This window comes from Mauremys mutica, chromosome 1 (assembly GCF_020497125.1).
Source record: "Mauremys mutica isolate MM-2020 ecotype Southern chromosome 1, ASM2049712v1, whole genome shotgun sequence".
NCBI classification, from domain to species: Eukaryota; Metazoa; Chordata; order Testudines; family Geoemydidae; genus Mauremys; species Mauremys mutica.
In genome coordinates, this window is record NC_059072.1 from 129,409,594 (window position 1) to 129,465,118 (window position 55,525).

Genomic DNA, 55,525 nt, shown 5'->3' on the forward strand with positions numbered 1-55,525 from the left:
TGTAGGATCTGCTGCTGCAGGGGCTGTGGGTTAGGAGTGTTCCTCTTGGGGAGGCAGAGGCAGAGCAGAGAATGAGCCTGGCTTGAGTCAAGTTCTTCTTGTCCTGGTTAAGTGGCGACTCTCGCTTTTAAGGGGACCATGCTCCAGGTTCATGCCTTCCTGTCATCCTGGAGCAGCTGGGGAAGCAAATCCTCATGGAGGGCCCTGCTCGCATCCCTGTGCTCCCTTGCTGGCAGAGTTAATTATGGATCTAGCTCTAGCTCCCTTCCTCTAGCATCTCCGGTAGAGGGGCTGAGGGGAAGGAGAGTCCTGGCCCAGGCGGGGACTGGGAGCTGACAGGAAAATGCTGATGGAGTCCCCTCTCCCTCTCCCTCTCCTGTTCATTAGAACTCAGTCGAATTCCCCAGGATGGGTCACCATGTGGCACAGCTGGCTCTGTTTGTCGGTTACCCAGACAAGGACGTCAGCTGGCAGGCCAGGGCGGGGGTTTACTGGCTCTACCAGCTGCTGCTGCACCAGAGGGGTAAGGAACCCAGCTGGGAAATGGCGCCCGATAGACGAGTGAGACTGGGACCCCAGCCAATTTCTCTCAGCTGGAGGATGAGTCTCTCTCTATCTCTTTCTGTGTTCTACATCACCCCCGCAATTCTGTTGGGCCAGGCACACAGCGAGGACTCTGTCCACTGTGCAGCCACCAATGGGATTGGAAGGACACAAGCCCTGCAACCAGAATGACATACGTGTGTGCGTCTCTCTCTTTCCCAGACCTGACCATCCATGAGGCCAAAGACCTTTGGTGCTGGGACTGGCAGCAGGACAGCAGGCTTCTGGGGTACAAGAACACAGCCAGGGTGGGGGAGGTAAGGACACTCTGCCAGGGCATGGCACAGCTCTGGCAGTGCGAGCGGCTGCCTCCTGGAGCCACTAGACAGAGTTGCTGTTCTAGTTCAGGATTTGGGGCCTGGTTCTGGACAATCTGGTGAAGCCTCACACCCGGTTGGTTTCAGGTCTTGGGAAAGTTCTTCTCATCGGGGCAGAGAAGATTCTTCCTGTGGACAGCAGTGCTGGCCATCCACAACCCCCTGGTGCATGTCAGCCAGGCTAGGCTGCTCCTCACTTACTCCCTCCTGGGGGAAGCCCAGCAGGTGGTGGGGAACAAGGTGAGCAGCTGCATTAGACTCAGGAGATTGGGGTAGGGCCCAGGCCTCATTCCCATCCTATGGCCATTCGCCGGCCTGGCAGCAAGGTGACTGGTGGGGAATGAGAGTGAGAGCAGGTGCTACTGGGAAGGGAGATGAATTCACCTCCACGAGCAGGAGGGAGCCAGCTTGTCCCCGGAGCAGCTCCAGCCCAGCTCATTAGCAAGGCTAATTAATGACAAGCATTGCCTCATCACTGACTTCTGTTCTTGGGAAGGGCAGCAGAGTCCTCTAAGTGCCCTCTGCGAGCTTCTCCTGTCACCCGAGCCACCACCCAGAGTTGTTCCCATCACTGGCAGCCTGGGAGGCCAAGGACTGACGGGTGATGGCGACTGACCGGACAGTTCTGAGGCACATGGGTGGGGGAAGCTTGTCCTGCTGCTGGCAGGGCTGGACCCGCTCTAGAGAGAACAGGAGGATTCAGTCAGCAGGGGCTGCTGATCTGCCCCATTCACCAGGGCTGACATCCTGCGGCTTCAGCATTAGTGGCTGGGATGACTTGGGGAAAGGTCTCAAGCTCCCCACATCCCACTTCACTGCTGCCAGAATCTCTCCTGCCCCCTCACCCCACTAGAACCCCCTCCCTGCCCAACCTGGGTGGGGGTGGAGGAGAGGGGTCTGAGAACTTGAGCTGTGGATTGGAGGGGCACTGGGTGGGAGGTGGCAGAAGCTCACCCTACAAGGAGGGGGGTTGGCACTGGAGGTCACTAGAAAGGAGAACAAGACTCCATTCTGGAGGTCAGGAGGGGGACTCTATCCCTGAGAGGTGGGCGGGTGCTGGGTGGAAATGCTGCTGGTCCCAGGTGCCCTTAATTCCCCCTGATTCTGTGGGGGCGTCTGAGTTTCTGACAGGTCCTCATTCCCTTGCAGCAAAGGACGTGACGGCCAACGTGATGCAACAACTTCACATCATCCGGCACTTGCGCCAAGTGCCTGAAGCGCTGCAGGAGCCCTGCCTCTGAGGCCACCAGCAACTCCCACTCCCTGTAAACAGGGAGTGTAGTGAGGCTGAGTGGCCTCCCTCTGAGCAGGAGAGCGAGGGCCCCCCTACACGCCCCTTGGAGGGCAGAGCCTATATCGTCCCGCCCCCCTCGCCTGTAGGACTGTTTGTTGGCTGGCCACCGGGGCCTTTGGTAGACTGTGTTGAGACTAAGTGGCCTCCCTCCAATCGGGAGAGTGAGGACCCCCTACACGCCCCTTGGATGGCGGAGCCTATATCGCCCCGCCCCCCTCACTGGAAGTATAAAAGGCTGGCCCTGCAGCACAGTTGGGGGAGAGCCTGCAATAGAGGAGGACGCTCGGCCTGTTCTCCAGAGGCCTTGAGAGGAACCCACGCCTGGCTGTTCCCGATCCCCAGGCATGGATGAGGACTGGCCCGGAGTACCTGCTGCGGTTTACCCCGAGGAGTCGGAAGAGGCCTGGAGGCTGCAGGTACCAAACCCTGGGGAGGCAGGAAGTAACCCGGGGCAGTCCTGGAGCGGCTGGCTGCAGAGTGGCTCAGTTGGCGTGTTGCAGCCGGATCCCCACCAACGCAGGGGCAGCCAATCCTGCCCCTGCCAGGACCCTGGGCTGGGACGTGGTGGAATAGGATGGGCCCATGTCCCCCTGCCACCCCACCCTGGGTGGCTGACCCCCTACGTTGTGCAAGGAGGCTCTAGCCCAGGGCAGGAGCTCCCTTATCACTCACCTGGAGGGCTGTTCGTTGGCTGGCCACCGGGGCCCCGCCCAGGCTAGAGCCAGCCCTGGCAAGACTGTTTGCTCGCTGGCTGCCAGGGTTCCACCCAGGCCAGGGCCCGCCCTTGAAGACTGGTTGTTTGTGGGCTGCTTGGGCCCCGCCCAGGCTGGAGCCACCCCGATAGACTGTGTTGAGGGGCTGACCACTTGAGCGACCTCAGCCCATCAGGGCCGGCTCTACCATTTTTACCGCCCGAACTGCCGAAGCAGGGGGAGGAAAAAAAAAAAGAAGCTGCCTGGACTCTGCTGCCCCATGAATGGCTCCCCAGGAACGTGCTTGCTCTGCTGGTGCCGGCCCTGAGCCCAATAACCACAGCAGGATCTGGCCCCACAGAACCACTGCTACAAGTAGGGGCAGGATGTGGGAGCCCTGTGCCTCCATGAAGCTCCACTCCATATGGTCTCCTAATGCATGCAGTGGTAGAGGAGATTATTGGGGTTTTGAGCCAATGAATCAGGTGACAGTCTTCTATAGAGTGGCACTAGCCACATGGTGTGCTCCACTCCTGGAATTGTAATAGAGGCCTGGGGGAAGGTAGGAGAACACTTCTACATCACTCATACACAGTGATTTCCCACACACACACTGTCTAGTATGCAGCCCAGATCCTTGGGCTTGCCTCCTGGCTCTAGGTTCCTCAAAGGTATAATTTTGAATTGTTGGCTATTCAAGATCATCCTTTATGACTTTATTTTGCAAGTCAACAACTCCAGAGTTTAGTGTGAACTTTTTACTGATTGAATTTAAGATCTTCATTATACAATAATAATAACAATGAGATTTTTATCCTAAATGCTTACCTTGTTTATATGTAATGTGATTTATATATAATTAATACTATCTATGGTCCTTTGTTCAATTCAGTGATATGATATTTTTTTTTCTGAACTCAGGCATTAGCAAGGAAGTGACTAATTACATGTATGAAACTGCAGTTTATGAATAATTTACATATTCAATCTGGATCTCTTTTCAGCAGAATTCTGGGATGAGTCAAGCTATTCTATGCACCAAACATGTGTGAGAGAAAACCACAGTGTTTGAATTTAAAATTTATGGTATCAAGTTCAGCAACAATATTCATATTCACCCACCCATCCAAAAAAAAAATCCCACAAAAAACAAAATCCCATTTTGGGATCTGATTTTCAGAGGTGGAATTGGCACCAAAAACTTCCATTACACTAGTGTTAGGCATATGTGTGGCCAGACTGCAAAAGATTGTCATTTACACTTATCTTTCTCTACCCGCCCACCCAATCCTTTATTCCTTGAATGAGTCTTCACTGATTTTTCTTGTATTAAAAATGTTCTGGATTCATGGTGTCTTTCCTCAGATCTGTTTCGTTGGAATGAACTGTAACCACAGTAAAATGTAAGATATTTTTTATGCTGAAGAATCCCAAAGTGCTGTGCGAACTGTCTGCATACAACACCGATGAAATAAAGCCATAGCTGAGGTAGGGAGAACACAAGCACACTAAACAGGAGGGGGCAGGAGGGTGTTATATTTACTAGCACAATACAGATAAGTGAAAACAATGCATGCAAAATCTCATTAATTTTATGAAGTTTAAATACCAAACACATTCACACACATTTAACAGTCTTTTGATCTGCTACTACACAAGTGAATTGACTTGACTTCCAACTGTGAGTTTGTCAGTTTTCAGTTGAGCCTACGGTTTTGATCAGAGCTGGCATCAGCATCATAGAGGGAACTTGTCCAAGGACATAAGGCCAAACTGTACCCCCTTTTATAAAAAGTGTCAACTCTAATATCTGTGCAGCGTAGACAGTGATGTGATCATTTTCTGACTGTTACCAAGGTTATATACACAGACAGGGCTGGCTCCAGACACCAGCTAAAGAAGCAGGTGCTTGGGGCGGCCAATACCAAGAGGCAGCATTCCAGCCACTACTGGGGCGGCATGTCTGGGTCTTCGGTGGCAATTCAGTGGCAGGTCCCTCAGTCCCTCTTGGAGCGAAGGACCCACTGCTAAATTGTCTCCAAAGAGTGGAGTGGCACGATCACGCTGCTGCGGCTTTTTTTCCACTCCCGCTTGGGGCAGCAGAAAACCTGGAGCCGGCCCTGTACATAGTGCAAACTGCATGATTCTACCTTTATCTGTCACAAAAGAATAAAGAATTAAGGACTAGATGCAAAAGGGAGATTTAGATGTCGCAACACTTAGGTGCTGCTGTCCAAATGAATTCATAGCCCCAAGTTAGGCACCCAGATTCCCCATCCAGGGTGCCTCAAAAGAGGGATTCACAGAAACTAGCATGCTGAGCAGCATGGACTAAACCGTGCCCCACAAAAGGGATTAGTCTCAGTCAGAGGGAGGCAGCTTGCTCATCTTGGTATTCACAGCTGTGAACCCCTTCATGGCAGTAAGTACCAAAGCCAGGTCAGTTCTTCTTGCAAAATAAATAAATAACAAAGAGGAGGCAGCAGTTCCCTTAAGCATTTGTACAGGCCACGGGTGACCCAGGTTCTAATCCCCATTCTGCCTGATTTAGAGCAGGGACTTGAACCCAGGATTCCCAGCTTTGTGGAAAAGGCCCTAAGTGTTGGGTTACTGGATATTCTATTTAAAGTGTGTCTCAGTCGCTCCTTCTCAATCTGTGTGTATCTGGTTTCTGCCTCAATCAGTGGTTTGGATGGATATGCCACTGGTTGCCAACAATCCTCATGCTTCTGTTAAATCACTGCATCTAATCCAGACTGTGAAGTATCTGTTGAAAATTTAATAGGCCTTCCTGGTGCATAGAACTTCAACACTGGTTCTTGTATCGGTTGTTTTAAGTCTTCTCATGATTCCTCCTGTTCGGCACCCCAATACCATTCATTTTTATTCTCTAGGAGTTTTCTCAAAGCTGCTGCTCTGGTTGCATCCACACCATTAATACGGTGCTGAAGCTATGCTGAAGGGTAAGCATAAAAATCAGTATCTTCCAAATGGGTATTAAATTTGCATAGTTTGAGCTGTCTTCAGTTAATTTTAGTTGCCAAAACCCTGAGGATGCATCAAATTTATAGAAACATTGAACATTTGCAAATTGAGCCATAATCTCTTGTCTGCTTGGTAGTTTGAAATGTTCTCTTTTTATAGCCTTGTTGAGATCTCTGGGATCTAAGCATATCTGTAGCTGGCCATTACTTTTCTTCATGATGACTAGGGAGCTCACTCGTTCTGTTGGCCCCTCAATTTTTGTATTACTTGCATTGTTTCCATCCTAGCAAGCTCAGCCTTGAGTTTATCATGGTGCAAATGGCACCTTTTTACATGGATGAATAACTGGAGGGACCTGCTTGTTTAGCCAGATTGTATGTTCACCCTGCAAGCAACCCAACCCTTGAAACTGGTCATGATATTCCCAAAAGAGTGCCTCCTAGCCAGGTTCAATATGGTCTTCTTGTGAGAGCACCCATGTTACCAGATTGAGTTTTTCACATGAAGCCAGGCCTAAATTGGTGTCATCTCCACTGACCATACAATGAAAGGAAGCCTAAACATGGTATTTTTCTGGTTGATGCTAGCAGTGCATCTCCCCTTCATTGGTATATTTATTCCACAATAACCAGTTACTTTTTTTTTTTGTTGGTCCCAGTGTTGGTCTTATTTTTAGTGTCTCATAATCTTGTTCAGACAGAATATTAACCTGAGCTTCTGTGTTCAGTTTCAGTGGAATAATTGTTCCATTCAGTGTCATAGGCAGTATCCAGTCCCTCTCATCGGGCTTGGTGGATCCCAGTACACTATGAAAAACTCCTCAAGCAGATTGTCCTTAACTGAATGTACTTGACTTGTCTGCATTTGGGATCTGCAGCATTTTGCCAAATGATTATTTCCTCCACATTTATGACAGAGTTTCCCATAGGCAACACAGTTCAGGGCGATGTTGTGATCCACACCTTCCACATGGCCATCTGTACCCAGTTTTCCCCTTAGCAGTGGTTTTCACAGAGAGTGGTTCCATTCTTTGATTTGACCTATTCTGGCTATATTCTTTTGTACTTAGTACATGAATAACCCCTTCTAGTGAATTCAGCTCTTTGGCTTGTGCTTTCAGTTTCTTCTGCCCTGCATATTTGGAGAGCTTTTTCTAACGTTAAGTACCCTTCACAGAGCAGTCTCTCTCTTAACACATTGTCTTTAATGCCACAAATGATTCTATCTCTGACCAGAGATTCTGTCAGCTCACCAAAATCACAGATTTTACTGAGTTTTCTTAATTCTGTGATGTATTGCTCTATGGTGTTATCAGTTTTTTGCATGCATGTAAAAAAATTCTCTCTCTCAAAGGTTTCCTTCCTTTTTGGCATGCAATGTTCCTCAAATTTAGTCAGTATTTTACTTCATGCTTTCACCTTCAAACTTAAAAATTGTTATAAATATCCAATGCTTCCTCCTTAACAACATGCAAAAAGATTGATTTTACTATATCATTTTTCTTCTCTGCCCCTATGGCTACTAAATACAATTCAAATCTCTGAATTTTTTCCAGTTCTCTGCAACATTGCCTGACAATTGCTGACTGGATGGAGGTTGCAACCAGTGTTCCCTTTATTTTTCACATCTATGTGAGGAATGAATTTTGTTATGTACACCAATATGGAGGTGATGTGTGGTGGGGGTGGGGCCAAGGAGTTTGGAGTGTGGGAGGGGGCTCAGGGCTGGGGCAGAGGATTCAGGTGCAGGGGGGTGCAGGCTCTGGGATGAGGGGCTTGGGGTGCAGGCTGCCCCAGGGCTGCAAAGGGGAGAGAGGACTCCCCCCAGCCCTCTCTCACCGGAGCAGCTCAGGGCCAGGTGAGAGGCACCTCACCCAGGCTGTGGCAGCTCCGGCATGGCTGGGGCAGATGCACCTCTCCCAGGCTGCGGCATTTCCGGCAGGGCTGGGCTGGAGGAGGGGCTCCTCTCCCCAGCAGCTCCGGCTTGGCTGGCAGAGGAGCTCCTCTCCCTGCCTGCACAGACCTTGATAGCCTGTTGTGCAGCCGTGCAGCTTACAGGGAACTTAGGTTGCAACATATCAATTTTTGGCTTTTTTCCCCTCTTAAACTAATCAAGTTACTATTGTGCTTAACACATATATGCAAAAGCCTCTGTGCCTGATGCTCTGAGTGTTTCTGTGGTGCCTTGCTTTGTCTTTGCTTTCAGTTGCAAACACAGGTGTTAACTTCAAAATGACACTTGTTTCCTTCTCATTCAGCACTTCTAACACCGTGCAATGATCTTTAAGTTCATTAAATAACAAACCAGTAAATGAGAAAGGAATAAAACTTTACTAAAACAAACTGAGGAGCGTCTCTGGTGCAATGCTGCACACAACCACGTGGTGTTCTCAACTCCTGCCTCCAAATTTGTATACTCACAACACGGTCCATGAGGAAGCTTCTCCAAATTACAATCGTTCATAAACATATCTCTACACTAGTGCTGCCTCTGAGCAGGGCCGGCTCCAGGCACCAGCATCCCAAGCTGGTGCTTGGGGAGGCAATCTGCAAGGGGCGGCAGTCCCTGTTGTTTTGCCCCCAAGCAGCGCTGAATTGCCACGGAGGGTGGGGGCAGTCCGTGTGCCCTTAGGGGGGCAGGCGCGTTTCCGCGGCAGCGGCAATTCCGCGGCAGCTTCTATGTTTAGCTGTCTGGGGCGGCTTCAGCTAAACATAGAAGCTGCCATTGAATTCCCGCCGCTGTGGAAACGCACCTGCCGCCCTAAGGGCACACGGACTGCCCCGGCCACCCGCGGTGGCAATTCGGCGCGCTGCTTGGGGCGGCGAAAACTGTAGAGCCGGCCCTGCCTCTGAGCATGCCTACAGGAAGCAGGGAATGGAAGTGGGAATGAGGATATGTGCAGAGCCACTGCCATGTGGGGACTGAAGTGTGGCGGGGGGGGGGGGGGGCTTGGGTTTGAGGGAGCTGCAGAGAGCTCCTCAAATAGAGGGTAATGGGAGGGGGCACCGGGGAGCTTCTGTGATGAAAAGTAGGCATGCAGAGCCCCTCTAATTAGTGGTATAAAGTCAGTTTGCAGAAGCTACAAAATGTTTGACTCCCGCCCCCCCCATAGGCGGCAGGTTATATATGTTTGCGGTGCTCAAGCATCAGGAATATTCAGGGCTGGGAGCCCTGCTCCAGCAATATTTGAACCTGGGTCTCTCCCCCGGCCCTGTCTGGATTGGGCCCCAGCCGCCGTGGTCTCCCCCGCCATCCCTGCCTGACAGAAAGCAGCGCCTCTCCCCTGCCTGCTGCCCCAGGGTCCTAGTGCCTGCCATTTCCTACCGGCAGGGCAGGCTGCCCTTACCCTGCCCTTCGGCCCTGAGCCTCTCCAACACCCCAAACCCCTCATCCCCCCACACCCTAATCCTCTGCCTCAGCCCTGAGCCCCCCCCCCACATCCTCAGCCCCACAGCCCTCACCCCAACCCTCTGCCCTAGCCCTGAGCCCCATCCTGCATCATGAACCCCTCATCCTCAGCCCCACAGCCCTCACCCCTGCACTCCCTCCCACCCCCAAACTCCCTCCCAGAGCCTGCACCCCTTACCACACCCCCACCCCCAGCCCAGAGCCTGCACCCAAACTCCGTCCCAAAGCCTGCACCCTCACCCCCTCCTGCACACCCACCCCCTGCTCCAGCCTGGAGCCTGCACCCAGCACCCAAACTCCATCCCAAAGCCTGCACCCTGCACCCCTCCTGCACCCCAATCCCCAGCCCAGGACCTGGACCCCAGACCTCACCCCCCAACTCCTCCCAGAGTCTTAGGCAGGTGGGGGCGGAGTTTGGGGGGCGGGTTCTGGGCACCACCAAAATTTCTACATACTTGCTACCCATGCCCCCATCAGTTCAAATTGCAGTCAATCTCTACTCCAGTAGCCAACATAAAACTCCTGTCATTGGCGCACTTGAGCTACTGGTTACAGCAAACGCAGGCCATTAAGGTGCTCGTCTACTCTGAGCTGGCAGCTGGCCCCGCGCTGTTGCGTGCAAAGTTACAGGGGGAAACATCCCCAAAGGTGTATCAAGCTGTGAGCACAGCTTGTCACAGAGCACTGCCGCGCTGGCAGCCAGCAGCGAGAGCCCGCACCCAGACTCAGCCGGGGCCTCCCAATTACTACAGCCAAGGAGCCCAGAAACACCCCGCCTCCCCCCCCGGGGGCAGGCCTCCCCCCACTGCATCCCCCCACCAGAACCTGCATCCCCCCCTCCCCGCGCGCATTTTACGTGGCGCCCCAATTCCTCCCTTCCCTGCTCTGGGGCCAGGGGCCGGTGTGATTACACCGGGGCCGGGGCGCCTGGCTGCTGCCGGGGTCTCCGCCTTGGCCCGGCTGGCGGGGCTCATCCCATCGGGCTCCCGCAGGCGCTGAGCGGGCAGCAGGGGCAGGCGCAGGGATCGTGGCTGGGCCAGGCCCTGCCTCCCCGAGTGGGGTGCGGGGCACCCGGGGGCCGCCCCCAGCCACCCCGCCCGGGCTCTCCCGCAGCCGGCCGGGGGCGCGGCGCTCCAGCCCCCAGGGGCGCTGCCAGCTCAGCGGAGCCGCTCGTGCCCGGCCCCGTCCGGGGAGGCGTCTCCCTGCTGGGGGCGGGCCTGACCCCGAGGGCAGAGAAGGGGCCGGGAACATGGTGCCGCTGAGAGACTGCAAGGTGAGGGGGGAGCGCTGCGATGGGCTGGGGGCTCTGCGGGGTGCGGGTATGTGGCGGCGGCGGCGGGGTCTCTTTTTTGGAGGTGCAATTGGCGGGCGGGGCATCGCTCAGCCCGGCTCCCTGCAGAGCTTCGCCCTCCGGTGCTGGTGTGACAGCCCCCCGCCCAATTCACACAGACTGTCACCCCAGGCCCCCATCTGCCTCCGCGCCCATGTTTGCCTTGTGCAAAAGGGGTGTGGTGCGGTGGTGACTCGGGGCTAAGGGTCACGACTCCTTGGTCCCTTCCCCAGCTCTGTGTCCTGCAAGCGCTTCCAGGTGCGTCAACCTCCCCGTCTGAAAGTGAGGTCTGTCTCGCAGGGAGGCTGTAATTCTGACTTGTGCGGGTGAATGAAATGTTTTAAGATCTTGGGTGGGAAATGTGTGGAGCTGAACTTTTGGGGAAGAAATGTTGGTCATCGGGCACCACCTCGGGGGTTGGAGAGGAGAGTTCAACATGCAGCATACAGTGCAAAACAATTACTCTGATGTGATCTCAGAAAACATTGTTGGCTGAAACTGCACTGCTCAGGGTTAACAAAGGCGTCCCTTGGCGCTGTTAGGCAAAGTGAACAGGTTAGGGCACTCTTCCACATAAAGGAAAAGAAACTCCCCTTATTTCTCTCCTATGTTTCTATAAACACTTAATTGCACATGTCACATTCCTTCAGTACTAATCAGTCTCAGTTTCTTAAAAGCCAGTGGACATTTATTTAATTTTTAACCAGCTCTGATTCTGAAGGTTCAAATGGCTAGATGCAAGTGCTAATTACCAATAGTATTCACATGTTTGTTTATTTTGCTGTTCTTTCTTTGCATTTCTCAGATTTCACATTATTCTTCCAAATGCAAGTTTCACAAAGTTGTAGTTTGTTCAAGCAAGTATTTAACATTTATGAAAAGTAGCCAGTTGTTTCATTTAGAATCTGAGTGTCTGGCCTCTAGATAAAGCTGCCGCTTGTGTAATTCAAAGTAAGCGGTAATCCTATAATCAGTTAAGATAGGGCAAATTGAACCTTTTTGACATTTGAAAAAAATTCCGTTAGGGAGACCCCTTTCAGGAAATACTAAGGGGATCAGAAGCCTCCAGCATGATTCCCGCTGTCTCCACTACAGGCACAGCCTCATCAAGTTTTTCTCTATTATATTTGCTACCCTTGAATTGGGGCCTTGCTGAGTTTCTTTCGCATGTCTTGTCTCCCCAAATTCGTTACTTTCTGAGATGCTTGGTTGTGGTTTAGGGTCCAATATCTTTATGCTGCTTTTAGGGCCCTGCAACCTTTATGCTGACTCTGGCTTAAAGTATTGCTATATCCTCAATCATGGCTTTGTTTAAAAAAAGTGAGCTTCAGAGTTAGTTATAGTCCCAAGTGGGCTAATATAAAGGGGAAGGGAAGAAAAAGATGCAGTGCTGCTGCTGTCATGTATTAATGAACCCTGGGAACCCTGGAGGCAGGGGCTTCTCTGTCATTTTGGAGGCCTTTTGAAGCACGTAGGAAAGGGAGAGAAAGCAGAGGATTCATCTGCCCAGACCCTGCCCTCACACCTCTCCCCCACCTTTTCACTCCAGCTCCCAACAAAGTTTGTGGCTAGCAACACTTGGTACCAGCTTCTCCCCATAGGTACTATCTAAACTAGCCTGCTCTCTGGAAAGCAGGGGCGGCTCCAGGACCCAGCATGCCAAGCGCGTGCTTGAGGCGGCATGCTGCGGGGGGTGCTCTGCCGGTTGCCGGGAGGGCGGCAGGCAGGCAGCCTTCGGCGGTGTGCCTGCGGGAGGTCCACTGGAGCCGCGGGACCGGCGACCGGCAGAGCGCCCCCCGCGGCATGCCGCCGTGCTTGGAGCGGCGAAATGTCTAGAGCTGCCCCTGCTGGAAAGTGTCCTGTCATTGCTAACACTGATGCAGCTCTCCCAGTGTTAGCAATGTTGGGAACACTTGGGCAGAAAGACGCTACGTAACACTCAGTGGTTATAATGCTTGCTGCTGGGGGCACCTTTTCTACACTAGCGTTCTCATGCTTGCTACCGCTAATGGAGGCATATTCGCATTAGCAACAGTGGAATATTTTTCGGAAATGAAGCTCGTGGAGGGAAAGCCTTAGGGCTTGTCTATGTGAACCTTGATTTTTGTGACACGCTGGGGTGTCAGTCTACTCTACCTGTGGTGTACTGTGTCCGTCACTGATGCACAATGCCATTTCCTCGGTGTGCTTTGATCTGCTCCCCTTTCAAAGTGGGGTCAGTGTCTGTATGTATACTAAAATATACAGCTTAATCGCTTTCCCACTCCTTTTTGCCATAGATATAATACAAACACTAAACAAAAGATATACATTTACATTCCAATATAGCTTTTTAGACTTGTAGTTTGAACACTCAAGTACTTAAACCACTTGCATGTGATCCTTTAATCCAGTCACGATGAGAAAATCTTGAGAATGCTAATAAAAATAGATGTTACTGCTACTTGCTTCAGATTTTCACCATTGAGTTTCACAGTTGAAATCAGAAAATAGTTTAAACTGTAAAATGAAACTAGACAAACAATTGCAAAATATGGTTCATTCACAGGCAAATGGATTAGATGGCTCCAGGTCTTTCCATCTGTATTTTTTATAAATTCTATGTCATGGAAGAAAAATTGGTTTTGGCTACAGTCATTTGTATAGCTCTTTAAGTTTGCCTAGCATTATACAGTGGATAAAATGTGTAAGACATGAATCTTTGCCCTGAGGAGCTTACAGTTTTAAAGGCATTCGTGAGATCATTCTAGAAACAGAGAGTGGGAAGTGGTCAATGTATATAGATTACATACAAAAAACGAAATTAGATGTTTAGGTTGCAAAATCAATCATTTGGCATATTTAAGGTTTCCTATGCAACCTCAATTCTGCTCCCTTGCACATGCATCCTGTGGAAAAGAAATAGTATGTGATGAAAGTATGCATATGAACAAGGAAGCAGAATTAAGGTTGCGTGGGTAATCTGATGGCAGATGAGGGATTTTTGGAATGATCATTGGATTTCTCATCTGATTATTGGGATTCTTTTAGGAATATTCTTAAGGACGGTCAGGAAGCAGTTTGCACAGCCAAATACACCAAACGTCAGTTATCACGATGAGATGTTTACCATGCAGTTTATATAATGAGGCTGTTACATAATCTGTTTGCAAAACTGTGCACTGCCTAATTCTTTCATTGTTGTGTGTTGTATTTTCACCTTATCAAATGTCCCTACAAGCACCTATAAATTAATCCTTAGGTCAAATTCTCTGCTGGTGTAACTCAGTTGATATCAGTGGACTTAAACTAGCAAATAATTTGGCCCCAGGTGTCATTGGGATTGTTGATTTCGACAAGTAGCAAAGCAAGAATTTTATTTTACCACATGTCCATTTTGAAAGGGGTATATCTGAAGTGATGGGACTAGCATACTACTGAGGTTTATAGAGAGAATGGTACTAAAATTAAAAGAACTATAGCATATCTGGGTCCTTGGCAGATACATAGTATTATGCAATTTCCCTTGTCTTTTTTCTACCACTACCATTCCGTCCTCTCTATCCCCATTAAGAGGATTCCTCAAACATAATTTTAGTAGAATAAAAGACTTACATGTGTCTCAAAATTTCCTGTTAATTTTTTAGGTAGATGAAACACTTGCCAGAAATCTACTCTTCTGGTTCTTAGAGCTCAGCTAACATGACATCTGGAAAATCAGTGTGTTCAGTAAACAGTCTCGCTTTCTGTTTTTTACATAGGCCTGGCAGGATGCTGGACTTGTCCTATCCACCACTAATAATGAGGCCTGCAAAATGTTTGATGCCACGCTCACTCAGGTATGAACTGATTTTTTGGGGGGCCCCCAATTGGCCAGGACCCTTCAGCATGGGCCCCATCGGCCCAGTGGCTAATTCGCCACTGGGTATGGCCGGGTTTTGATAAAATGTGATTTGAAGGGACTTTTAAGTATAAAAATAGTGTTTGTTGAAGCTAATTTTTAAATTGCTTATCCTCTTTATGAATCTAGAGGAGAATCTGGTTAAAAAATATCCTATTTTAAAGAAATAGATTCCCTTGTGTATTACTGATGACATCTTAGGCCCTGTCTACCCTACAAACTTTGGTCGATGCAAGTTATGTTGCCAGAAAGCCACCACAGTTAGCGTATTGCTCATGTGCATGCATATTTGGATACCTGCATTGGTATTGCGCATACTCACCTTGTATCGATGCACAGTGTGGTATGGGATCCCAATGTGCAACCAGCTACTGTCTAGCGCACTGTCTTTTGGGAAATTTTCGCAATTCATGGTGAGGTAGAAACAAGTCATGCAGGGGTGACTGGGAACAAGGGGTCAATTTTCCATCATGCAAATTTCTCCATCCCATAATGCTATCCATAGCCCATCATTTTCCCGCCATTTTTTAAATCTCAGAAACCCATGTAGCACTTTTTGGTATCTGCTGTCTCCGACAGAAGCATGGAGACCCACAGAGCTCTGCACTATTGTTATGAGCACTGCAACCACAGGACAAACAATCCTCCAGTATTTGCAGAGCTGCAGGAAGAACCGTAACAGGAAGGGGTATGACAGTTTCTTTGAGGACAGACTGCTGAGATATATAGTGAAAAACAATTCAAGGTTGTTGGTGGCATTCATGGAGCATCTACCGATGATATAGTGCCACTTCGGGACCTAAGAAATGAGCACTGACTGGTGGGATCACATCTTAATGCAGGTTTGGGATGACGAATAGTGGCTGCAGAACTTTTGGATGTAAAAGGCCTCATCCCTGCATTTGTGTGCTGAGTTTGCCCCAGCCCTCCGGTGCAGGGTCACCAGAGTGAGAACTGTGCTGACAGTGGAGCAGGAAGTGCACTGTAGAAGCTTTCCATGCTGGATTGCTACCGGTCAGTGGGCAAAATCCACAGTGGGTGCTGTTGTCAGACAAGTGTGCAGGGCCATTAATCGTCTCCTGTTACTCAGGACTGTGACTCTTGTCGATGTGCAGGACATAGTTGATGGATTTGCAGTAGTGGGGTTCCTGAACTGTGCCGGGGCGATAGCACGCACATCCCTGTTTTGGCACCAACCCACCTTGTCACAGACTACATCAATAGAAAGGGCTACTTTTCTATGGTTGTGCAAGTGATGGATCACTGGGGATGCTTTGCTGAGATCAATGTGGGCTGGTCCGGGAAGGTATGTGATGCTGGTGTCTTTAAGAACATAGGACTGTTTACAAAGGCGCAAGCAGGGGACTTTCTTTCCCGACCGGTGTATTATGGTTGGCAATGTTGAAATGCCAGTAGTGATTTTGAGGGACCCAGCCCTAATCTTTGCTCCCCTGGCTCATGAATCCACTCTCTCAACCCCTCGACAGCACCAAGGAAAGATTCAACTACCGGTTCAGCAGGTTCAGAATGACAGTTGAAGATGCTTTGGGTAGATATAAGGGACAATGGTGGGGTTATTCAGAAGATTAGATTTAAGTGAGAAAAATATCCCAAAGATTATAGCTGCCTATTGTGGCTGCATAATATGTGCGAGGCAAAGGGGGAAATGTTGCAGCCAGGGTGGAGGTGTAGTGGCTGTCTGCTGGTTTGAACAGCCAGAAACAAGGGCCATTAGAACAGCTCAGTTCAGAGCTATGCAGCTGAGGAAGGCCTTGAAAGAGCTCTTTAATGGTCAACCACAGTAATATGGTGTGGTGGACAGTGCTTTACCTGGCCCTGAAGTTTTGGGAGGCTGTTGGGGACTGTGTAGTGCTTGGTGTACATTTCTGCATATCACAACTGCCTTTTAATGCACCTGTGAATTATGCAGTGCTTGCTGTAAATTTATAATTATTTACATTGTGTTTTTTACTGATCCTGTGAGTTCTGTGGGTTCTATACAATTATAAGTAGTGAGTGCTCTGAGTAGTGCTAGGCATTCTGCAGTATATGTTCTGAAATAATAAAGATGAATTTATTCCAAAAACCAGAAATGTATTGCATACCAAAACAGTGAAAAATAATGTGCAATTAAAAAACAAATATAATACAAGCTTCTAAAATAAATTAATGGAACAGAACTTTAAAACTAGAAAGGTAGAAAACATTCCTGTCCATTTCAGTCCTTTTCGGCTACACCCCTCTTCCCCCCCCCCACCCATTGCTAACCCTACATAGGAATGAAAAGCAAATAGCGATACAAACAGAAGTAGAGGTGGAACCTCTTCTCATACAAGTAAAACAGTGAAAAGTTGATATCTGTGTCCTGCTAACTGGGGTTGGGCCTGGTGCTATCTTCACATTTTAACATGTAAGGAAAAATGCATGCACACACTTACTTGAGTTCTTATCCATGCTCAGCTGGTAGGACTGGCTTGACTATGGTGTCAAGTATCAGAGGGGTAACCGTGTTAGTCTGGATCTGTAAAAAGCAACGAAGAGTTCTGTGGCACCTTATAGACTAACAGAAGAATTGGAGCATAAGCTTTCGTGGGTGAATTTCGTGCATCTGACGAAGTGGGTATTCACCCACGAAAGCTTATGCTTCAATACTTCATAGAATCATAGAATCTCAGGGTTGGAAGGGACCTCAGGAGGTATCTAGTCCAACCCCCTGCTCAAAGCAGGATCAATTCCCAACTAAATCATCCCAGCCAGGGCTTTGTCAAGCCTGACCTTAAAAGCCTCTAAGGAAGGAGATTCCACCACCTCCCTAGGTAACCCATTCCAGTTCTTCACCACCCTACTAGTGAAAAAGTTTTTCCTAATGTCCAACCTAAACTTCCCCCTCTGAAACTTGAGACCATTACTCCTTGTTCTGTCATCTTCTACTACTGAGAACAGTCTAGATCCATCCTCTTTGGAACCCCCTTTCAGGTAGTTGAAAGCAGCTATCAAATCCCCCCTCATTCTTCTCTTCTGCAGACTAAACAATCCCAGTTCCCTCAGCCTCTCCTCATAAGTCATGTGCTCCAGCCCCCTAATCATTTTTGTTGCCCTCCGCTGGACTCTCTCCAATTTATCCACATCCTTCTTGTAGTGTGGGGCCCAAAACTGGACACAGGACTCCAAATGAGGCCTCACCAGTGCTGAGTAGAGGGGAATGATCACATCCCTCGATCTGCTGGAAATGCCCCTACTTATACAACCCAAAATGCCATTAGCCTTCTTGGCAACAGGGGCACACTGTTGACTCATATTCAGCTTTTCATCCACCGTAACCCCTAGGTCCTTTTCTGCAGAACTGCTGCCCAGCCATTCGGTCCCTAGTCTGTAGCAGTGCATGGGATTCTTCCGTCCTAAGTGCAGGACTCTGCACTTGTCCTTGTTGAACCGCATCATATTTCTTTTGGCCCAATCCTCTAATTTGTCTAGGTCCCTCTGTATCCTATCCCTACCCTCCAGCGTATCAACCACTCCTCCCAGTTTAGTGTCATCTGCAAACTTGCTAAGGGTGCAGTCCACACCATCCTCCAGATTGTTAATGAAGATATTGAATAAAACCGGCCCCAGCACCGACCCTTGGAGCACTCCACTTGATACCGGCTGCCAACTAGACATGGAACCATTGATCACTACCCGTTGAGCCTGACCATCTAGCCAGTTTTCTATCCACCTTACCGTCCATTCATCCAGCCCATACTTCTTTAACTTGCTGGCAAGAATACTGTGGGAGACTGTATCAAAAGCTTTGCTAAAGTCCAGAAATAGCACATCCACTGCTTTCCCCTCATCCACAGAGCCGGTTATCTCATCATAGAAGGCAATTAGGTTAGTCAGGCATGACTTGCCCTTGGTGAATCCATGCTGACTGTTCCTGATCACTTTCCCCTCCTTTAAGTGGTTCAGGATTGATTCCTTGAGGACCTGTTCCATGATTTTTCCAGGGACTGAGGTGAGACTGACTGGCCTGTAGTTCCCTGGATCTTCCTTCTTCCCTTTTTTAAAGATGGGCACTACATTAGCTTTTTTCCACTCGTCCGGGACCTCCACCGATCGCCATGATTTTTCAAAGATAGTGGCCAATGGCTCTGCAATCTCATCAGCCAACTCCTTTAGCACCGTCGGATGCAGCGCATCCGGCCCCATGGACTTGTGCTCGTCCATCTTTCCTAAATAGTCCCGAACTACTTCTTTCTCCACAGAGAGCTGGTCACCTCCTCCCCATACCGTGCTGCAGAGTGCAGCTGTCTGGGAGCTGACCTTGTCTGTGAAGACAGAGGCAAAAAAAGCATTTAGTACACTAGCTTTCTCCACATCCTCTGTCACTAGGTTCCCTCCCTCATTCAGTAAGAGGCCCACACTTTCCTTGACTTTCTTCCTGTTGCTAACATACCTGAAGAAACCCTTCTTGTTACTCCTAACATCTCCGGCTAGCTGCAACTCCAAGTGTGATTTGGCCTTCCTAACTAACTTCTGTTAGTCTATAAGGTGCCACAGGACTCTTTGTCGCTCTTGACTATGGTGGAGTCTCAAAAAGATCCTAGCTCTTGGGATAATTGGACCCCCTAGTCTTCCTCCCCCTCCTTGCTGTTCATGGCAAAGGTCTGTGTCTCAGGCTCCTCAGAAGTATCCACGGTGGTCTACTGGGTGCTGGTGGGGTGGCCACCAAGTATGGCATGCAGCTCATTGAAAAAGTGCAAAGTCTGTGGCTCAGCCCCAGATAGAATGTTGGCCTCCTTGGTCTTGTCATATACCTGCCACAGTTCCTTCACTTTCACACAGCAGTGCTGCTCATCCTTGTCATACCTCTTCACTTTCCTCCCCTGTGCAATCTCTTCATAGATGTCCATGTTTCTACAATAGATCCATAGTTGTGCCTGCACAGCCTGCTCTTCCCTCACACCCAAGAGATCCAACACATCCTCCCTACTCAAGGCAGTAGCACATCTAGCGCGTGGTGCTAGCATGGTCATTTGGGCAATTGCATGCAACAAGGGAGATATGCTAGATGTACTCACCAGCTGGGTAATCAGGAAAAGGCATTTCAGGAATACGTGGAGGTTTTAAAGGGGAAGTGGGTGGCTTCCAGTCTCTGTGACTCCTGATCAGTGGTGTTCACAATTGTGACCAGAGCTGTCATTGTTGGACATTATGGGACAGCTGCTGAGGACTGTTAAGGTTGATGTAAGTCACACAGTGTCCACATTTGCACTGCATCAGCCTCAGTAGGTTGATTACGGCAAAATACTGTTCAGGAGGTGGTGTCACTGTGCTGCTGTAACGGGGATAAGCACCCTGCTTATGTTGGCTGGAGACAAATTTGAGTCTCGACACATGCACGAATAGGTCAACACAACCTAACTTTGTACTGTACACCAGGCCAGAGATGATTACTTCTGAAAAAATTTAAAGTCTCACTTTTTACCCTTGATCTTGTTTACTTTTGAATTTCACTCAGCTGGGACCATGGGGGGGGGGCGGGGATTTCATTTGGTTTCTAGTCAGTTTCACACTCTATTTTACAGTATACTACATGGACCAATGATAAGAGTCTAGGGGGCATTGAAGGATCTCTCTCCAAGTTACATGCAGCAGATCCAACTTTTAGTAAGTATAACTTTTTAATTGCTGGCTATGCAGTACAGTAGTTGTATATGGTTAACTTATTTCTTACACACAACTGAAGGGCTGGGTTAGTATAGCATTGATTGTTTTCATTTAGGACTCTTTTTAGACAGCCATTTTCCTTCCCCTGTGTATGATCATTTTTAAAAAGCAAATATGAGAAATAGTAAATAGGTTGGAAAAATTGATATTCTATGAGCTAAGAAATGTCAGAACTAAAAAGAAAAATTCCTAGCTGTCCCAGTAACTTGATGGTACATGTTGAAATGAAGGAGAATTTGGTATTAGAGCTCAGCCTTATTGTGGAAAGTATATGGTTAGGCCTTTAAAGGGACTGTAGGAGACAAACCTTGCTATGCACGCTTCTCCTTCTGGCATATCAGCATGATATGATTAATGAAAGGAAGTTTCCACTTGCCAGGGAAAAAGCATATGGAGAGGAAAGTGGTGAGTCTCAAATTGAAGGCATTGATGTAGGGAGATCTTCTGATGCTAAGTATCTTCTGATGCTGAACATGAGGGTTGAGACTTGCAGGCATTTATTTTATTTTAGCTAATTAAACAGAATAAATTCAGTATTACAGTACACTTCATTTAAAGCTATCGTTGTTTATTTTACACCTTCCTTCACTGTATCAAGATGTTTTTGGCATCTTTTACATATACAAAACAAACATGGCTTCACTGTTGGGCAGTGTGTGTGAACATTACATCTGCGCAGAAATAACAAGGCAGGGAATGTACCAGAGGTAGAGTGCCTGCCAGTTGCAAAATAGCAACTTTAATTCTGCAGGTGTTTGCCTTTTCCAAATTTTAAAGATTGTCCCCAGAAAGGAATGCTGGGGGTGGGAAAATTCCTGTATCGAGACAGCCCTAGCCCCTGTGGAGAGGTAGTGGGGACTATGCAGCCCCAAAGGAATGTGCTTCTCTGTGGGTGTGTCTACGCTGTAGTGGGGAGCGTGCTTCCCAGTTTGAGCGGACAGGCATGTACTAGCTCTGCTCAACTTACTATGCTAAAAATAGCGGTGTAGCTGGGGGTAGCACGAGTGGCGGCTCAGGCTCGCTGCCCAGGTATGTACCCACAGGTTTGTACTCACAGGTGGGTTTGTATTCAGATGGCTAGCTCGAGCCGCCACATGTGCTACCCCCAGCTACACTGCTATTCTGCTATTCTGAGGGCACTAGCTCAAGCAGAACTAGTGCGTGTCTATTTACCTGAGCTGGGAAGCAATCTTCCAGCTGCAATGTAAGTGCACTATGTGTGTTATACATCACAGCCAATGAAAGTAGCTTTATGCTCCACAAGCCCTGAGCCACCTTATGCCCATCTTCTTGCTCCACCTCTCTTAATCCTTTTGCACATCTGCTTTTCCTCTTTTCATTGTAAAGTAACTCTTAGAAGTGCCTTGCACTTAGGTAGGGTGTTCTCTACCCCTGCTTTTCTGGTGTCGGGCAGACTGTTAATTCTCCTCTGTTGTTGCCTCTGGCCTGTCCTAAAATAGTTTCTGTGATCTTTATTCCATCCTGTTGTACATGGGTCATTATAGAGTACAGTGAGAAATTAGGATCACAAGCTCTGCTTAAGGAGGGGACAGCTGCAGCTTTGGTTAACTGCTCCTAATAACAAGATGGTTGTTTGGTGGGGTTCAGAGATGTTAAAGAAGAATTTGAAAGTAAAAGATTTGCTAAAAAGGAAAATTCTAGATTCCTGCTAGTAACTTAGACCTGGTCTTATGCTAGGAAATTAGATCAGTATAACTACATCACCCAGGGGTGTGAAAAATCCACACTGCCAACAACACAGTTAAATCTACCTAACCCTCGGTGTAGACGGCTCTAGGTTGACGGGAGAATTCTCCCACCAACCTAGCTACCGCCTCTTGCGGAGGTGGATTACCTATGCTGATGGGAAAACCCCTCCCATCGCCATAGGTAGCGTCTTCATTGAAGTGCTACAAGCCCTTAATGTATGGTTGTTCCTTAGCTGCCTGGGCTTACTGTGGGATCCTAATCAGTCTCTAGCACTACTGCCATCTACTACCTGTGGCTCTCATTTAAACTTATCTCAATAGTTTAGCCTAGACCTTCTGCACCTGCTAAATTACCTATCATGTCTAAATTTTTCCATGCTGCTTTCTTCAGCAATGGGACACGTGATTGCTAATGGCTTAGTTCTGATTGGCACTGGGAGTTCAGTGAGGTTAGACAAAGAGCTGGACGGTGCAATGAAAAAGATGGTGGCACTCTCAGAATCGCAGCCCCTGACTGAGCGGGAGAAGCTACATGTGTCTGCACTAGACATGTTTGCCAGTGGGTAAGTGGTTGGTTTTTAGGGGAGGGCTGGAGAGGGTTTGGTTTTATCATTCAGACTATGTACAGCATGGTTGCATGTTGCCCTTTCTGTTCACATTTTTACTGTTACGTTGGCATCTTTCATTCCACTTGATTGATTCAATGCTTACTCTAGAATGGAAAGCAGTGCCACTCAGTAGTACAGCTGGCAAGAGATATTGACTCCTTTTATCTTGGAGAGTCACCATAGGTTACTGTCACAGTGACACAGAGAAACTGGTTCTTAAGTTTAGCTCTCCCAAACTGTATGCATCTAATTAGCCAACAATACTATAATGAAAAATATTTCTATCATGCCAGTATATTACATGTAATTAGTTTAAAGTCTTCTGTATTTTAAAACCTACCAATAATTCCACTATTGGAATAACGATTTAAAACTAAAACCACTCAAGAGGCTAAATCTTCGGCCATTCTAAACGCTGAGCCTAACTTCCCACAGACTTGGACTGTAGAAGCAAAAATACAAGCAGTCTTGTCTTATTATTCCATCTATAGACTCTGCTTTCTCTAAAAAGGTGAGATGACATACAAGGTGTTGGAAGCCCTCCATGAAAATGAGGACTTTAGGAAATTCAATGTTTATAGGAATATATTGAGCTTGCGTATTCTCTAGACAATATCAAACACTATTAACTTTTGTTATTTGTTTATTATCCGCATGGGAGATATTAGCAGTAAAAGGATTTGATAACAAAGGTAAGAAATGAGATCACTAAAGCTCTGACCCATGGTGTTTGGTCTGCATGGCTGGATCCCAATACCCGTGTGGAGCCACATTGACTTTAGTGAGGCTCTCTGCAGAGGTAATGGTCTTCCCACATGGATCAACATGCAGGATCAGGGCCTCAAAGGAATCCCCTCCCCTCCCCCCATTGCAGTGCATTACTAGTAACAAACAAAGAATACCATATACAGGTTGTCTAGAAAGTGTTCAACTGTCTTCATGGTGCAATCATGCATACTAAGAATTCAGAAGTACTCTTGCAAGCTAGGGATTTGTCAGTAGATTTCCCACTTGCCACAGTAGTATAAATTTGGAAATAATATTAGATTCAGGCAGTTTGGTCATGCTGGCCCTGTCAATGATTAATATGTGTTTTTTTTCTCTCTAGGCGTCTTCCTAAAGCATGTGACATATGGGATAAGATTCTGCAGGACCATCCAACTGACATGTTAGCTCTAAAATTTGCCCATGACACTTATTTTTATCTGGGATATCAAACACAGATGCGAGACTCTGTTGCCCGTGTATATCCTCACTGGACACCTAATATTCCACTTAGTAGGTATGCAAGAGTTGATCTTCAGATGATGTCTGTGGATCTCTACTTCTGGTGTGCATGTGCTTTGTATGCATAAATTCAGATGTCTCTGGTCAGCAGTGTCTGTGGGGGCAGCACACAAACCCTGATCGTTCCTGTAATCTCTATCTGAGGACAGATAAGGGAGTTCTAAATAACCAACCTGGCTTTAAAAATATGCACGTAAGAATTAACATCTCTTCTTGCTTTCCTACTGACCCACTGTTCAGTTGTTTTTAACTGAGCTGTTTCTTTGAATTTCCTCCATGTTTTTCCACTCATAGGATGTGCCAGCCAGTACAGCCTAGATGGTGAAACCTTCTCATAGCATTTCCAGGTGGAACCACTCATGTGCCCTTCCTCTCCCTCCCCTCAGTGTTCCAGAACATTCTGAGAGTGAGGATATAAAAGGATGCATGGTGCTTTGTGCTGCCTCAGTTCCTTCCAACTGTAGCAACAGAAGGACATGAACCTCTTCAGATTCCTTGTATCCACAGCTCGCTAACTAGTTCCCTAGCTTAGTTTAGTTCCTGTTTTTTAGGGAGTTAGTCTTAGATTAAGTAAATTAGGGTAAATTTATAAGTTTTCTGTAAATTGTTAGTGTAATCCTAGATATGTCTTTGGTGCCATCTACTAGTTCTATAGCAGGTCAGAAGCTAAAGAGGCTTCCATTGACTTCATTGGGGTCAGGTAAATTGCAGGACTTCAGAAGAGGGAAGCAGAGCTGAGGGGGAAATGCAGCCCTGGGATACAGTTGTAATTGTTATCCAATAGCAAATCAATAGTACTCTATATCTTACAAAGGTCTGTGTGATTTTGCAGTTGGCACAACACATGAATACATGTCTTCTCAGTGTTTGCTGGGAAAGAGAAAGTTGGTCATTTCCTGCATATGCTAATTTTTGTAGGGGAAAACAATTCGTTTCTGTGCTCTTTTTCCTTCTTCCACTATTTGGTATTACTACTAACAGTGTAAGTGTTATTTTGTATTAAATTATTTTAATGTGTTTTGCAATATTAGCTTCATCTGCTTACTGCTAAATGGGTTTTTCTTGTTGTTTAGCTATGTGAAAGGCATTTTCTCTTTTGGACTGATGGAAACTAACCTTTTTGATCATGCTGAAAAGCTCGCCAGTGAGGTAAGTTGGACATCATTGGTACTAAAAGGTTTTAAATTATTAATCTTATTTAGTGTGCAAATATTTGTTTGAGAGAGATGGTTTATGACCATTTAAAATTAACTAAACAAAAGTAAGCAACTGTACTGAAATTCATAACTATTCTTTTGCTACATCCTCATAATAATGACTTTGCCATTATAGGTGTTACCTTTTAAGATCTCAGAAAAGGAGATTTCTCCTTTTTCTTCAGTTTTTGCTGGCTTTTTAAATTCAAGATTGGTGGGGGAGGGGAAGAATGAGAGTGGAGATCAGAAAGAATCGTGCTACGCAAGCTGGAGAGAATAAAATGGAAACTTGTCATTGAGAAATGCAGCATATATGAGACCTGTGTCCACTTGCCATCAAATCTTGGTGAAGGTCACAGAATATCAGCAGTACAGTAGGTTAACCTGATGAGCAACTTGTATAATGCCTTGGTAAATTGGGTATACCTCATTCATGCTTTATAAAGATGATCTCATTATTTGCAGTGGGAATGAAAAGCTGGCAACATATCGATATGACAAAGGACCCCTGTAATTTGAGAAACCTATGTAAAGTATAGCACAAATAGAATCAGTTGACACCTTGGTGTATTTTCAAAGGTTCCTTTTTTTGCCAAACTGCATTTACACGTCAGATTACTGAAAGTAATAACAAAAAATTAAATCTTTTATTTTATATTAAATTGTCAGCAATTGAAATTGGGAAAAAATTCTACAGATGAGTGGGAATTGTTGGAATGGTAAAGATACATGTATCTGATATTCAGAACCTAGCGAAGCCTTTGTTCTTGTTATAGGAAAAGTGGTTAACTACAAGGCATTGTATTATTATTTTCTTATAAAGCAAGTGATCAGCTCATATGCTCCCTATATGGACGGTGTGGGGATAGCTTTGTGCTGGCCACGTGACTCTTCTGAGGCTGAAGTGTAAGGAGAGTTTGTAGAATGAAATGTAATTTGATGGTCTTGATTAAGGCCTTCATTCTCTAAAACTACTTTGTATCTCTTAATCATTGTTAGGCAGATGCCAACAAGTGAACTCCAGTAAACACAATTTTTCTCATTTCTGATGAAACCAGTCTCACAGGATATGATTGAAGTTATTAGCAAAGATATACTTAATACCTACCGTACCTGAGAAAATAGTCTTCAATTTCTGTACTAGTGACAGTATGTGTACAGCTATTTGTAATCTACCCAGTACGCATCATGGTGTTTTCTCTTTTGCCACCATCAGGCTTTAGCTATAAACCAATCAGATGCATGGTCTGTCCATACCATAGCACACATAAATGAAATGAAAGCAGACCTGAAGAATGGGTTGACATTTATGAAGCAAACTGAAAACAACTGGAAGGTAAATTTCCTTAACAGTTCCTCTGAAATTGCTGGCTGTGGGGTTTTCCCCCTCCCACTAAATACTAGTGATTCCTCTTTACGTGCTTTTCATCAGATCTAGTATAAAATGCACAGGAATGCTTTCACAAAGAAGCGCAATCTGCTGCTTCAGTGTGGAACCTTTTTTTGTGGCACTTGGGAAACGGGCAGAAAATGCAACCACAGTTCCATGCTTCAAAAATTCACTCTGGGTATTAATCATGAAAAAATTAGCCTCAGCACTTATGGCTGGGATTGGTAATGCATAATTAAAAAAAAATTAGCTACCCCTCCTCTCTCAATATTTCTATTTTCTTGGCCCGGATAAAGACACTTAAAGGAAATAGATGAAATCCTGGCCTCATTGAAGTCAATACAAGTTTTGCCATAGACATTTGTGGAAGTCAAGATTTCCAGTACTCCTAAGAGAATGGAAAATTATTTACCTGTAATTCTACTTCCATGACGGCACCATTCATAGAGGATTCTCACTCCTGATTTAGCCCTAACAGAAAACCCGGAGTAAGAATCCTATGTAAGATGTTGCCAGAAAACAAAAACTGAGAACTGCTTTTTCATTTTAAAGACTTGATGCAGAATGCTAAGATTTCTAACTCAGCCATTCAGAATTTGTCCTGAGATGAAACGTGGCAGACAAGGGGCCAAATTCTCCTCTTTCACACCAGTGTAAATCTGAGAGTTTGTCTGCATGGAGATCTCAGAAAAATTAATCTGCATTAACTAAAGGTGTGAATTTAAAATGGATTAGTTAAACTGCATTAAATCCCTGTATGGACATTCTCAAAGTGGTCTTAATTTGGTTCAATTTAATTCACTTTTGAAGAGAATTAAGATAAACTGAATTTCTTTTGCCATTGACTTCAGTGGGGTCAGCATTTCTGAAGGGAATAGTGCTTTATGGCTGGGGGTTGGGGAGGGGAGAGATGAAAACTGTTGGAAAAGGGGCAGAGTGGTCACTGATCCATCCCCTGGGAATGCAGGGTTTGAAAAGGGGCAGCACGGTGCCTCAATCCTTTCCTTTTACACAGACCAAGGCTGAAGCAGGACCCACCCTCCCTCCCTTTTAGGTGAAAAATACCAGGTTTGGTCAGTGCCTGCTGTGGGCATTACGCTAACTGCCCCATTTTTAGAGGGGCTGGGAAGGAATTTTTCCCTTACCACCATATTGGCTTGGGTGCAGTTGGGGTTTTTTTTCACCTTCCCTGCAGTGGGTTCAGGAAGGGCTCTGTTCATGCATGGCATGACAGGCAGTAGGCCATATGTCGCAACTCATGTCCAGTGCAGGTACTCCATAGGGAAGGTATACAGTGACCAGATAAATGGCTTGGAAAGGGACGTAAAAAGAGGTGTTCAGTAAAGAAATGAACAAGGGGCTGTTGGGGACTCCTATGATTGGTACGGCAGGGAACCAACCCCCCATTCTTATAGCCCACCTTAACCCCCCTTTGAGGGGGTGGGGGTGGATGGTAAGGTCCCGTCAATGGATTTATTGGAGGGACCGGGAAGGGAAAAAGAGGGGAAGCTGGTGGAAGCCCCCCTACCCCACCCCGGGTATGGTAAAGTCCCAGCAATGGATTTGCTGGAGGGACCTGGATGGAAAAAGAGAGGGAGCTGGTAAAAGCCCCTTGGGTAATTATGGGATAAACATGGGGTTACCTGCACTGTACACTGTTATCTTCCGGGTTGTCCCAGACAGCTACTAATAAAGTTGTGGCCTGATTAAACCCATGTCGAATGTCTCCTGTTCTTCTTTTGGCATAGCCAGACAATATACATGTGCATATAATGCTTTTATCTGCTGTGGCTATAGGCCCTATGTTCTGATATGCAGGCAACAAAGTGAAATTTATAAGCTTTCTACTAAGCCTAAGATCAGCACTTTAAGAGTAAATTGGGGGACTTGGCAAAACTACTTCATGAAAAAGATAATGAATGTAGTATGACTCGCAGGGGGAGACAATTGTAGCAAGATTGTAAAATACCTCCAAAGATGCCTGTGTTTGCTTCTGAAGAGGGGTGGATGTTAAAAGATTGACTGCAAAAGAAAGAAAAATGGTGCCTTGTACCTTTTGCTATTATTTGTATCTTATAGAGTATTCATCTGGCACAGGTCTAGTCCAGTGCCCCTTTTGGACACTCAACAGATGGCTGTGCGAGAGGTCCAGACAGTGAATTCCCTCTCTTTGTTTAGCTTCCCTGGTCTCAGTAGGCTGCAGCAGTGTTTCCCCTCTTTGGACACATTTCCTGAGCACCAACTCTCAGTCTGTTACCTCTTTGTGGAAATGAAGTCCCAGAGGCCACTTGACTTATGCCCCCAAGACTACCACTGACCTCCAGAGTACCCCCCTAGCTTACACCTTTTCCCAGAACTCCTTCCAAAAGTGGGAACCTTCAGGTTTACCTCTTCAAGGGGCTATGTGGTAGGTGTAATCGCTTAACACACAAACAGACAGACACTTTGCATACTGTCCCTCCAAGCAGTAGAAAGTTCTACTATACACAAGGAGCAGATTTGTATAAAAACAGTCTAAAATGTTTTTGGTTTTTTTGATGTTAGAAGTATTAGGAATATCACAATTGGAACTATAAACAGAAATCTTTCTGAGTGCTCATTCAAAGTTCAGGGATGTCATTTTAGAAAGAGCTTTTTAAATTCCCCCTTGCAGAACGACTTTAACAGAACAACAACAAAAAACACCCAAACAAACAAGAACACCCTAAAAAGGTAACAATAGACAATTTGAAGAACATTTTCAGAAGCACCTAAGTGACTTAGGGGCCTAAGTGCTTGTTCACTTTTGGAAATAGGACTTAGGTGCCTACATCACTTAGGTGCTTTTGAAAATTTACCTTCTATCCTCCCCAGCAAGAGAGGTGTAGATCTTGCATGGACTTTCTTGCTGGTTAGTTTTATTTTGACAAATACATTCAGGAGCTGCTTTGCTCTGTATTTTATTGTTTTATTCTCTTCACCCAAACTGATCCACTAATGAAATTCCTTCCTCTGAATTAGAGCAGCCCACAGGACTGCACTGCCTTGGGCAATTACGGTTTAATTTTGTATGACACTCATAATTGGCAGCACTAAGCAGCTGTGTTTTATTCATGGTGGGGGACCCAATAATCTTACCTGCATGACATTTGAGACAGATTATTGTATAGGCCGAGTTTGGTAATGTCATTTTTATGTCAGATGCGTAACCACCTGACTCAGTAGTCCTTTTGCAGCTTAATATTAAACAAGTGATGATAAACTACTGGCTTATGTAAAGATCATAAAATGTTGACATACTGAGAACGCTTGTGCTTCTCAGAGGTTCATATTGCACTGGTCACCACTTAAATGAGCACATTGTCCTTCTTGTGATAAGATAAAGGTAATCATTGGAGATATACCAATCTCCTAGAACTGGAAGGGACCTCAAAAGGTCTTTGAGTCCAGCCCCCTGCCTTCACTAGCAGGACCAATTTTTGCCCCAGATCCCTAAGTGGCCTCCTCAAGGATTGAACTCACAACCCTGGGTTTAGCAGGCCAATGCTAACCCCTCCACTATGCAGGAATAGAGGGGTTTAGAGTCTTTGTGATTTTTGTGCTCATTTGAGTTGTCACAAATGTATTGTTGATGCAGATTCTTGGCTGTTACACTGGTGGAAGCCTGCTGTTTCCAATGGGTTTGTGCCAGTGTGATGGAGAGGAGTATTTGACCTTATGCTGTCAGCTTGTGGCTAGACAGAAAGGTGTGAAGTTAGTCCTGTCAGTTTGGAGGTTTTCCAATAAAGGTGTTGCAGAATGAGGTAGAGTCTGAAAAGTGGCTCTGTAGAACTTGAATTGTGGGGTTCCATATTTGTGTCTCTCTACCCACAAGGAGCAAGTGTATTGAATAAGAGGGTTCCATAGTTAGCTTTCAGAGTGGAACAACCATGTATGCTCCTTGGTTCCAATATCCACTGATCTATTATGCCCTCCGATTTATTGCAGAAGAAGAGTGCCATATAAAATCAGCTGGAATATGAGTTTATATTGGAAGTAAAATATTTTATCTCTTTTCTCAGGACTGTGACATGCTTGCTTGCCATAATTACTGGCACTGGGCTTTGTATTTCATTGAAAAGGTAGGAGCACACTTCTACATCTGTATGCTATATGCTCCAGGTGGATGAATATTCTCATTAGCAGGCAGTCCTGACCAAAAGGGTATGGACTGCTTTCTTCCCTTCTTAATATTTGGATGTATTTATGAATATACTGCAGTATAATTTGTGGTGTTTGGTGCTTTACTAAAGTGTTTTCAAAAGTGATATTTAGAAGGAAAAAATCTAAAATAATCTGTATGGGAATGTAGAGAAATTACTGAGATGCGACAATTAAATATTACATTAAAAGCAAATTCACTCATTTTGTAATAGAAAGATGAACCCAGTTCTGTAGTCTTTGCATATACAAAATTTCCATTGAATTCAATACAGATTTTGCCAGCAAAAAGAACGTAAGGGGCTGGAGTTTGCAAAAATTACCTGAGACTGACCAATAGGGACATTACGTTAAAGAATCAGAGATTTTATGTTGTTAAATTCTCCCTATTAAAAGTATTTCAGATCTATTGAAACCCTTTACAATCATATTTCTATCAAGTGTATTGGGTTGCAATACGTACTATGTTTTTATGCAGGATGATTTGGGGAGCTCTTTTTTCAGATACCGAGATTAGATATGCTCCTATTGACATTTATTGATGGGATCACTGATATTCTTATAAAAATCTGTTATTATTGAACTCTACCACTCACTTATGGACACTGTATCCTAAAGGTCATCACACAATCCTCCTTTGCTTTTACAGGGTGATTATGAAGCGGCTTTGACAATTTATGACAATCATGTGAGTATAAATCAATTTTGTTTTAATGAAAAGATGTTCCAATGAGAGGGGATGCACCTGCCTCATTCTTCATATGACACAAAATATATAAAGGTGTGATACCATTTTCTGGTTTTATTTTTAAGTGTTTAATTGGCATTTTAGAGCAATTATTCAACTCAACTGGGAAAATTACATGTGAGTTATGCAGGTCATCCTAAACCAGTGTAAAAAAAACCCCTTTATATCACACCATCGTATTTATATTTCGTTCAGACCACATTTTAGAAACTACTAATTTTTTTAGTGTTTTCCAATTATTTTTATTGGTACTACTTTCATATCCTGTTATTTTTAGTCAGGTTGTCTTAGTTGCTATGAAGAGGCCCTGGGGGCACCAGAAAAAAATATAGATCATTTGTAAAAGTTTAACATTTTGTAAAATAGTTTTTTCATAGGTCTAAGGTATCATGACTAAGACTGGATCTCACAGATTAACTACCAAGCTAGTTACTAGTTTGGCTCCAACTTCCTTTGTCATGTCTTTTCCTTTTTAGGTGACTTGTTAAAGTTCTCTCCTGCTTGAACTTTAGAGGAATTTTTCTAAAATAATTCACAGTAAATTAACTAGGAGTCAGCATAACAAGTATTGCCATGCCTGTTTTGGTGTTAAACTTTACAAAAATATCTTGTCCTACCTAGTAACTGTTGCAAAGTATAGTTGAACTTACGGCTCCATTTTGGGAGAGCAAAGCTCATAGGAAAAAGCAGTTTTCACACTCACTGTATTTGATTTTATAAATGGGAAAACAACAGAGAGAAAATAATATGAATATTATTTCTGGATTGTTGTATAGCTGAAAAATGTGATTAGGTATGTTGCAAAATAGCTGTATCTGGAGGAGTAAAGAGACAAAATTAATTTTGAACGGTCATAGTAAGTTTGACTCTCAAATTAACTTCCCACCTAAATATAGGTAATGCAGTTTAAGAATGCTTTCTGATTGCAGATTGCTCCCAGATGCATGTCAAGTGGAAGTATGCTAGATGTAGTAGATAACTGCTCCATGCTGTACCGGCTTCAGTTGGAAGGTAAAGAACTGTTAGTTTTTGCTTCAGTTCTACTTGTTCTTCTTAAAATAGTAAGATAAAACTCCTCCTCATGCTCCAACATGCAGAAGAAGATTTACAAAAATATATAGAGCAACTCTGAGCAGTGGGTTATTTTAGAGAATAAATATTTGAAAGAGCTGCTGTTCTTGGGAGCTGAGTTTTAAGTAGGGTGACCAGATGTCCCAATTTTATAGGGACAGTCCCGATTTTTGGGTCTTTTTCTTATATAGGATCCTATTACCCCCCACCCCCATCCTGATTTTTCACACTTGCTGTCTGGTCACCCTAGTTTTAAGTTTCTATTAACATGCATTACCATTATTTTTCTCTAGAGTTTATTACTTTCCTGTGAGTACAGAATTCCATTCAATTAAGTTAACATAGATCACATTTTTCTTTTTTGGCAAATTTCACTTTCTCTGTCCCCAGAGATCTGTTTTTCAGCCTCAGTTTAAAAGGTCATACACACAAATTGTTAAACAGCTGTTGGCTGCTGTTATAGTCAATATCAAGCCAACACTAATATTTAGTTCTTAATTTTGATATTTGAAATAAGTAGTCCACTATAGGTATTGTATCATTCTAACAGTTCCATGAGACTAAATATACAGCCAGCAGACTTTTTACTTTCTAAAGTGAAGATGAAGTTAGAGTTCCAGAAAAAAATACTAGTTCCTAAATTGTAAATAATAATTTTCACAGAACTCTGCTACAGTCAGTCATGCTGCACATATTTATATATGCAGTCCAGTATTAGTAATCAAATGCCACAGACAGATCCAGAATGACAACTGTGGGCATTATCCTCCTTCATCTGTGTTCGGGGGAAGTCATCTATCCCATGAACCTTATCTAAAGGGGTCCAGGATATCAGTGACCGAAGGTGTTTTTGGAGATAAGCAATAAAGTACCTACTCAAAAGTGGGAGATACGACACTGAGTGGTAGTTTACAAAGTCTGCTGCCTTGAGAGGTGTTTTTTAAAGCTTACAAGGCTGAATGGAACTGGAAATATATGCTCAAGAAATTGCTTTGCAGTGGAGTCTTATTTTAAATCACGTATTTTACTCCTAGGTGTAAAGATAGGAGACAGGTGGAATGAAGTTATCCAACTCACAAAGAAACACTCCAAAGATCATATTCTGTTTTTCAATGATGTCCACATTCTCATGTCTTCGCTAGGGGCCAAAGACCACAAAACCACCAATGAGCTCTTAACAACTCTTCAGGAACTTACAAAGTAAGCAAGTGAATTAAAATGATGTTCTGAATAAATATTTTCCCATTACAAGATTTATTAGTATTATAATTAAATACTTTCAGTTTGCTAGGTACCATAATATTTTTTCTGTTTTAGGCTGTTATAACTTGAACTCTGGTTTCAGCAAGGTGTTGTCTCTGAAGTTATACAATAAGGATTTCCTAATAGTTACTTTTTATTGTGAGTGTGTGTAATTGTCTAGAGTATGTTTTTAATCTTGTCAGAGAACAGCATCCTCATCCCAGCAGTGTAGGTTTTTTGCTTTGAGTGGTTGTGGCATCTTAACCTGTAAACATGGTTGGTTTTCCTTACAATGGATGTATTCTAGGGATGTAAGGTATCAGAGGGGTAGCTGTGTTAGTCTGGATCTGTAAAAGCAGCAAAGAGTTCTGTGGCACCTTATAGACTGACAGACGTATTGGAGCATGAGCTTTCGTGGGTGAATACCCACTTCGTCGGATGCATGTAGGTCGGATGCATGTAGTACCACTACATGCATCCGACGAAGTGGGTATTCACCCACGAAAGCTCATGCTCCAATACGTCTGTCAGTCTATAAGATGCCACAGAACTCTTTGCTGCTTTTAGGGATGTAAGTGTTCATTGCTGAACAGAGGCATTTCTCTTGTAAAGTAGTGAGCAAACTTTACAAAATAAGCCAACTACCTATAAGGGCCCTTTTTGCTCTGCTGCATCAATTTAAAACATTGTTCTGTATTCATTTCCAGATATCTATAAAGTGTCCATATTGATAATCCTATATTTGCTATAGGTATACAACAAATCATCATTTTAACGTGAAATAGAGTTTAAACTGCTGCCAAAATAATTTTGCTAAGATTTGGCAGTTTGGTTCTTCAATACTAATTTTAATATTTTTGTATTTCATCAAAATAGAAAAATATTTATCACATCCTTGTTTATGTATGAAAAAAATATTTCTTGCTCTTATTTTGCTATTGATTACTATCACAGGCAGTATGAGAATGACAATCCACTCTTAGATTTTTCCCGATTTTGTACACAATTTTCAGTGGGTGAAAGTGATTTCCCTTCATTCTTCAGTGTACAATCTGAGCCAATTGGAGCTTTTTACTTCTTACCTTTTGGGGCCAGATGCAAGACATTTGTGGCATAAAGGTACCTCAGAACACTTTGAAATGAACAGGGCTAGCAAATAGGTAGCCACCTACAATGGCAGCTGTTTTCACTTACAAAAGAAAGGGAGAGCATGTGATTTGTCTTTTAGTTTGCAGAAGAGTAGAGTATTCTGGAGGGAGAAAAAAAACAACCCTCCCCCACCCTACACACAGCTTACTAAAAATAGAGATGGTTTATACATAGCATTAGAAAAATGATAGCAGGGCCTTTATATTACGGTTCCATTTATAAATGGTGTATAAAAGGTGGTTATGTGATTAAATGATGTTAAAAGCATGTTACAGAGTTGTGTGTTAAAGATGATTATAAGCACAATAGAAAGTGTTTTAGATGAGTCATGGTTATAAGCAACGTATTGAACTCTTGGATTCACTAACAGTCTTCCAAAAAAAGAGTAATGCCTGCTACCCTTTTTAGAAATGGAACCTTAATATCAAGTGTGACGGATTTTGTTTTGGAGATGAAGTTGCAGAACAACTCTGATTCATGTTCAGTGAATATGATCCACTGAGGCTTTAAGAGATCAAGAAGAAAATGCGAGAAATGTACAGTTGAAAAACCGCATAATCTGGTTTGCCTACTACTAGCAGATCATGATGGACTTTTTTTCTTTTCTATAGCTACTGTATGAGCTGTAGAACTTAACCTTTAGTGGATGGATATTTTGTAGAACATTTAATGAGTTTACACTTAGTATTGCTAACCCTTCACCCAGTGCTACCTTACTTTCCTCTGCTTGTCTGCCTCTCTTTACATCTTTTATTGTAACGTTGTCATTGTTGTAATTGCTGTGCATTGCAGTAGTTTGAACCATTATAAAACTTATTTTACTTTATTTACATTATAAAGCATATCTTGATATGAATAGGCATATTTGAAAAACTAAATATCCAGTTAAACTTGATGTTTACTAAGCCAAGATGTATTAAACTGGACTAGTTACTCATGTCAAGAATTTAAGTTACATTACCTATTTTAGAAACTATTTGTATTTGTTTAGGGTAACCATAAAATTCTAAGCAACCAACAGCCTGCTCTATATTTTCAAGACTTTCTATTATAGACATGAGATGAGTTCGAAGATTTTAAAGATATATTTGTATATTATCTTTGCTTGCAGCTGTACATTGCATATACATTTTTACCTTGTGAGTTTTCATAAACTTAGTGTGCCTCTTTATTATTATTCATTTGTATTATAGGGCCTAGAACCCCTAGTCATGAAACAGGACCCTGCTGTATTAGGCGCTGTACAAAAACAAAACAAAAAGACAGTCCTGGGCCAAGTAGCTGACATTCCAAGTAGTTTAGGAGTGCTGTCTCTCAGCTATTTGTTGTTAGCTCCTTCATCAAATTCAGTAGCATAAATTTAGCACTCCATTTCCGCAGGGTTAAGCTGTTTTATGTAGTTATAAAGATTTCTAATGGTCATATACTAACAAATCTAAAGCTAAGAAAATGCTTTAACTGACAATAGATAACTATACAAATTAAATTTTTAAACAGAAACCTATATTCCATAAGACAGACAGACAGGCACAGCTTAATTTCGTTTCCCTTTGTTTTACACTGGGAATTGGTAATAAACTGGATTAATGAATAATCTGTTCTACTGGGTCATTAACCAGTTGACTCTTTCCCCTCTCTTGGGTGGATCAGTGTGCAAACAAAATTCTTTATTGTGTTGTGCTGGGGTGGGGTGAAATCTGTTGAAGTTGCTGGGTGTAAAACCTGCCTTTTATTCAGGATAATGTAAGAATTAGTTAGGCTCCTTTTGGAATAAGATAACTAAAACAACAGGAGCCATTGCCAAAATCACAGGCCATAAGCAAAGCTGGTCAGAAATTTAGCTTTGTGGATGCAAAGGTTTGCTGGATATTGGTTGGTGGGTGGATGTGAGTGGCGCACTCACAGAGAACACAATCAAAAAGCCAAGGACATCCAGAAAAGCATTTGTAGCATGACTCTGAGAAAAATCTGAGAGTGCTTTCTGGGTAGAGTGCTGGGTTGGCTGGAAAAAGAGGTTGGGAATATGGAGCAAAAAAACTGGCTTCTGTTATATGTTCATTTCCTATTGTGTTGAGGGAAACAGGACTCTGTGTACATTCTTGTTAATAAACAGGTTTGCATCAAGAAATATCTGACTTTGTCATTAAGGCTGCAAGTCTGTCCTGCAGGTCACGGAAGTCACAGATTCTGTGACTTTCCGGGATCTCCATGACTTTTGCAGCTGCAGTGGCCAGCGCGGTTGACCCCTGCAGGGGCGGCCGTGGGACCAGCTGCTGGGGCACCCCAGGGCCAGCAGTACTCCTGGAGCCACAGGGAAGCGGTGCCCGGGGGCCCCCAGAGCAGCTAAGATTCAGTCAGGGATATTTATAGTAAAAGGGACAGGTAACGGGCCCTATTTTTTTGTTTATTGCCCGTGCCCTGTCCATGACTTTTACTAAAAATGCTCCGACTAAATCTTAGCCTTATTTATCATCTATATCTCCTCTGAATGGAAAGATCCTGCAAGGCCCCTGATGATTGGCTAATTACTCAGGTCAAAAGAGGTTATGGAAAGGATGTTTTCACTTGTCCACTTAAAATACTTAAGTTCTAAATTCTTAAAGTTACAGCAAATAAGGTTCTTCTGGATTTTCAGTAAAGGATACGTGTGCTCCCCGGCACTCTTGATCAGAGACTGCAAAGTAGTGTCTATGGGCCAGTGCCTGTGCAGTGCAATGTCTCGTGCTTTGAATGAGAGCATATAAGGAGATTTGAGGCCACTGTCACGTAGTTCCTTCTCAACCACCTGCAACCCAAGATGGAGCGTTCTGCTGTCCGCAGCATTCAGTTTCCTGCCTTTCACCTTGGGAATGCTTAATTTCTTATTTACTTCATTATTTTATAGTTTCTCTATTTAGTTTCATTTGGTTACTCTTTATTTTATTTAGCACTGTTGTGCTTGCAGGGGCAAGGAGGGCTTCCTGACTTCTCCTCTTTATGGACCTTTCTTTTGTGCCACAGCACAACTTATTATGCCCAACCCTCCAGGTTTTAAGCCCTGTCAGACCTGCCATTGATCCTTTCCCCATAGTGATGGACACTCAAGTTGCCTGTGGTGTTTGGAGGACTCCCAGGATCCTTCTAAATGCAAGGTTTGTCTGGGTTTAAACGGTAGAGTCAAAAAAGACAGGGAGACTAGACTTAAGTTCCTGTTAATGGAACGCAGCAAAGAATCCTGTGACACCTTATAGACTAACAGATGTTTTGGAGCATGAGCTTTCGTGGGTGAATGCCCACTTCGTCGGATGCAAGATGTTAATGGAACATGATCTAACTCTGGAGAGGTCTGCTCTCTCCAACTCGTGCTTTGGCCTCTGTTACAGGTCGCCTTGGTCTCCATTGTAGTCTTGTTTATGGCCCCAGAGAATAAAACTCGAAAGAAGAAACATACTCCTTTTCCCTGCCTGGAGAGGTATAAACCATTAAACCCGCTCTCAGGAGACCTGTTGTCACTATAAGGATACAGTAGAGGCACCGACTGGGTCCGGAACGGAGGGATTGGTACTGTGGAAGAAGCCGCACTTGGACAACTTACCTGCCACCAGAGTAACCACCAGAGTGGCACCACCTGACAGCCCTGTGTGTATAGCAGCACTGCAAGGTATCTATGCCCCAGCACCAGCAGCTCAGTGTACATCTGAGGTGGGAGATGACTCTACAACCACCTCCGCACTGCAACAGCCTCTGGCTCACTAATTGGCATTTCCACCTCCAGTACCGACACACACCTTGTCTGAAGCTATCAGAGACCTCCACCTCCTTCCAGGTTGCTTTCTTCAGAGGATTTCATAATCTCTCATGAGCCTGAGTCTCCAATACTGAGTTGATTTATTAGAGCAACCTCTCCAGTACCACCCTGACAGCTGCAAGCTGAGACTTGCTTAAGTCTCCAGCCTGGTTAGGACAATAGAGAGCCACCCCACCCACCCCCTTTAGCTCAGAGGAGGATTCATTGGACTCAGAGATCTCGGTACAGGATGTTATCCTGGTACCGTACTATCCTACTCCCATGAGTCCCTTTCATGAAGAGGATTCTAGGGTACTACCAAATACCATAGGCTCAGTGACTATGGTTTTCTTTGGGGTCCCTTCCCTTATCCCCCTTCCCAGTGGGGTTGCTGTGACTCAGAGGATCCCTACAATGACCAGTACTATTGGATACCTGAGAAAAAGTCATTGGTATTGTACCTGCAGACTGTCCTCTTGTACTGCAAATCATGGTATTGTGCATTTCTCGGGTACCAGATGATATACAGGAAGAGAAGAGTTTCAGGTCAAGGAGAAGAGTTTCAGATCTGTAAGGTCAGCTCTGGATGAGGCAGTAATGCCACCACTGCAGTCCTACACTGGTGATTTCAAAGCCTTTCAGGACTTCATGAAGAGGCTAGTGGATTCTCTTCAAATGCCATTTGAGGAAGTCCAGGAGTTGAAACATTCCTTGGTAGACATCATGAATATTAACTTACCCATCAATGAAGCATTGTTATCGCCCGTATACGCCCTAAGGCAAACATCTGCCACAATCTTATTAACGTGTAAGAGGGCAGATAAGAAATTTTATTAAAGCTAATGCTAAAATTATATAATACATAGGTTTAGAAAATAATGTCTGTACATCTGAGTATAGTGCTTAAATTATCCAAAAGTACAAAGGGTTGGTTTAAAAGTATATAGTACATAATCAGCAATAACCCAAATAAGATTAATAAACTTAAGATACAATTTAGATATTAGCATCCAAATATTCGGGTACATCACTCATGAAAAGTTATATAGAGAGTTGATTGTGGAAAGCAAATATATCAGTAAGTGAAGATTGCCCCTCAATAATTGAGAATATAGAATAGGTTGTCCATTAGAAGATGCAATCCATCAGGGAAGTATTTCAGTTACTTTCCCAACTGCGCTTCTCATCGGCACCCCAGCTCATCATTCCTGATATTGCCGATGTCCGGTGATGCGTTCTAGAGAGATGTATCTTGACCACCTGATGGCATCCGACACCATGAGTTGCCACATCAGCTGAATATTGCGTTGACTGATTCTGTATTCTCTCAACACTAACACGTTGCTGGGGTCCCATGCGCTCAGGGCTCTGACAATCAGCATGTGAGTTTGAACCTCGTAGCCCCTCGTTCTCAAGGCACATCACCTCAAACTACATCCCACCAAAAGGAATGGAGTACTACTCCCACCCCAGCCCTAATTCTCTTGTAGTCAACGCAGCCAACGAGAGAAGCAGTCAATCTTTCTCTAGGCCTTTTCCATATGACAAGAAATCCAAGCAGCTGGATTTGCTGGGAGGGAAGAGCTACTCAGCAGCTGCTCTCCAATTTTGTATTGCCAGCTACCAAGCCTGAATGGCAAAACACAACTTTAACACGTACTCCAAGTTTACACACTTCGTTGAGCACTTGTGACAAGACCAGAAAGATTCAGTTTATCTCTCATCACTGCAGCACAGTTGATTGCAAAAGACTTCCTGCCAGCTTCTCTACTGCAGCTGAGACAGCCTCCAGGGCCATGGTGGTGATCATGAGAAGAGCATCCTGTCTCCAGTCCTTGGGTCTTCCGAGAGAAGTACAGAATAACATGGAAGACCTGCTGTTTAAAGGGCCTAAGTGCTTCAGTGAACACAGACTCCCTCCATACACACACAGATTCCAGAACAATGTTGCGGTCACTAGGGATTTATGTGCCTGTGACTAAAAGGTACTTTAGTAGATCCCAAACTGCTCAAAGATCGAGATCATTCCAGTACCATCAGCACACTTTCCCTAAGCCTCAGGAGTGCTTCTGAAGACTGCTGAAACCACAAAAACAGGGGCCACCCACCCATACTTCTCACCCAGACCCTCCCTATAAAAGGCACTTTTGACACCTTAGTTGAAGGCATCAAGCAGCCCACTCCATCGGATCAGTTATTGTGTGACTACCCTGCCTTTTGGAGACCGACTGTCCCACTGCTTACCAGACAAGTGGATATTGGAGGTTGTCAAAGTGGGTTACTCTATCCACTTCCATTCCACTCCTCCCTCCCCATCCCCTTTAGGGATGCTTCTCATGAGGAAGTCCTAAGATAAGAGGTTCATTCTCTTCTCCTCCTGGGAGCAATAGACCCAGGTTCATTAGAGTTCATTGGAAGAAGGTTCTATTCCTGTTACTTCCTTGTTCCCAAGAAAGACATAGCGTGGAGACCAATTCTTGACCTCAGGAACTTGAACAACTGTGTCCTAGCACAACACTTCAGAATGGTGATACTAGTTACCATAATCCCATCCTTAGATCCAGGAGACTGGTTCATTGCCCTCAACCTACAGGACACATACTTTCATGTAGCCATCCACCCCTCACACAAGCACTTTCTGTGTTTTGTAATAGGGGCAGATCACTGTCAGGATTGAGTTGTCTCTTTTGGACTGTCCACAGCCCCGAGGGTGTTCACAAGGATTCTTTCAATGGCAGCCACTTGCCTCTGCCACTGGGGAATATGGGTATTCCCATACTTGGACAACTGGCTTCTCAGAGGCCGGTTGCCCAAGAGATCCACCTGGCAATATCCAGGGAATTAACACTATTCCAATCCCTGCACCTCTTATAACTCTGTCCTTATAAAAGGTCGTGTATGGTAGGTCAGCCATCAGCGCTCCCAGCTCCCCCATTCATCTTGCTGAGGTGATGGCAATTAGGAATGAAGTTTTGAGGAGGAGGTGGGGAAGGGAGCAGACAGCCATTGGTTCAAAGAGGGCTCTCCTTAGGGCATTTAGAACCAGGCTGAGGTTCAACTGTGGAACTGGGTGTCAAATCAGAGCAAACATGTTGTGTAGACCCTTCAGGAATCTGGCTGCGATAGCGATAGTTTTTTGCCCACCCTGAGAAGCCCTGGATGGATGTGGACCAGATGTACCCTGACAGAGGCTCATACGATGCCCCCCTCACTTTCTCCCAAGGGTGTCCTTTGAATATAATGTTAACCAGGAGCTTCTCCTGCCAATGTTCTGCCCAAAACCATATGCTTCCATGGAGGAATCAAGCCTTCATTCCTTGGACATCAAAAGAGCCCTTGCCTTATATCTAGACAGGACTAAAACCTTTGGGCCTCTCCCGGGTTATTTGTGTCATTCATAGAAATGAAGAAAGGTCAAACCAATTTCCACCCAAAAGCTGTCTAAGTGTGTTTTGGGTTGCATCTTGACCTGCTGCTGTGCAGCCTCCTTCCTGAGTAACAGCACATTCCACTGGCACTCAGTCCACTTCTGGAGCTCTACTGAAGGATGTTCCCATAGCAGAAATCTGCAGGACTGCTATTTGGTCTTCTGTCCATACTTTTGCCAAGCATTATGCCGTCTTACCTCTGCCGAAGATGACACCACCTTTGGTGATGCAGTCCTACAAACTGTACTGGACTTCAGTCACTGTTTGGGAGTTTTCAACCATGGAGCACCCACAGAGACATGTACACAAAGAAGGAGTGGTTACTTACCTTACAGTAACTTGAGTTCTTAGAGAGGTTTTGTCCTGATGAGTGCTCCATTTTCCACTCTCCTTTCATGCTGCTGTGGATCTTCTGGCTTCATGGTCAAGAAGAAACTGAGTGGCAGCCGGCTTGCACCTCCTTATATACCCTCATTCAAAACACAAGGGACTGCTCTGTGCAGGCCTGCAAACTACGTTGCAGTCTCTGATTGAGCATGCACAAGCGCATGTACATCCTGCAGAGCAACATCCTTAGGGATAAAACATCTCTAAGAACACAGTTACCATAATGTAAGTAACCTCCACATTTATTTAGCAAAATGTACAATGTGTGTATTTGATTTGGTTCCATGTAGCACTGTTCCTTAAACTCAGTGAAACTAACTTGCGCCGACAGTATCATGCTGCAGGAGATGACAGAGCAGCACTAAAGAGTACAAGTTCTGCAGTCTGACCTTCTGCTCATTGGCAGTTAACTCCTTTCCTGTTCTGCAGAGCACCTGGTGAAGACTATCAGCTGGGTCTGGCTCCGAAGTTGGGGTTGCCACTTTGCCAGGCTTTGGTAGAGTTTGACAATGGAAATTATGACAAGACAGTAGAATTACTTTATCCAATTCGCTACCAGGTCTTACAGATAGGAGGCAGCAATGCTCAGGTAAAGGGGTTGAAAGTGTTTGTTTTTTTTAATTGCATTTGGGTAGGGCTTGTTTGTCTTTCAATAGCATGTGTTACACTTCTTTTTTAGTTTTCCTTTTCTAAATTTGTGATAATTGAGACAAATTTACAAATAATAAGTACTGTGTCTCAGCTGCTTAATGTTGTTGGTAAAACTAGATTCCTCCTGGATGGGTTTACCTAGCCCCTAGAAACCAAGCAATTGTTACTTGCAGCATTTATTACTAAATCTTAACTTATGTTCCTTTTTTTGACTTCTCTTGTCAGAGGGATGTTTTCAACCAGCTATTGATCCATGCTGTTTTAAATTGCAAATCAAAAGCCCATCAGAACCTGGCCAGGTGAGTACCACTTGCTAAAATACGGACTTCTGGATTCCATTATATATATCAATAGAAATAGTATTTATGAAAGCAGAAATTGTCAATGTTTTTAAACATTGTAAATTGTAAGTAGAATTATATGCTAGCAAAACTAAAGCTATGTAGTATTACATTTAATCTTTTAGGGCACAATCTGCAGCAATTGTCAAATATTAACTTCGTTCAGCTGCTACAAACTGGGCTGGTCAATGTTGTCAGTTCAGTGGCAGTCAATAGTTCAGCTACAAGAGCCTGTGGTGAAGGCTGGGATCCTTGCAGGGCACAGCAGAGACCCCCAGCTCGGGGTGCGAGGAGGAGGATGCATTCCTGGCCACGGAGGAAGCTGCTGTGCTGCTGAATGGCTCCTGCCTGGGCATGGAGCTGTTCAGCAACAGGGTGGTCTCCTCCTCCTCAGAGTGCTGCCTGGAAGGTCTCTGCTCCACTGGGCCAGGACTGCAGCCTTTCCCGCACTTTGTACCTGCGGGGATCAGGCGTCACCGCCCCAGTCAGTCAGGAGTGTGGGAGCTGCTCAGCAGTGAGGTGACCTCCCCTCCCACTGGGCCAACACGACCACAGCCTCCCCAACACCACCTGTCTGCTGCTCCACTCTCACGGCTCCACTCCCTCACACCTGTGGCAGTGGAGCTGCAGAGGGCTACCTGCATGGCCACAGGACCAGTGACACCCGATCCCTGCAAGGGCAAGGCTGCCGTCCTGGCAGGGCAGAGCAGATGTGACAGCGGGACTGCAAAGGACTCCCTGCATTTTAGCAGGAGCTATTCAGCTGTGGAGTGGCCTCCCCCAGGGCCAGGGGCTCCTAGTCCTCCTCCTCGCAGTCCTGGCTGGGGGTCTCTGCTTGGCCCTGCCAGGATAGTTGCCTCCCCCCACACTTTGTGGATTGGGTTTTCACTGGCCCTGAGGCAGCCCTGTACAGCTGCGCTGTCCTGGACCTGCTCCCTCACTCCCATGAGAGCAGAACTACAGAGGCCTCCCTGCGTTGCCACTGGGCTGGTGGCACCCGATCCCTGCAGGCGCCAACTGTTACCAATTGATTCTTCCTCCCCCACGCCCCCCAATTTCAGTGTGTCAGCTGAAATCGATGTTTGCAGTTATCTGTTAAAGTGGAATGCTGCCAAGCCTACTTGTTGTCGAGCCGTATTTCAGCTCTCCATTGTGCAGTCTGGTTTTAGTAGAAATCACAAGAGCGACTTATTTCCCCATATTGAGGCCTATTGAAGGAGGCTACCTGTGCACACCAGCAGAAAGAATTGCAGCCTTAAGACCAGATTCTCTTCTACTAATCTGACACCAGCGTAGCTCCACTGACTTCACTGGAGTTAGTCCTGATTCTCCACTCATTTACACTTGTGTTAATCAGACCCCTAGCTTCTAAGTAATGAAAATCATTCCAACCTCCCAGGTATAAAGAGATTCTTGCTCATTTTATTCATTTTCCTCTTCAATCTCCCTGTCAGAAAGCCCTTATGATCAAAACTAGACAACATGCACACATTAGTTGGGGGTGGAACATTAAAAGTAATATGAGTGGGTAGTCTATGTATGAGACCTCTTATTTCAAATGTTTGTTATGGTTAAGGATTATGAGGTATCAGAGCAGGAGTGGATGGTTAGTGGTAGAAGTTGATTTGGAGCAAGGGAGCTTTTAGGATCTTGACAGGAAGAGAGCAAGATTATTTAGCACTGCCTCACAGAGTTCTCGTGCTTTGCTATTTTCAGTGTCACGTGGCTGTGAAAACAGGGAACTATTAGTTGGAGAGTTAGAAATGGGAAAGGGAAGGTCACTGTCTTAGTATATGTCCTGCTTGTGGTTGTGGTCAAAGCATAAATACGGGCATTTAAAAACATAGCTGTTCTGTTTTCTACACTGATTTTCCTTGAATAACTCATTAAAGTGCCAGTGACCAAAATGTTGACCAACCTATTTGCTGCAGCTAATTCCTTATTTTCAGATGGCATATGACTACTAAACCAGGAAACAGAAAAACCTGCTGCTATGATTTTGAGCACTGTATTTAAGGTCTTTTTTTCCCTTCCCCCTCTCCCTTATCTCCTTCAGATGCCTCCTGATGGAACGTGATGGGTTGAGACCAAATTCACCATTGACTGAGCGACTTATTCAAAAGGCATCAGCTGTTCATGCGATGGAATAAAACTTAAATCAGTTATTCCCGTGGAAATAATAATTAGCACTATAATCAGTTGCTTTCTGTGACATTAAAAGAATCAAAATAGGGGAAATATTGCATCAGCAGTCATATCAGATCTTCTAAATATCTGAGCTTTGGGAAGCTTGTTGTGGTGATTCAGCATTGTTGCTTGAGTTTCTGGACACCTCTGATTCTAGCAAGGTTCTGACCTAGCTGTGTTTTGCAGGGCGACAATAGCAAATGAAGTAGATATCAGTCATTTGTTTAAAGCATGCTGAGCCATTGTTTTTCAGGAGAGCGCATCAGTCCTATGCTTATCAGGTTGCGGGATAACACTGCTATTATAAAGTTGTGCACCGCCAAAGTAGGCAGTGGTGTTGCTATTCTAGAACATGAGGGGATGGGTCGAGCTGTCACATGAAGAGCCTTTGAAAAAAGATGACATGTGGGATGTACTAGGGAGGAATAAATGGTGCCAAAATGTGTAGAAAGTGAACTTATATGTGTTGGCCCAAAGTGACTTTTGGGCTTCTCCCCCAGGACCATAGAAGGCCCTAGCTCCACAGAACCACTGCTGCAAATAGGGGCGGTATTCGGGAACCTTTTGCTTCCATGCCATTCTGCTCCATTGGGCTCCTAATGCATGTAGAGGTGGGGGAGGAGAGCAGGAATTTGAACCAAGGAATCCACTGACAGTCTTTTCCTATGGACCGGCAGTAGCCGCAGGCGGTGCTTCAGCCATGGAGTTGCAGTAAAGGTCTGGGGGAAGGTGAATGAGGACTTCTACCACATGCATAACACAGCCATGCCAGAGTGACACCACCCAGCATGCAGCTAGGCCCTTTTGGCCTGCCTGCGGGTTCCAGGATTTGGTTTCAAGTTCCTCAAAGGCATAATTTTGTATCATTTGCTATTAAAGTCATACAGGTATGAACTGATTTTGCAAGTCAACCGTTTCACAGTTGTTAATCAAAACTTCTTACTTCTTGATGTTCTTTTGGATTTTAATGGAAATTATAGCCTAATAATGCGGCACATTTTTATAACATCAGTGGATAGTGTTAGAAAAATCTTTGGGCAATCTATTAAGAATTGTATAGATCTTTTTTCATATGTAACTGTGTTCCTTTGATTTGCATTGAACTGATACCTTACTCCTACATTACAAATGTAAGAGCAGACTTTATGGCAATGTGATTTATGGCATTACTAATAGTATCCTAAAGAATGTCATTAAATTCAAAGAGATGGTGATTGATTTTTCTGAACTTAGGCATCACCAAAGTGACTAATGTATGAAACTGTAGTTTTTTAATATTTTGCATCCTGGGTTTTATTTAGTGTACATCTTTCTTTAGCAGAACTGAAGTCAAGCTGTTCTATTCACTCCACGTGTACAAGGAAACCACAATCTGACTTAAGGATTTAAGGTATCCAGTGGAGCAACATTATTCTCCCTTCCTCCCCCTCCTCAAACAAATCCCATTATGGGACTCATTTTTAGAAGTGGAATTAGCACCTGAACCGTCTTCCTTAAATAGGTGTTAGACATTTTTGTCGCCAGACAGAGAAGATTATAATGTACATTTATCTTTCCCTGCCATCACCCCACTCCTTTATTCCTAGAATGAGTCTGCAGCGATTTCTTTTAAGTGTTCTAGATCCATAGTTACTCTTTGCATACTTAATCTTTCTCAAATTGGAGTGAACTGTAACCACATTAATACTTATCAGTTTTTTATGCTGAACAATCTCAAAATGCTCTTTGAACTGCAGACACAGCACCAGTGAAATACAGCCACAGCTGAGGTGGAGAGAAGCAACTACCACATACAAATCAGGGGAGTGAAAACTTTTCCAAGGACACTTGCCCCAGCTGTGCCTCCTTCTGCATGGATATTAATGTTGACACTTTCTGTAGAACAAACAGAACCTCTCTTTAAGGTCCCATACAGATGAAACTGGGTGATACTACCTTTATCTGCCTTGGAGGGAAGTTGACCCTACACTGAACTTGTACAGTTTGACTATAGCTGATGTAAGGACTTCTCCAGCTGCTGCTTACATTTTATGTTGTAACAAGCATCATTCCTCCTACCACCACAGCCCACAAGTGTTGCACAAAGCTACAGTTCTGAACTTCTGCTCTCGCTCCACGAAATAGTGTTCATTTAACAGGCAGACTTCTATCACAAACAAGGACGTGCGTTCATTAGAGAGATGGTTAGTTCAGAGAACAGGTGTGCTAACAGTACTGTGGTCACACCCAAAAGTACTAAGTTGATAACAGTCCCACCTTTTCTGTGTTTAGTGATGGCTACCACATTCTGACAGTAGATTTGAGACTGAAACCTATTTAACAAGGAATATCAGGCAAGGAGGGTGGTGTCTCTTCCTTCTGTAAATTACCCTGGCAACGGTCACAAGATGTAAAAAAAAAAAAAAGAGTGGGGGTGAAAGACACACGTGGTCTCAACTTTAAACTACCTAACAGCTATTCAAAGCATTGTCTATAAACCCTAAACACCGTGAGCTGTTTCAGGTTTGTTTTGCCTGTCAGGCCTTGATCCTGATATCACCTTAGCCTTGTGCTGTTAGAAGCATTTTAGTTGCATGTTGTTTCTTTTAAAATAAGCTATGCTGCTACACTTGCCCTTTGAAAATACAACCCTAAATAACAAAGGCTCAGATCCTCTAAGCTAGTTTGGCGCTGAAGTCCACCATATAAGCACCACTGAAATTTCCCAAATGCTGTAGGCATCTAACTGTACCAACTGGCATTTTCAAAGCCACCTAAGCCCTGACATCATCCCTCAGCTAATGTGCAGCTCCAGGGGACTAACTCAAGGTGAGGCCTGAAGCAGGATTCTCAAAACTAGGCAGGGGAATGCCTGTTCTGCTAGTGTAGCCTTATCCTGTAGGCATAGTATGACCACACCTAAGATCTCTCAGTCCCTGCAGAAGGGTTAGATGCAGGCCATAGATTTGGTGGAAGGGACATGGCACCTGCATAAAGAGAGCCTGGGGCGCACAGGGAAATGGGGCAAGCTTTTATCTAGCATGATCAGGAGAGAGATTGTTTTGGCTATTAGGCCTGGTCTACACTAGGGGGGAGTGTCGAACTAAGGTACGCGACTTCAGCTACGTGAATAGCGTAGCTGAAGTCGAACTACCTTAGTTCGACTGACTTACCCTTCCTGACGCTGCGGGATCGAAGTCCGCGGCTCCACCGTTGACTCCGCCACCGCCGTTCGCGGTGGTGGAGTTCCGGAGTCGACGGGAGCGCGTCCGGAGTTCGAACTATCGCGTCTAGATTAGACGCGATAGTTCGAACTCCGAGAAGTCGAACTCTCCGCGTCGACCCGGCGGGTAAGTATGGACCTACCCTTAGTGTAATAGCTGCCTAACTGGCTGACGACTCTTCGGTGTCTAACTGCAGGAGACGGCTTGTGGCTGAGGATCCCAAGCACAGAGAGCTGCCTGTCTCTGGCCCATAAGCCAAGTACATCAAGTCAGCCATTCAGATGCCTGCACTCCTCTCCCTGGCATTTCACTCCTGGCTCTGCACTCGGCTTTCTGTCTTCCAAGGATCTCTTTTCTAGGTTGTGAACTCTCCCCATTGTGTGGGGAGCCTAGGTGCATAGCTCAGAGCTGAGGATTCCACTAGACAGCAAGCCAGACAGGGCATAGGCATTGCAACACTGAGCAGAGCAATGCCTCAGTACCTTTGAGGCCTGGATTACACTACAGAGTTAGGTTGATGTAAGGCATCTTACAGTGACCTAACTCTGTAAGTGTCTACCCTACAACGTATCTCCCACCAATGTGTCTCCCATTACACCCACCTAATAACTCAACCTCCACAAGAGGCGTAGGGCTTAGGTGGAGGTCATTAGGGCAATGCAGTGGACCTGTAGACACTGCATTACTTACCTTGCTTGTTGGCTATCAGCCCCCCCGCTCACAGGTGGAGCCCCTGCTGCCCCAGGGCTGACAGCCCGAGCTGTGAGCCCAGCGCTGGGGTTGCAGCTGGAAGTGACTTAGGGGCACAAGTCCCAATGAAACTCAATCATTTAGGAGCTTTTGAAAATCCCATTCTTAGTGTAGTTGATTTTCTTCTTAGGTGAATATTTTGAGCCACTGCAGCCTAGGGTAGGAGGCATTCCTGGAAGCCATGGTTATGCCAAGTCTTAATTAAAAAAAAAATCAAAAGCAGCATAGCCACAGGCAGATCTCTTGAAGCATAAAAGAGGGGAAGGCGCTGACTGTGGAGACCACAGCTGGAATACTGTGTTCCCTTCTGAGCACCTCATCAGTTGGATATAAATTGGAGAGTTCAGAGAAAAATCATACAAAGTGATTTAAGGGGCTAGCAGGAGGAAATACGCATATTTAGTTATCCCAATAACTTGCTTGACTGTAGTTTACTTTTGTAATGTCTAATAAGAGTTTTAGAAATGTCTCTTCACTCTGAAAAAAAAACACCCATGATTTATTCCTAAACAATTTTCTGTTTAGCTTTCTAGAAACATATTGCTTAATTGTTCCTTTAGTTTGTCCAAGGGAAATTCCAAGCAGAAACATGTGGGACCACGTTTTCACAGAAGCATTTAATACATGGAAGGGAAATGCATGCACAGTTCCTATTTACTCCAACAAGGAATCACAGAGGATGGACTTGAACTCTATGCTATGCAGCAATAACTCACCACTGAGAAATAAGTTACTATAAACTCAATGCCTTTGTTCTTTACAGAAGGTATTCCTTTACAGATAGATACTGTGCTTATAAAATAGTTTGCTACAGTGTTCTATGAAATATTTCATGTGATCTTAGAGTATTTGCAAGAAGTGACTATTACTCTCACTTTACAGCTGGGAAAACTGAACGAGAGAGAAAGTAAAGTGACTTGCCAAACGTCAGAGTACATCAATGTCAGAGACAATGACAGAAGCCATTTATGCGCCTGAGGACAGAATCTGGCCCATATAGCCTCAACATTTTTTTAAAAATTATGACAATTTCCTGTATTTATTTACTTCAGCTTTCAGTGAATAAATTCTTACTCTTCTCTGAGCAGGTAAAACAAACTGTATTAAGAAGCTTGCTCTTCTCGTCACCATACCCATGACTGAAAGATTCCAGTTGTTTTTAATCTTTCTTCAGTAAGATATACAGCTGTAAAAATAGAGGTGCCACTGGATCCAACATGTTACTGCTAAGCATGAAGTTAGTATTGAAGAGGGAAAGTGACACCTAGTGACCAACTGAGATATCACTCAATATTTTGTGAGAGAGCTCTGCCTAAAAGATAAAGGCTAACAAATGGATACCTAAAATGAGGCACCTAAATAAAAGTGCCTGAAATTTCAGGGGTACTGAGGAGCTGTGGTTCCCACTGAAGTATGCCATAGAAACTGGCACTTACAGTACCTTACAGTTTTGAATCCTTGTTTGTTCCAATGAGAGTTGGTGTCTTAGTTCTACACTGGAAGGGCAGTATCTGCTGTGTGGGACCTGCCATAGTCACAGTCACAGAAAGCTTTATTCCATGTTGGCCAAAAGTGACTAACGGTATTATCCTTAATATGACTGCCACTCAGCTTTACTGTAGAGATTCTGCCTTGACCCTTTCCCAGCATTCCCTTCTACCTTGTTTCCTGCTTAAGTTTTAAGAAAACCATATACCTAGCCTCAGTGTTTGGCAGGTGTTGGATGTCACGTGCCAGGGAACAAAGGTGGGGGCCATGAAGGGCGTTAGGATGCTGAGCAGCATGGCTCCTGGAAAAATCACAGGCACAACACTGGGATCCACACAGCCTGTGTTAGGTGCCTAAGGTCCCTGTACAATGAATGGGGAGAAGAGCAAGGTGCCTGAGAATGTGACCCACAAAGCCAGCATGAGAGGTGGCACCTTGCCTAAGTGAACCAATGGGAAATGCTGGTGATAGGGTTGTATCCTGTGCCCTGGCTCTCTTGCAGACCTAGGTGACTAGGGCTACATCTACACTGCAAAAGGAAAAAAAAATACTGGGTCAACTGACTTGGGATTGTGGGCTCAGACTACAAGGCTAACATATAGCAACCCCCCTGGGTCTCAGAGCCCAGGCTCCAGCCTGAGCAGGAACCACTACCCTACCAGTTTTAGCCCCCACAGCATGCGCCTCGCAAGCCCAAGTCACTTGACCCAGGTTCTGAAACTTGCTTCTGTGGGCTTTTGTTTTTTTGCATTGTAGAGGTCCCCTTAGTCTGGGCTGCTGTGAGGCACTTAGTGCTGCTAGCAAGCCCTGATCTGGGAGACATTAGGTGCTCCTCCACCTAAGTCATGTGCAGAGCCTAAAATAAAACAGTTGCGGGGAGCGGGACCACTTATAACCTTACCCGAGTAGTGGATTGGGTACGTACCCAAGATGCAGGTGACCCTGTCCCAGCTCAAACTGCTCCCCCTTCCTCCTGAGCATGCCCAGACAATCAGCTCCCCCGCCATCCCCCCCAACTTAGGTGGAAGAACTATCTTCCCCAGTCTGAGAAGTGCTCTGGAGCGCTAGGTGTCTAGATGCCTAGTGTGAGGCAACAGCATGCACACCCAGCGGCAGAAACATTGGTGCTCAAGCAATTTAACTGCAAAAACTTAGGCACAGGGTGAGTTTAGGCACCTATGGGGTACGGTGACAGCCAAGCAGCAGTTTTATAGCTTGCAGTGGCACCTAAAAAATGGGACTTAGTGCCAAAGGACTTTAGTGGGTGGCACCCTAACTATATAATTAACTCTTAATTTACCACTTAAACAAAAATATTTTTAGGAATTACAGTTTTCTGTTACTGCATGTTTCCTTTAACGGGGGTGGGGGAGAGGGGCTGTATTTGCAGCTAATGTTGCAGGATTGAGCCTGGGAATCGTTAGCCCAAAAGGCTATATTCAGGCTAAATTGAAGAAATTTAATTCCAGATTCCTTGACCTATGCCATATGCCTGTTCTACAGCCCAGCCTCTGAAAGCAAGCCAGTTAGCCTGAGAACCAATCCTGCTGTGTTTCATAGCGTGCCATTAGCCAAATTGAATTACTGAGATGTAATGACCCCTTTTCTTTCTTATTTCATGTTCTGGCTTAGCTACTGTCACTTATTTTGGAAGCAAAAGTCTGAGTAGTAGCCCGAACAAACATCTGCTTGGTTTTATGTTGCCTGCAGAAGCAATTCTGGGGTTTCTCCTTGTGCCTAATGCATGCTAGGTGGCAGTATAATTCCATAGTAGGGGAATTCTGTTCACTACTCTTCTTTGCCAGTGACTGACATGCTGTGAGAACACCCCCAAGACTCCAGCTGACGGATGTTATCCCCATTTAAGCTGATGTCACAATCAGCAGCTATTGAGTTCTGTGGCTAGATAAACCCTACAAGATAAACCCTACAAGAATTTGTCAGCCTTCCCACTTGCTATTTATTACAGACTTTCAAGGGGGAATGGGATAGCGTGCGCCTATGTTACTCATGGTATTCCTTTCTTATAAAGAAGCCCACCTACCTTAGCCTTTTGGGAGAGCAGGCTTTTCTTCCTAATTCTTTGTAATACCAAGGCCTCTTGCAGCAAGATACTGGTTGATGTGTTCAGGTTATCCAGAGGCACCAGGTTGATGTGACTTCTTCCTCACATCAGTTGCCTGTGGAGGATTTTTTGTTTTTAATTCCCCAGGATGATTTCTCTAGATTTTGAAATCACCTGCAGATCTATAGTCAATACTATGTGAACTTAGTAGCAGAAAGCACCCAAAATATGTGGCAAACTTCTCCTTAAATTATGCATAAATGTTAATTTATTCTTGGATGCCTGCTTTTTTTATCCCCCCAGCATCCTAGTTGGCCTTTGTTTACAGTCTTAACCTGATTCCAGCCCACAGCCAAGCCCATATGAATAGAATTTTATTTGCATTTCTAAGGGAGCCGGGGAAGAGAGAGGAAGACCTTACTCAACTCTCAGCCTAGCTAGTGGTTAGAATACTCCCTGGGAGGTGGACGAGCCCTGGTTCAATTCCCCCACCACACCCACCCATTTCTTCCCAAGGGGGAGAAAGGCTTTGAAGCAGGATCTCAGGTGAGTGAGATATGCCAATCTCCTAGAACTGGAAGGGACCTTGAAAGGTCATTGAGTCCAGCCCCCTGCCTTCACTAGCAGGACCAATTTTTGCCCCAGATCCTTAAGTGGCCTTCTCAAGGATTGAACTCACAACCTTGGGTTTAGCAGGCCAATGCTCAAACCACTGAGCTATTCCTCCCCCCAGAGTGGCCTAGCTGCTGCACTATAGGATATTTCTGATGTGACATTCCCTAAATCTCTCTTGTTGAAGTTGTTCCACTGTGGCTAAATAATTAAGTCACTGAAGTAGGGACCCTGGTTCTCCTACCTCCCAAGTAATTGTGCTAACCCCCAGGCTACCGTCTCATTCTCATGTGTGCTGTCTTTCTCTCTCTCTGGCCCAATGATTCTTTCATCGTTTAGCCACAGTGGAATAGCTGCAACAAGAGAGAATGAAGGGGGATCGCTCCCCTCCCCACAGCAGAATATCCCATTGTTCATTGGTTAGAACACTCCCTTGGGGGGTCAGAGATCCCTATTCAAATCCCTTCTCCCCCTCAGGTGAGACTTGAACAGGAGGTCTCCTGCAATCCGGGTGAGTCTCTGCCCAGTGGTTAGAGAAGTTATGGTCTCCCCCCTCCCCTCGCCCCCCAACCCTGATTTCTTGCTAAAACAGAATAGGGGCCTAACACCAAGAAGGGATTCTCAGCTACAAATCCTAAGCAGAGGGAGGCAGCTCCCTCCAGCTCAGACAGAGGTCTAGTCTACACTACAGAGCTGTATCGGTAGAACTACATCACCACCTGCCCCATGTAGACAGCACTATGACAGCAGAAGAGCTTCTCCCACTGACACGGCTACCACCTCTCAGGTAGGTGGATTAACTATGCTGATGGGAGAGCTTCCTCCCATCGGTTTACAACAGGGGTGGGCAAACTACAGCCCCCGGGACAGTCCTGCCTGACCCCTGAGCGCCCGGCCGGGGAGGCTCATCCCCGGCCCCTCCCCTGCTGTTCCCCCTCTTCCCAGCTCGCTCACTCGCTCCACCGCCAGTGCAATGCTCTGGGCAGTGGGGCAGTGAACTCCTGGGGCAGCGTAGCTGTAGAGCCCGGCTCTGTGCTGCATGGTGGCGGCAGCGGCGTGGTCCGTCTGTAGCGCCGCCAGCCACCGGTGCTCCAGGCAGCGCAGTAAAGGAGCGGGGAGTTGGATAGAGGGCAGGAGTTCAGGGTGGTGGTCAGGGGTGTGGAGGTCAGTGGGGGGAATAGGGAGTTGAATGGGGGCAGGGGTCCCGGGGGGCAGTCAGGAAGGAGGGGGGTTGGATGGGGCAGCGGGGGGCAGGGGTTCCAGGTACAGTCAGGGAACAGGGAGAATTGGATGGGGCAGGGGTCCCGGGGGAGCCATTAGTAATGAGGAGGGGTTGCATGGAGTGGGGGTGGGGTCCAGGGGCAGTCAGGGGACAGGGAGCGGGGGTGTGTGGATGGGGCAGGAGTCCCGGGGGGGCTGTCAGGGAACGGGGGGTTAGATGGTGCAGGAGTCCCGGAGAGGGGGGCAGATAGGAGGTGGGGACCAGGCCACGACCTCCTCCCCTAACTGGCCCACCATACAATTTCTGAAACCCGATGCGGCCCTCAGGCCCAGTTTGCCCATCTCTGGTTTACAGCATCTTCATTGAAGTGCTACAGTGATGCAGCTGTGCCAATACAATGCAATGTTGGCCTGCCCTTCGGCACCAAACTCGGGGGGAGGGGGGGGAGGGTTAGAACAAATCCATCGCCTTGGCATCTCCCACTAGGTAACTTAGGCAAGGGACTGCCTAGTGTGCTAGCTTTTGTGAATCCCATTCTGAGGCACCTGTCTCCCACCAAACTCAGGCTTTGTGAATCCCAGTGATTTTTCAAGATGCCTTAAAGTGAGGCACAGTGACACTCAGCATC

General features: G+C 45.2%; 1 protein-coding gene across 4 annotated transcripts; it reads left to right on the forward strand.

Annotated features, from left to right (window-relative positions):
- The first annotated feature begins 1,017 nt into the window (after positions 1–1,017).
- On the forward strand, positions 1,018–46,832 carry LOC123354138 (tetratricopeptide repeat protein 38-like). Of its 4 annotated transcripts, XM_044995839.1 has the most exons (18): positions 1,019–1,160; positions 2,070–2,630; positions 4,272–4,394; positions 5,801–5,869; positions 7,447–7,522; positions 14,370–14,447; positions 20,077–20,158; positions 22,319–22,490; positions 23,644–23,817; positions 24,896–24,971; positions 26,235–26,354; positions 30,449–30,508; positions 31,237–31,275; positions 32,265–32,346; positions 33,441–33,606; positions 42,808–42,967; positions 43,255–43,328; positions 45,427–46,832. In XM_044995839.1, the coding sequence occupies exons 5-18, from the start codon at positions 7,481–7,483 to the stop codon at positions 45,518–45,520; spliced, it is 1,419 nt and encodes a 472-aa protein (XP_044851774.1). In that variant the 5' UTR covers positions 1,019–1,160; positions 2,070–2,630; positions 4,272–4,394; positions 5,801–5,869; positions 7,447–7,480; the 3' UTR covers positions 45,521–46,832. The 4 variants fall into 4 exon arrangements, with proteins under 4 accessions (XP_044851767.1, XP_044851774.1, XP_044851793.1 ...); XM_044995858.1 differs by lacking the exons at positions 1,019–1,160; positions 7,447–7,522 and having other exon boundaries at positions 2,483–2,630; XM_044995832.1 differs by lacking the exons at positions 4,272–4,394; positions 5,801–5,869; positions 7,447–7,522 and having other exon boundaries at positions 1,018–1,160.
- The last annotated feature ends 8,693 nt before the right edge of the window (positions 46,833–55,525 follow it).

What these genes read in the sequence shown, in the direction of transcription:
- LOC123354138 (XM_044995832.1), top strand. Translation starts at nt 2,559, where the DNA reads ATGGATGAGGACTGGCCCGGAGTACCTGCTGCGGTTTACCCCGAGGAG. An exon ending in AAACTGAAAACAACTGGAAG is followed by an intron (nt 26,355 to 30,448) that starts GTAAATTTCCTT and finishes CTCTTTTCTCAG; the next exon opens with GACTGTGACATGCTTGCTTG. An exon ending in ACTCTTCAGGAACTTACAAA is followed by an intron (nt 33,607 to 42,807) that starts GTAAGCAAGTGA and finishes CCTGTTCTGCAG; the next exon opens with AGCACCTGGTGAAGACTATC.